This window comes from Corvus hawaiiensis, chromosome 1 (genome assembly GCF_020740725.1).
Source record: "Corvus hawaiiensis isolate bCorHaw1 chromosome 1, bCorHaw1.pri.cur, whole genome shotgun sequence".
In the NCBI taxonomy this organism is placed as follows: Eukaryota; Metazoa; Chordata; class Aves; order Passeriformes; family Corvidae; genus Corvus; species Corvus hawaiiensis.
The window spans coordinates 68,197,700-68,269,788 of record NC_063213.1 but is presented as its reverse complement, the minus strand read 5'-3'; the positions used below and the strand labels follow the sequence as shown (position 1 = coordinate 68,269,788).

Genomic DNA, 72,089 nt, shown 5'->3' with positions numbered 1-72,089 from the left:
CTGTGACCCAGGAAGAGGTGACTGGTCCGGGGAGATGGTCCCGAGGAATCGCCTTCCCGAGGCCCAGTGTCTTCCCTCAGCTGCTGGCAGAGGGGCCCTTGCAGAGACTGTCAGCTCTTTAGTGATATCAGCTCGTGATTCCAGCTCAGCTCTGCAGGGCAGCCTCCAGGCCAAGCCAGACCAGAGAGAGAGACAAGAAGGCTCGTGTGGCTGGTTCCGCACGAAGGTAGCTTTATTATGGGTCCCCTCCGGCGAAGGGGGGAGCCACGGACGAGAACTCTCTCCCTGCAGGGGCCCAGAGAGCTTGCTTTTATAGGGATACAGGGGATCAGTAAAGGCCAATGGGTTACAGAGGATCTGGGATGGGTAAAGGCCAGTGGGTTACAGAATGATCTGCATAGTGTCTCCTAAAGGATTGTGGGTCTGTCTTTTCTCACCGTGACCAAAGTGGTTGCCTTTCCAGGGGGTCCTGCTGGGCGATTGCGAAATCTCTTATCTCAGCACAGATCCCTCCAGGGCAGGGGCTGGGCATACCCCACAGATGCCTACCCTGGGCAGTTTCCATTTTCTCAGTCTTTTCAAACAGGTAGAGTTATAATGATACTCTTCCTTTGTGATAAAATGCACCTCAGCCGGTAGTGGTTTGGGTCTTTCTCCCTTGATCTTCAAAGAATTTACACTGTGTAGTATGGTAGATTTACAGTCACAGGTAGAGTCATCTTAGCACCTATAATAACCTAGTGGGTCATCCAGTGATGCCACAACCACTCCTAGAAGCACAAAAGATAATAAACTGTTATTCTTGCTTTGAGAGGAATAACACACCTTCACCTTCCTGATTTCCCTTAATCATTGATGAACTACCATCAAAGTAATCAATGTCCTTATTTTAACGCCTCTTAAATATTTGGACTCTCCCATACAATGTGGCAGCAAGTTCCACTACTTATCAATCACTGAGAGGAGACTTCTTCCTTGAAGACCTCCAAAGGTGTTCCCTCAGGGAATTTCCCCACATATTCTTACATTGTAGCAGCCCTTAGCAGTTCCTTACCTGCCTTCTCCATGCTGTTCACAGCAGACTTCCATGGCAGCCCTCCACTGTCTCCCCACAGTTACTTTTTCCACAGACTGGAGAATATGACTTACTCTCATGCTATACAAGCCACAATATCTATCATCCTTGCCCTTTCCTACTGAGCATTTTCCAGTCCTACTGCATCCTATTTGAGATAGTGTGATCAGGACTACGTAGATTTATGTAGGGACATAATAATGTTAGATCTCTATTCCTTTTCCTATCATGTCTAGCCTTCTATCATGAAGTCATGAGAGAACTGAAATAATACTTCTTATAATACAGAGGCAGTATCTTCTGTGCCCTAGCTGAAACAGCTTTTGGTTACAGGGGATCCAGGCTCAGATGAATGAGAGGATGCCACCAATAAAAGCAAAAAAAAAAAAAAAGAAATAAAATGAGATAGTCAGGTTAGAGTTTACTTTAAAAGAGAAAATAGTAAGATAAAAAGAAAAATGTATGCAAGATTTCCTAGCACAGTGTATTGGAGGGGTAAAAAAAAAAATCATATTTTATTTTCAAGCCGTCGTTTGAAAAAGAGTCACTGAGGAAACCATATCAGAAGTTTAGGATATGTCTATGCTGCACAATGCTAATTTACCTAGCTGAGCTCTGTGCTAATGCAGCTATATTGCTTGCCATACTTACAGCTAACTAGTTTAGGGGTCTCTCTGAAATCTCTTCACCAAATTGCACTGTGCAAAGGAGAAATACTTTTTTTAGTCTTCAACACTGCAGGGCACCTTGAAAAGCCAGGTGTCACACTACTGTCTCCTTTACACAAGTAGAATAGTGGTTGTTCTACCCTTGCAGACTTAGCATATTAAATACACCTTGCAGAAAGGCCCCAACCAGGACAACCCACGTAGCTTAAATGTGCCTAGATGAATATGCCTACAAATTTCAACAGAAATGCTCCCAGGCACAAAGTTAAATCCAGGCATATGGGTCTTCTGCAGCAGTAGGGCCTGAGACCTGTTACCCCCACCCTACCCAATGAAAATCAGCCCTTCGGCAGAGCCTGTAGAAGACACTGTGCTATAGAGGTGACAGTGCCACACACAAATAGGTGTTGTAGCTTGGATACAGCACCTACGACACACTTGAATGCACCTTACTCTACACAGGCTCAAAACAGAACAGATGGACTGTGTCTTGCCCAGTCAAAAATGCCCATGGAAGAGGAACACTTACTACTATAACTCTGATCTAAAGTTTTGTGCCCATAACAACACAGCAACACGAAGTTGCGCAGAGGTTGCTACTCACTGAGGGCCAAGGTCGTTCTCCAGAGAGGAGTCCCATGCTGTTACAGCCTCGTTGCTGCTTTTACCTACAGCCCTTAGCCACACACAAGCCTGTAGGGGCAGCCCCACTGCCTTCTGTACAGATGTCTGGTGTGCCCCTAAATCCACAGGGAGCACAAAATCCTCAGGCTGCCAAGCCCCCTCTGAGAGCATACAGCAACACTCAGTACTAAGTGGTTCTGGGAGGGGACAGACCCAAGCATTTCCAAGTAGCTCTTTACTGATACAGGCACCAAAGAATCACAACTCCTGGACACCAGAGTAGCTATCTCCAAAGGCTCTTCTGGGAGAAATGCAGTACTAAATTAGCAGCTACCCATGGAACACGCAACTGACACGATGGCTGATGTATTTTTGGCCTGATTCCAGTCTGCCGACTCCCTTTAGTGAATTTTCTCCTTAGCTAATTTTAACCAAATTTGAAAGAAGGACAGGAGTATCACAGATAATTATATTTTCATAAGTTTCAGGGACCTGACAGCTGGAGAGAGAATAAAGACCAAAATTAGTGCTTTCTATTAAGGGAAAGCAGGCAAAATTCAGCCACTATATATCCTAGCAAGACTGAGACAGCCAACAAACCTGTACGTGTTTGGTGGCAGAGTAGCATTGCTGGCATTTGCTCTTGCCAGAGCTGGTAGTGTTGCAGTACTGTATGGTTTAGGACACAAACTTTTAAGTGTCTATGTTTAATTATTTCTGATATCATCATAACAGTTTCTATAATTTTGTTGATGTATTTGTCATAGCAGAGCATCAGCTGAAATTAGGATGATTTGTGAAGGAGCAGTCAAAAATATCTATTTTATTGCAGGAAAAAAAATGCAATTATGACACCTCAGAAATTACTTTTATTCCTCTTGAACAATCTGTTTTTCAATTTTAATCTTGCAGTTACTAGAAAGTAAGATTGGACAGTGAAATTTGCATTTATTAGAAAAGAAATTCAAAGCATCTCAGGCCAATCTTCTGTTATGTGTCAAATTAAGGGAAATTGTGTTTTGCCTCTAAATTAAAAAGAAAAACAATTCTTGAGGAATAAAAATGTCATTGTTCAAGGCAGAGTAATAAAGTATGAATGCCTTTCCTTCAGCTGACTCTCTTTGTAAATGAGCAAGAACACAGAGGTCAATAAATTGTCATTACCCAAGCTTCATAAATCCTCAGTGGCTGGATTTTGCCACACAGTTTAAGTTACAAGACCTTAGAAGAGGCCAAGAAAGATTCATTTGGAGTATTTACAGGCAAAGACGAGGTCTCCAAACTTTTTCAGTTGTTACTTGCAGTGTCAACATGGAAAAAGCTGCTTGTCATGGACACTGCTGGCTCTAAAACACAGCTCTCTGCACGTGACACCATTAATAGAGGCCTACGGTCACTCAGTAGAATTAGAGGGTTTACCTGCTCATTATCAAGCATATCTCTGCCAGCAGATCAGTTGCAAAAGATAACCTAATTTTCTATTGCTTTTCTGGTTAAAAGTAGGGCCAGCGCAGATACAAATAGCAAATATCCCTGAAACTTTAAGCACAACACAGAAAGGAAAAAGCAGGAAAGTTGATTAGAACAGGATGTATAATATGACCGCGTATGCACTAATTTGCATGAATCTTACGGGGAGCTACCCAAGGACTGCAGATGGGTTCCTCTCACATGGATTCATTCCCTACACCGAATAACACGCTGAGCTGTAAAGGATATATAGCAGCACAGTTTGAAAGGGGAAAAGCAGAAAAAAAATAAACAGAATGTCTAGTATACACTACAAAATTAAAAGATTGCTGAAAAGCACTTTGTGCCTTGTGGAAAACAAGTCTCAACTTATCTGAATTGTCCTGTGACTGAAATGTGAAGGAAATGTGTGTATTTGGGTACAGCATCCTGAAAAAAATCTGGAAGTCTAGATTTAATTAACTATCACTGAAATTTGGGCTTCTGGGTAGCCTTACCTCCTTAAGTTTGAAGTTTGTGTCACTTGCACACTTCAGACAATTTTCACTCCATCACTCCCTTGAGTGAAGTAAGGTCAGCATGTCAGGCACTGTCTTACATGTTTCTCCCTCTAAAGATCCCAAAATACAAGCCATAGCTTGCCATCCTTCTCTAGAAGGACAAAGAGAGGCCTCTATGGCAATGCATAAATGTGAGAAAGCCACCATGAGCTCTGAGCCAGACCAGAGGGGGACAAGGGACCGTAGGAAAGCTGTTAATTAAGCACTGCTTCTACTATTAATAGGCTGATGGAGGGCATCATTATCAAAAGGAAACATGCATCACTTCAAACAAGCTGTTTCTTGTCCTTGCTTGGTTAACAAAGCAGCCATTTGAGTATGCCAGGTCAAGAGTACTACTACACACTGCCATGGGAAGTCCCTGAAACCAACCTATGAACCTAACAAGAGACAGCATGTGACAGCATTCAGAGCACAGCTTTTACTGTTCCCATGCCTTTGTGCAGCTCTTGGTGACCTTGGATATGGTGAGCAGGGACACAGGAAGACTGTATGAAGGAGGAATTATTAAATATTGATTTTTTTTTTTTTTCCTGGCATTGGGTATCAAGATAAATGCCAGAAATTCATCTGCCGTTTTGAAACTGACCCAGAAAACATGCTTCATCAAGTTCAAGTCCATGAAAAAGGAAATGGGGGCAATGAAGCAAGAAACTTTTCCATCTTACCCATCATAGATCGCTCACGAAAACTCATGTAAGTGGCCCAAATATTGAGACCACAACATTTGGCAAAAGGGACTTTGCAAGTGCTCAGGAACTTTGCTGATCCTACACCTTGCGGTTGTCTGTCTTCCCACAGAGTTCTGGCCATAATCTCTCAACCAGGAATTCCTAGGTCTTACTCAGTAACCTGCACCACCTTTCTGCTCATCTGGCGTACAGTGCCATTTACCCAGGTTGCAGCAGCTTCTGCAAAGACAACTCAAAATTAACATATCTTTGCATCAGATCTCAATCAGAAATCCTGAACTGTCTTCACTAACAGCTAATAAAGGAGTACCCTTCAGCAATTGTTTTTCTTATTCACACTAAATTAACAGATGTTAAACATGTTTCTTCCAGAGTTCAGCACTGGATTTTAAGGCCTGTGTGACTTTGTCCAGAACTGGATGAGTCCCAGGGCTGAAGGCAAGGAGGGTGCCAGCACTCGTCACGGCATTGAAGCTCAGCTGCAACTCGAACTAGGGTATGGTCTTTCTGGCACCTCCAGTGCTACCAAATCCACATTACTAAGGGTAGGCTGGAGGACGTTTTAATGACTTATTCAGGCCCTAGTCAGGTTGTTCTCTGCTGACAATGCAACATACTCCTTTGAACAAGGGCTTCAGCTTACCGATGTTTTCCAAGAAAATTTAGAACAACTGACCTCTTTGGAAGAGTCATAGCCCAAGGGGGTTCTGAAGTTTTTGTCCTTGAGGATTTAAGGACCTCACTGAGTAAAAGCCTGAGTAACCTGGTCTAACCTCACTGCCTATCCTACTTTCAGCAAGAGATGGGACTATAGATTTTCCAAGATCAAATCCAACATGAATTATCCTATAATCCTGGAAAAACATAGAAAACTTGTGTCTTCTGCAATTTTTTTTTTCTCAGAGTATGAGGTGAAATTTTTTACAAAACTGATCTGAAAGAAAAAAATTCCATTTTGCTTTCCGTCTTACTCAGAATTGCTGGTATGGAATAAACAGCATTTGGCTGATCCAAAGCATTGATTCTTATTTCAACCTCTTGAGACCTAAGCCAACGTCTCTGTTTCATTTTGAATGTTGATACAGCGTTTATTTGCAGTCTTTTTAGGCCTGGTGGCCTGAAATTTTGGGGGTGAAAAAGAGGAGAGAGCTCATCAATGATATCAATTGGTGAAAAGATAAGAACAGTCTCTGACAAATTCCCCTTATAAACACTTGACAGAGGAAGAAGTTTTCCATGGGAATCTGTTGAGGAGCACAGGGAGATACCTGGAACACACTGGGCTGAAGTAAGCCTAATTTTTTGGTGTGTTTTCATATACATTTCAGTTTCTTCATTAAAGCAGATGTTTTCAGCTGCAGATGCATCTAAAAGCCATTTTCAAATACAGGAAGATAAAGACAAAACCAAAGTTCATTGTGCATGAGGTGAGGGGTGGCAGCCTGAAAATTTGTTGAAAATTGACCACAGTATGGAAAGTGTTGAGGGAGTTTTATTTCTGAAAGAGGCACAAAGACGTTTGGGAGTCTGGTGCATTAGAGGCAATATGGATTGTGTAAGATGCTCAAACTCTTGCTCAAAATCATGGAACCACAGAATAACAAGCACAAAAGAACCTCTGGAGGTCATCTAGTCCCGCTCCCAAAGATGAGATATCACAGTGTTTCTGAACAACTTCTTCCAGTGTTTGGCCATCTCGCCTGTGAAAATTTTCTCCCTGACATCCAGCTATAATTTCTCAAGCTGCGACTTGTGCCTGTTGCCTCTTGTCCTTCCTCTGCTACACTGAAATCTAAACCCCATTTGATGGTTCTCACAGTCCAAGCTTCCTTAAGAGATGGACAAGCAAAGACATCAGCTGGCAGAACATACAGTAACCTTGTCTGGTGACAAAAGTGACTAATGGGTGACACAGAGAGGTGCAGCATCTACTTTTTAAGTAAAAAAGTGATATCTGCTATATTTACTCTTTCATGCAAAGTCTGAACTTACTTAACTCATGGCTGAAGTACTGTAAAATTGTAGTGTGAAATACTGGGAAATGTCAGCTATGCTGCTGAGAAAACCTACCCTGAACCAAAATTTAGACACTGCCTTAAATAGCAATTTCCATTTCAATACCCTCTCTTCACCAAGTTGCTCTAGAATGGCTATCATTCTTCTTTGTTCTCCTAGATCCTATATAAGTTTATTAATTTCCTCTCCACTTGGAAAACTAAACAAGTGTTACTTAAAATGACCATTTAGGTACAATTTCGGTCACTTGCATTTGTAGCAAGTCATGTTTTGCCCTATGACTAGTCCTGTTTATTTCTGGGTTGAGAGAAGTGGAAAATTCTGGCCCATAATATCTGTGTTCATCAAAAATAGAGAATGGAAGAGAGACAGTGAGAAAAGATTAGAGTACCATGTATGCTCAGTAACCACCCACATATGTCTGCACCCCCACAGAAAAGAAGTCTCACTCTACAAAAAGTTATTAATTGTATTTTAAAGATCAACAGGTTAATTGAGCTGTTTTGGAAAAACTGACTACAGAATCATTCTGTCATTACATTTTGTCAAATTAAAAATCCAAGTATATTTTTTAAAAATCTACTAGGAAGCCAAATAAAGACTATGATGGAGTCTAGGACACCCTCACATTCTTTTCCACACTGCCTGTTTTCATTGCATATCATGAATATTGGCATCAAGTCCCCATACATCTCAACTTCCAGACATTATCCTTCTTTTACAAGCTAGCTTTCACTGAGCACTTTTTATTGTGGGTATGAGCCTGAAAAAACATGAAGATGTAAGTCAAGCTTAAAGACAATAAAACACAAACAAAAACCTTCCAAAACATACTCATAAAAAGTAGAGATAAAGCACAGAGGAGTTTAAAGGAGTCAAAAAGATTTCTTTTCCCAGGTATATTAGTGAAGTGTCTGTCAGAATGGTGATTAAGGTTTCTGGTCACAAGAAGTACATCCCACCAAACCATATTTATTCAGCAAATGTCTTCACTGGGTTTGGGCCCTTTTGAGGGGAAGCTAACCCCAGGAACCAAAGGACAGCTATAACATTGTACCTAGGAGAACCAGACCTCTGTGGGGGTTCTTCCAGAAACTAAGTCAAAACACGCAATAATAGAAAGCATACTGGGCATTTATACATACACAAGCAAATATGAATAGCACAGTGGTGGGCTGTCCATGCTGTAGAGACTTCCAATCTCTATAGACTTCACAAAATCTTAAAAAGAAAACAACCAAAAAAAAGCCCTAAAGCAAAAACCCTACAGATCATAAAAATTAAAGCTAGTTCCAGGTAGTTTGGTGCTGTGGGCTAGTTTATATACCAAGAGTACATGGTAGACCTCTTTGAATAGCAGAGTCTAGACAGTGGCACCAGCACAAAACTCTCTCATTCTCAAAAACTTCCCACCTCTGTTCTGCACAGTGTATGGCAAGAGCTTCACACGAAGCAGAACATTTAGGTTTGCAGGACCTGGCTGCTGCAGTGCAGCATCGGATGGCCTGTTGCATAGGTACAGGCTGTGGCAGGTAAACTGCAATATTGACATATTAACATCAATATTGACATATTAAGATAGACAAGGTGAGATGAAAGAGTGAAAAGATGAGGAGTCTATCTCATTTTTCACTCTGAGGAGCTGTGGAGCCTTGTTCCAAACTATCAGCTTTTCTCCTCTGCATGTGTCAAGATAACCCCCTACTTCCCACACAGCTACCAAATTTTGTCTATTCACAACTTCTTTCCTTCACTCTAGTTCAGAAGCAGCAGAAGACCATCCAGCATTAAACAAAGAGCAGGCACATTTTTCAGCCCATTCCAGGAGTGTGTGCACCAGAGAGAGGTTTCTGAGTGTACAGGGACGGAGACGGCTTTCAGGTACACATGGCCTCCTTTCCCTCTGCTGTATCTGACACAGTCACAATAACCTTTGTTCCTTCAGGCTCCCAGAGTCGCCATCTGCAGCACCAAAGGAGAGGGCTGAAGAAGCATGGATGGTTACAGGTCCTTGCTGGGTGGATTATTTTCTCACTAGTGAAACAGAGTGCTCCACACTCCTAGTCACCAGTGTGAGACTTCAATCACCATGAGAGCCACGCAGTCCAGAAAATCCAGGAGTGCAATACTGTTTTACACTGGTGTAAACACCACCATTACAGAGGACGCCTTCCCACTGGCTTTTCCTCAGTCAGCAGGTGAGGAGGGAGGCACTGCTACCAGCATATCTGCATCATGCAGCTGGGACATTCTGCTGCCACTCCACCATCAACACAGCAACAGCTGTCTCAGCTGCAGGGTGAACTACCTTTACAGACCCTCCTGTCAACCTTGGTACTCTATCCCAGACTCTTATTTTTTTCAGTTGGTTCAGCAATAAAACACCTAATGATGGTGGTGCCTGAATCATCATTGGACTCTGAGACAAATAGCTGGGGTCTCCCTCTGCAGAATGATTACTCCAGGCTCTTTGCAGTCTCAAGCAGGCATTAACATAGGCATGTGTCCCCTGCACACCGTGCCCTGCTTCCATTAGAATGTTTTGAAGCAAGATAAATTGGTCTCACCACCTCCTCTGCTGCAAGTGCTTATTCTAAAGAGGGAGTTTCTGATTCCAGCAGAACCTCCCCCCAGGAGGTGTGGTACTGCGGGAAGGGAACGAAAGGAAAACTGGGAATTGCACTTAAAGTGAATGGGAATAGATGGCTGCTCTTGTTATTTCATCAAAAGAGCCCCTTCCTCAAGCAACACTGATTCCACAGATATTTCAGTAGAATCAAGGTGAGATAAAGAGTATTAATACATATATGTATTCCTCCCTCTTCCAACGTCAGCAGTTAGCACGCCTGATGAGAGATGCTGCAAAGAAACAATTTCAGGTTGAGTGCATCACATACTGATTCACTGCCATGAAGTTCTACACTTCAACAGAATTCCTGGTGAACAATGATGAAATATTCATCGGTTCATATTTGTAAATGGCCCAGCAACATACTGAGTAAATGACCTCCGATGAAGTGCCTTGCATTAAAATGGAACAGCAACTGGCTGAAATGAGGGAACTACAAACTACGCATGTGTTTTGTCAGCACAAACAAGCAGCAAACACAAATAGAACGAAATCTAGTTGGACTCATCATCCTGACGGTGAGAAACAAATGAGAAGCCAGCCTGTTTACTTCAGCAGGACCCACTGGTGGTGCTGCCTGTGGCAGGAGTGAGTAGGGCAACCTGGGCTAAGTATTACTTCCTGCCCTCTGTCACAAGCAGAAAGTGAACCAGGCAGGGCAAGATGTTGAGCTGCTTGTTCTCCCCACACGCTGGCCCTGATTGTTCATCACCTCAAGCACTGCTAGTCCTTAACTGCAGGTCTTGGTCCCTAAAATGGAAAACACAACCCTCTACCCTCCAGAGGAAGTGGGGATCCTGGCCCCCCCCAATAGATACATGATGCTGAGCAGGAGCATCCCCACAGTGAGCATGTCTTGCCTTGCCTGCATGCTTTGCTGGGAGCTCCTGTAGAGAGCGAGCCAGGTTTGCAAGGGGTGCAGGCTGTGGGAATGGGGGTGCCACCCAGCACTGCTCTTTGTCTGGGGTGCTGCTAGCCAGTGCTGATTTAAGGAGCAGAAGGGTGGATTTTCTGTCCTGCTTTCAGCACTCATCATTATTCAGGATGCGTGTTTTCCAGGGAGGTTGCCAGAGCTGCACTGCACCGCTTGTGGTGGTTAATCCTTGTATGGGAAAGCTCCACAATGGAAACTGTGAGGAGAATGCAAAATAAATTGGGAAAACCTAGCAAGCCATCATCAGCTTCGCAAAACACAGAGACACCCAGGCTTGGCCTCCCCCAGACCTTTTCCAAGGTAAATTCTTGAAATTGAGCTTAAAAACCCATCTGTTGTTGCCCCAGGGCGCACAGAGAGGTGAGCTCCCACCGCCAGAGCCAGGTGGGTGATGCAGCCCTTTTTTTATCATTTATTTATTAATTAAAGGCCCTGTGATAAGGCAGATCTACATGCAGGTCCACACACAGCTCTGCAGGCTCGGAGGGGCCTCGGCGGCCGGGAACTTGAACAAACAGCACCATCAGGCGGCTCTCCGGGAAATAGATGTGTGGAAGCACCCGGGATGTCTCCAGGCGGACCTGGCCATCCCTCTGCTCTCCTCTTCCAACCCTCCCACCAGGGAGGGCCCACAGCCCCTCCTGGCAAAATCCAAGTCCAAAATTGTTAGAGAAAGCTTCAAAGGCAGCAAGACATATCCAAAAAAAGTGTTAAGGGAAAACTTTCGATCTGCTTCTTTCCCCCCGGCATGCAAGTCTCTTACGTCCTTTCCGTTGCTGACAGCTGTGTGTATCCCAGCTCTAACTACATGGTTTAATTGACTCCTTAACAGGCCACCAGGCATCCAGAGCATCCGTCTGAGCAGAGTACAAGACTTAATTCCCTCCCTTAGCCTCTTCAATTTTTGAGGACACTGGCAAATCAATGTTTTCACCTTGAAAACAATTCCCAGTGTACAAACCCCCTCTGGGGCACTGCTGGCATCCACCTCCCCCCACCTGCATAGGGAAGGAGGAGGATGCCTCGTTCAGCCTCAGGCAGGCGCCCTTTCACCAAAGACTGCCTTTGAAATAACTTGGCTCCTTCAGCCTATTTGCTACCTTATCCTGCTGCTCACATATTTGGGTCAGCTCAAAGTGGGAGCAGGAGCCTTTCCCAATAGCTAACCAGAGCAGCTTCAATCCCCTGGGAGTCACAGAGCAGATATAACCCCAACACACATAAAGACAACAGATGAGAATTCAGCTTCTAGAATTCAGACCTCAGCCACTTCACAAAATCTGCTCTCAGGCTCCTGCTTGTCACCTTTACATATCCTCCTAAAGAGAGGAGAGCACTGGATAAGACAATCTGAAGGAAAGAAAAATGCTTTTGCACCCACAGTGCTGCAGTGATTGCAGCTATACCCGTGCTATTTCCATGATTACCAGGGGAGGGACCTATGCCATCAGTCTCAGTTGCTTTTCTCACACCTGGATTTTAAAAGATTTTCCTTTAAGTTGTTCTCCACTACAGTGAATAATTAGGTATTTCTGATTGTCTCCTAGCAGAACTAGGGTAATTTAAATATAAGTGCATATAAAGAATATGTTTAGTTGTTTGCATACCTATTTCCTTATACATACATGTCTTCTATAAGTAAATATATGTATTCCTTACAATTATATAATATATATAAATTAGATACAGAAATCAATAGGCACATAAACACATACACAGTCACATTCACGAACCTAAAGGAAAATTATTCAAAAGTGTGGTTACTCAGTTCCTCTAGAAAACACCTCAGTTCACAGTTTCAGCCTTGACTGCTCCCAGTTAGACCTTACAGCAACAACTCTGAAAAATCAGGACCTTCCATTGTTATGTTTGTGCTTATGCATACAGAAGTACTGATTTACATATCTAATTTCAGGCCTCTGATTTTCAAAAATTTGTGGCCTGAAGAGACAATCCAGTGTTTCCAGTTATAGTGCCCCCAGGGGCACTTCTGTACAAAGCATATCATCCAGTCACCTTGAAGAGATGTCAAAGCATTGCAAGTTGTTGACAGCCTATCTCAAAAATCTCTGCCTTCTGTAATAAAGAGACCTCCCAATTCCCAAATATGCTCAATGCAATAAAATTTTTGAACATCCCATATAAAGTTGATAATAGAGCACCTAACACAAAAGACAAAAAAAGAAGAGGAAATGAGATTATATTTCCCATCACGGCATCTGCATTAAACTCAATAGCTGCTTATTTCTACTATAATTATGCCAAAGTCATTTTGAATTTCATTTTCTTTATGCACCTTGCTCTGAAGCTGAGATATTTTGGGAAAAACAATGCACAAGACAGTATTTAAATGCAATGGCAACATCTCACTAGTTGTTATTAATGATGTCAGAGGAGGTCAGGTGGGCACAGAAGTATGAATTTTCCCTACATTTGTACACTTTTTGAGTGTCTAAATAGCACCCAGGAGAACTGAGGTCTTCTTAGGACAGTAGGAACACAGAACACTAAGACGAAGGAATGTATTTTTTCCTGCCACCTTAATTCTCTTTGCTTTCAAGCTCTTCCTCAGCCCTTGCCTTTTATTTTTCTGTAAAAGGAGAATGCAGTGCTAGGGGAAGTCAGCTTGCAGCAGCATTGGATCATGGGAGAGCCTGCACAAGCCACCTCCAGGCGCTTCTAAAAGTACCTCTTTTCTACACTGGGCTGTCAGTTGTGTTGCTCTATTCTAAGTGTAGAGCCATGGAGCAAGATGCTTGGGGTGGATTTGTTGGCAGATCAGTAGGGAATCATAATATTCCTGCCAAATTCATTTTCTCATGTGACCTGAGCTTGACTTAGAACATGGATTTCCTACAGAGACAAGTTTGAGCAGTGCCAGGAATTTGAAAGCCAGGTGGTTTGCAAAGCTTCTCCCCAGGCTCTGAGATCCTATTTCCTCACATCATTCTTTCCAGACAGCATGGAGTGAGGGCTGGGGTGCTCACAGCAAACTGAGTCCTCAAAACCAATGCAATTGCTCCTTCCCACCACCACAATCCTCTGGAAGAGACTGTGGCAGAAGTGGGAGGAAGGATGAGCACGTTTTCTGCTAGGAAACAGATTCAGACAGGCTTTGACCAAGAATGCTAGTGAAACTTTTCTCTGCCAGAGGAAACTCTAAAAAAAAAATCCCACTTTTTCATCTCGGCAGCATCCAAATCTGGCTTAGCTAGTCCAAACTGTCGTGTCCTTGCTAACTCAGAAAGCCTATATTTGCCTGTTTGGGAAGGAAAGCTATCATGCAAAGGCAGATAGACAGGCTTTTCTGAAGGAAGCTATCCATAGGTTTACTGATCTCTTGGGACAAGAAGGTCCATATGTTAATTTTAGATCTCTGGCAATCTGCATACTAGAAATACCTTATGGCTCTGATCCATACTGACTTCTATTAAGGAAACAAAAGCTAGAATGAGCTGGAAGCTCTCCCAGATGATGCTCTCTGAATATCCATTGAGAAAAAGCAGCCTATCCTAATATATTACTTGCCCCATCCCTAAGAAACTCTCATTAAATAAAATAAGTTTGGCTCCCTGAAGAGGCACAGTAGTGGTGTTAGCATTGTAATGGGATATCAGACCAGGACCTGGACCAAATACCACAGAGTCACAGAATGGTTAAGGCTGGAAGGCACCACTGGAGGTCATCTAGTCCAACCTGCCTGGTCAAGCATGACTCCCTACAGCACATTACCCAGCATTCTGTCTACATGGCTTTTGAGTGTCTCCAGAGAAAGAGACTCCTCAGCTTCTCTGGGCAGTCTATTCTAGTGCTCAGTCACTCAAAAAGTAAAGAAGCTCTTACTCATGTTCAGATGAAACTTCGTGTACATCAGTTTCTGCCCATTGCCTCTGTCCTACTGCTTGGCACCACTGAGAAAAGCTGCTTTTCTCACTGTTTTGTCTCAGCAGGAACCAGGGGTAATGCACAGATTACAGCTGTCTACTTCTGGACTTCTTAATCTTCTTGTACAGCTAAGGAAGGATCCCTGACACAGAGCAGGGAGTAGCAGCCTCATCCTAAAATGGCTCCTGTCATTCTCTCTAGAAACATTACAGAAGTGGCATGGTCCATCACACATATAATCCCATATCTATAATAGCTGCCTTGTTGGCAAATTCCCATCACAGATTGCACTCGGTTCTATCCCACCCTCACATCAGATGCAATCCACACCAACCTCTGCCTGCTGGAGCGCCTGGCTGAGGTAACAGGATGGAGAATAGCTCACTGCCCTGGCACTCTTGGGAGACAGAGAAGAGAACTTAGACTTCAGCAAGTTTGAACCCCTGTATCACCTCTGTCTCCTGAGGGCCCAAGGAAGGGATGGATGTAGCATGTCCTTCTCCAGTCTCTCCCACTCCCCCCACTCCTTTCTGTCTGCCTTAGATGCACTTGTAGCAGCCAAGCTCTCCCTGTACAACTACAAAAATGCTCAGTGTGGAGGGAGTGATGTCTTCCACTGAGGCAGCATTTGAAACAGCACAAGTCACTGAGAATGCAGCCTCCCTGTGTTCTTGTTGTTGGTGTCATGCTGATGGCTAGGGGACACTCAGAAACCCTGTGTTTCTACAGTCAGAGAACAGCAGGATAAACTCAGGAATAGCTTTGCCGAGAGCAACTGCAAACTCCCTTGGCACGCTTCCGGAAGAATGTAGCTGGGAGAGTGTCAGCAGAAGCTCTGAAATTCATTTGCATCAGACTCACAACTTTCTGGCAGTAGGCTGACCAGTCTGAAACTCACTTCCTAAATCCATGAGAATCCAGTTTAAACTTGGTCTTTCTTCAGCTGTAGTTCCTCTGCTTCCTTTTTTAACGTGCATCCAAACAAATCCAACATTTCCATCCCTCAGTCAGAAAGGAGAGGAGAAACACAGGTTAGGGAACACTCAGGTACCAAAAAGGAACAAATGGCATAGTAGGTCAATGAAATCCCAAATTACTGCCTAATATAAGTCCTGCTTTCTTGTCTGGAAGGGCCAAGCTGCTTGTTCACAATGTCTGTCACTGGTAAGAGACTTCCACTTTCAATTGCTCTCCCTTTTACAGTTCTCTCCCTGAACCGACATTTATTTACATATCTGCCAGCACAGGATTATGGGACCATTTCTAAAGATTTCACATCAGGCCTCTGTGGAAATCAATTAGATCATTTTAGGAAAGGAAGACTATCAGTGTCAGGTGATCCAGAAGCACAAGGGCAGCTTATCCCTTCTTGCAGATGATTGTTCAATCCAAAACCCTACTGAGTTGCCAAGTTCCCCAATATAATTCTTGTGTGACTACGAAATTCCATACCACTGCACTGTGTGCATTTGGCTGTAGATATTTAGATACCTATAGATATCATTTCCTGCCCTGTTGAGTCACCTGTAAACAGAATTTGTCTGTAGAGCCAGAAACTCTGTTCCTTAGATCAAACATTAACTAGTCCTTGGCTGAGTCTGCTCTGTCACAAGGTCCCAGGGCATACTATGAAAGGAGTACCTGGACACTGCTGAGCATTTCCTAGGCAGGAAATTACAGAGTCACTTCACATTGAACATAGAGGAAACTGCATTAGCCAGGATGGAGAAACACTTCCACCAGGAATGGAGAAATATTTCCCCCAGAGTTGCAAAAACGGATGGATACCACATGACTCAATTCAACTGTCCTGGTGTGCTGCTCCTTACTGCCTAACGTGCACTGATCTGCATTGATCCAAAATTACACTCCAGCACCTCAGTGTTGACAAACAAATTCAGTCTATCCAGGAGGGCCACTGGGTTTTGACAGAGGCCATTGATCCACTGTGATCCTGATTCAATACCAATTTAAGCATATTGCCTGGCTGAAGACCTGCTCACGAGCACAGTCATGAGGTAACACATGAGAGATTGACTTCTGACATAATGAGACCTGCCAAGTTCATGCTAAACCAAAGGCTGTTTCCATACCTAATTGAAGGTGCCTCACCAAAGCCATGCACTTGAGAGGCAGTTCACAGAAGGGAGAATACAGCAGTGTGAAATACCTTTTCTCTTTCCTTTGAAGTTGAGGTTTCAAAGTTTCTCCTATTCTGAGCTTCATCTGAACAGGAGGCCACCTCCAAAGCAGGTTAGAGCTCTTAGCCCAGGAGGAGGCCCCATATTTTCAGCTCCAGCTCTCAAGAGGTGAAAAAGTCCCTTAACCTATACAGGCTATTCTGGAAGTGGAGCTTTCTTCTAATTGCAGTGCTTGGTCCTGGTGCTGGGAAAATTCCTCTGCTGCTAAGGCACATTTCCACAATATTGTACCAGCACTTCCATAAGAAGATTTGAATTCAGTGAAATGGTATTTTCTGAGGAGAACAGTATTCACTAGAAAATTCCCACCCACCTCAAAACCTAACTGCTGCAGCAATAATTCTGCACAGCTACTGAGACCAGTTGGTGGAACTGAGCAGAGGAAAGGCAGAAGTAAATGAATACTTTTCTCTTTGCACCAAAGCTGGTTTTGCCTCTTTTATCCTGACTACAAGGCCAGAATTCCTTTTCAGTCTTAGGCCACGTATATTTGCATCATGAGCATGTGATGTAAACCCCAAATAAATGTACGCATGTGTCATTGTCTCTGCTCTGTGTTACTAAGTCTGCTTTCCTCTTTCCCATTCCTTTATGCAAATGTGCACACTGAGGACAAGTTGACAAACACAACAACACTAGTCCAAGAATAACATCCCAAACTCTCAGTCACTCTCGCTTCTCAGGGACATATGTCACCTTAGGCGCATCACAAGCATGGCTATCCTCTCCACACAGCACCAGAACAAACCCATTTTCTCCTTGCATGCAAACAGAGGGATAGTATATAAAACTCAGCTTCCTGCCCTAGAATCACTGAATGATTTGGGGAAAGTTTAAAGGTCATCCAGTCCAACCCCTTGCAATAAGCAGATACATCTTCAACAGGATCAGGTTGCTCAGAGCCAGATCTAATCTGGCCTTGAATGTTTCCAGGCTCTTTGGGCAACTTGTTCCAGTGTTTCACTAACTTCACCATATAAAAATTCTTCCTTATACTTAATCTAAGAGTAAACTCTTATAAAAGCAATACCCCTCATCTTATTGCTACAGACAAAATTAAAAACTTTGCCCCCATATTTCTTGTAAGCCCTCTTTAACTATTGAAAGGCTGCAATAAGATGTCCCTGGAACTTTTTCAGGCCGAACAATCCCTACTCTGTCAGCCTTTCCTCACAGGAGAGGTGTTCCATCCCTCTGATCAGTTGTGTAGCCCTCCTCTGAACATGAGGATCATAGTTGCTTCATGACAGCAGCCTAATTTCACCACTTTTCCATGACTGCCCACCAGCTTACTCCAGGAAAGACTAGTTGTTAACAGGAGGTAAAGGCTTTACACTGCATACATCTACTACAGCTGCACAGCTTAAGGTGTGTATGTTGGTGCAAGTGCACACCCTCTCACTTGGCAGCAGATGAGCCAGGAAACTTTAGTCTGTCACACAGGCTGTAGACTCCAGATGGAGTCCTGAAAAGTTGTACCAACACACAAACTTAGTTTTCTGAACATTTAATATAAATTTATAAAGAGAAGAAAGTTCTTGCCTCTTCTCCATACTACTGACAACTCCCTTTTCCTTAAAGCTTTAATTTTAAAATGAGTAGTTAAAATCTAAAAAGTAGCTAACAGAGTAGTCTGCTGCTATATATAAGGTGTCAAAGTGAAATTAAAACTTGACCTGTATAAAAACCATGCAGACTTACGCTATATATTTCAAACAGCACCAGTGTTCCATGAAGAGCAGATAGTTCTGAGCAGCAGTTCAACCCCAGGCAGCCACTAAGGGCTTGTGCTGAGAGCATGCCAGGACTCAGCAAAGCTCAGCTTCACAATGGTTACAAAGAGCATGGAACATCAGCCCCGTCTGCAAGTCCTGCTTGCATCAATCTCAGCCCCTTGGTTTAGTCTTGGAGCACTTGAAGAGACAAGTGGTGATTGGAGTAGCTGGATTCCCACCCCAGGTGCTGGCTTGGCAGCTAACAGGGCTGGTGGATCCCAGAAACTTTCATGCCCCATGGAAGCAAGTAGCCTTGGGGGCCTCAGGCTCCACTGGTCTCTGCCCCTGGCAGGGCTTACAAGGTGCATGAGCCCCATCAGGCACGCTGCTGAGGGCATAGCACCTCAAACATCCCCAGCTCTGGAAATCTCAGAAAACAAAACTCACCTTCTCTCAGGTACAGCTGGAAAGGGGGTGAGGGGGGGCACATTAGCTTGTATTGCATATCTGGGCCCTGTTCTTTTTGAACTAAAATATTAAATACACTATTACAAGCACAGTAGGAACATTTTACTTTTATGGAGAGAAAAGGTATCACCTCTGGAAAGTCTTGTCTGTTTGCTGAGAAATTTTCACTCATTGTCTTTGACTAGAAGGAGATCCATGCGGAGAAATATGAGGCAGAAAGCTTTTGTTCTGAGCAAATTACAAGAGAAAGGAAGACAAATCAGTGATGCTTTTAATACTAAGTTTTCCCTCTGGCAACATTTCATTGTATGACACAGGCATGCAAAGATGCCAAAGGCAAAAAAAAAGAGATTTTGGCTTGAAAGAAAGAACTTAAACTTTGGTTAGGACTCACCTGATACTGGACTTGCTCAACAGAGAAAAAAAAAATCCTTAAATAAAACACATTCTTAAGAGGAAACCCCATTGCTGAGGTGAAACATTATCCAGGTCTACATCTGAAAAAGTTTTGCAAACACAAGTACTTGGCTGGGAGGATAGGAAAAACAACATACCTATAACTATCTTGGCAAATGTCACAGCGTGGGTGCAGCTGTATGAGTGCAAGCAAGAGGCCCCTCTGGACCACCAAGCCCCATGACTAGCTAAGCCTCTGCAGAGAACCCAGAGAGTAATTAAAGAATTCAAGGGCAAGGATGCTGTGTGAGCACAAACCAGCCATTTGGAGGTGCGTGGTGATTTGCTGTATCAGCAATCTTGTTTCAGACAACCCAAGAAGTTGCAGACATTAATGTAACATTATCTGATTACCAGTCCGCTTTGCATCTCTTTACTCATTCCAATTACACTACAGATAGAATAATCTTCTTGATAGGGAACAAGAGATTTTTTCACTCTTTAATATGTCAAAAACATCTGAACAAGGTGAAGAGTGCTCTAGGTATATGAAGCCACTGCCCCTCTAGGTAAATAACTTCCTTTGCAGACATTTTTGAGCTGTTTATCTCCATGGTCAAAACCTTCAGTCAGGCAGATAGAAAAACACGCTTGTTGGCCAGATAAGCAATGTGCCAAAACAGAATTCCCTCTGCCAGAACTGATACCACTTCATTTAGATGTAGTTTCTCATCCCACAGGCTTCGGCTGTTTGAAGGGAAAGTAGTTCTCAGAACATATGGAGTTGGTAATAAAGCTCTTTCGAGGAGATACAAGGATTACACAGGGAATGAAATGGCGAAAGTGTCTGCAGTACACGTTGTAAAACTTGAACCACTCCAAATAAAATTCCCTTCCCACCAGGAAAGAACAACATGGTGGGACAAAGTGGAAGTGACAGCGTGGCTTTCCAAAACATTAGTTATATCATGGCTGTTTCCACTCAGAACATTGGCTGCCCAAAACCTGCTTGAGACACACATTCCAACTTCGCACTCACAAAAAAAATCTTGTGACTTGTCATTTTGAGTCAGTGTCAGGAGCACTGCCAAAAAAAAAAAGGATGAAAGAGCTGTCTTAAAAGAGCAAGAGAGAGTCTATGCACCAGACGGGGAAACAGTGCCTGTGTATACCAGAGCTCCCAAGCTCAGCTACAAGTTGTATTTGGTTTCTGCTTGATCTACCCCAGGCATCCCACTTCCAGTGAAGCAAGAAGACTTGTATCCCACAAGTCCAGTGTTGTTCCATGTTCCTAGGCTGTCTACTTGTTCTTTGAGCAAAATCTCTAGAAGGCAAGGCAAAGACACTTAGCTATCTGCAGAGAAGCTGCCTTCTGCCAAGGGGACTTCTTGGAGTCGGACTTCAAAAGCCACAACCAGTGGCAACACTGCTCCAAGCGGATGGGGAGGGCAGAGGGAAGGGTGGTAAAGAAAAGCCCATTGTCCAGGAAAACCATTCTAGTCCAGATCAAAGTTCCATTTAACCCAGTAACTTGTTCCCACCAGTGTGGACAAGCAGGCATGCAGAGAAGCTTAAAAGCAGGCCAAGCACGTTTGCTTTCTCCCATGTATTTTTGCAACTTCCAATGATTTTCATCTCAGGAGAAGTCCTGATCCTGATTTGGTTTGTTTATTGAATGATCCCCAGTGGGTCTCTCTTTGAAGCATTTATCCTATCTTTTCATTTGCTTTGTTCATTGCTACTGAACATTAGCCTAACATTTTAAGTGAAAGACCATGATGATGTCTTTCTTAAAAAAAAAATAGTCTGGAAGTTACGTTCTCATGGTCCTGACCTGAAGTACTTTGTGTTTTGTAATGTATTGCTATATACAATTTTTACTATCTTTGTAGACTTTTGTGGGAAGACACTTTTATTTTATGTGATTTTAGTTTAAATGTATTACAGTAACCCTAGACATTGTCTCTCCCTGCTATTCCCTTTTCAGTTGCTCTTCCTTTTGTCAACTATCTGCAGGGTACAACCCAAGTCCAGTCAAATCAGGTCTGTAATTCAGATCTCATTATGTGACTCATATATGTTCCATGCCTAAGGACAGTTGCCTGGGTTCTCACTCTGGCCCTGGACATAAAATTTACCATTATGATAGCATCCAAATATATGAAGCAAACCTGAACCTCATTATTTAAAGCAAAATCTCTTGGATTGCACTGAATTGGCTTTTAAATTTAATACATTGTGGTTGAAATCTTGGCTGCCTCTTTAATCTGTGTGGGATTGCTTTTATTACCTTCATTGAGGCCGGGATTTTGCCTGAAGAATAGCTCTGCCATTTAGCACTATTTCATAATGATCTTGTTAGGTGCTTTCCTGTTTACTAAACAACATAAGTTTTCCCCTGTTCAGCTTTACTCAGTGGCAGAGCAAATGATACTTGCAGCCTTCAGAGCAAGAAAAACTGAGATGGCCAAAGTGATCTTTTACCCAACTCTGTTACGCTACAGAGCCAATTTCTCCTTGTCTCCAGCTCAGAGAATACTATTGCAGACATTTGCTTTAGGGTTGAATTTAGCTTGTAGCATTTTTCCAGTTGGTGCTCTGTCCAGAAAAAGACCTTTCTGGCAACTGCAGTTTGAAATTCTATTCCAACCCTGGATCTTAACCTGATTCAAAGAATTTTACTGGAGATGAAGGAACTCTCCCTTTTTTCCATACTGATCAATCCCTGCCATCTGCACCAGCCACTAATTTCTGCATAAAGCACAGCTTTAAAAGAGCTAGTGCAAATAACAAATGTGCATTTTCACTAGAGGGCCATTAAAAATCCAGGAAGACAGGAGAAAAAAAATCAAGTCTAGGTTTACCCAGCTGGGTATACTGCGAAATTGTATGTTCCCAAAAACCACTGAACAAAATCAATGTAAATGAAGGCTTTAGCATAGTCAAGCAGAAAGAATTCATTCCCAAAAGTTTCAAGACTTGCTTATGTGGTGTCAGCTGTATCAGACACACCTCCCTTCCCTCCAGACGGCAGATTTGTTACTAGGAAAAACATAGAGACCAAACTGTTCATCTTCCAAAATTTGGGCTGACTTTGTGTGATTAAGATGGGGCAATTTGGATTGCAACTTTTTTTCAGCCAGAAGGCTGCAAAATAAGCCTGTCTGAAGTCTTGTCCCAAATGCTTTGACTTCAAGAGAAGAAACTGGCAGCAAGAGGAAAAATAAACACATTGCTGCATTGTTCCAGCAGGCACCGAGGCAGGAGTATGCCGGGCAGTGAGTAGGTGTGATTAGCTCATTTGTCATTAGTTTAACACCAAGCAGAAAGCAGAAGTCTAAGTACACGGAAATAACACCCTCCAATTCTGATTAGCCTCTTGTTTATACCACATTATGGGAAGCTGTGGCTGCACTTGCTTGCTTAACCCTTTTGCAGGCACGAATGTTGTAACTCCCGTGTCCCCTGGAGAAAGGAAGGAACACCTCCCTCCAGAGTGTTAGCAAGAGACAGAAGTGATCCTGCAAACTACCACCACCACCATGAAGACATCAAATGCTCTTCTTCTCATCGTAGTCCTGCTTTACATCAATGCCAGCACAGAATGGCCTACGCACACAGTCTGCAAAGAGGACAACTTGGAAATCTATTACAAAAGCTGTGGTGAGATTTTTTTACATTTCCATTTTCCTTTTAGCTGCTCAACAGAGTTGTTCTTATGCAGTGAGTGATGCTTATAAGTCAGGCAATGAATGGAAGGGTTACACTCCAAAACCTGCACTGGGTTTCACATCTAAAAATATTTTTCGTCTTTCAAGTATAGCTGGTTTTGGTTCACATGCTCACAAATCTCACTGTATTTAGAAGATAATAAAGAGGATATAATGTAACTTAATTCAGAATAATAAACCGCTGTGAAAAAACCAGTTTAGCATGAAAGAGACGACTAAGATTTTTATCTTGAAATTAGGTTAAAAAAAAAAATAGGAAGACCCTAGGTCTTTAACTTTTTTACCCCGGGATGAAACAGGCTCTTCAATGCACTGATCTGCTGCTTTCCTAATGTGCGATGAGGCTGTGGTGATGTGCTTTCTTTCTTCCCACTTGGAGTGACAAGGGACGCAGTGTGACAGTGGGAAGGATTCATGTTCTCTGCCATTGCCTCTGTGCTTAGCGAGACTTCAGCCGCAGCCCTTACCAGAGGCATTTCCCAGGGATCACAGGGTTTTGTTTGTTCTTTAAATCTGTAGAGAAGAAAAGGAGCAAGCGACACTGGAATTGACTGAAAATGAATTCATTCAATGGTGCCTGCTTTTCACCTCTTGCTTTGCTGGCCGTATGCCTCTCCTATTGTGTTGATCTGCTTTACAACTGGGACAAAGGGAATTAGATTCACAGACGCCTCATTCATTTTCCGCACGTGATTTGAAAAGCGATTCATGGTAAATGAGCACCCTAGAGTTTGTTTTTCCAATTCATCCAGTTACAAAGGGTTTTCCCGGGGGCTTTTCCTTGCCTGTAGCTTTCATGCGTTTTTGCACACCCATTAAAATAAAGCCAGTGAGGGACAAGAGAAGTAAATAAATATTTGTAATGCTATTCTTTACTGGCCTGATCCCAGGGGACTAAAGTCAGGCTTCACATTCTATAAATGGGTATAACACATTAAGAAAATATTTATTAGATATAGAATACAAACTTTGGTATTATCTTAATTTTAGTAACAATTTATTGCATAAGTGAATTCTGCTCCCTCAACAGGTCTCTGTCAGCATGAGATGCCTTGACACAGAGGCACAGGCTACAGTTTGCGTCAGTTCAGAGTATGATGAATTTGTCTGCTGGCATGTGCCAGTTAAATGATGCTTCTTACTGTGCACATCACTAGCCTAGCTAACAATATGCATTTGTTTAGAGTCATTTGTTTCTGTCACTTCTTTTGGTTTGCCATGAACAGGAAGATGAGAGGTATATTCATTCAGGGGGAATTCACAGCTTGAGAAGCACGAGCCAGAGATCATAGAGGTCAGGTCCCACCAGTTAGAATGGTCTTCTGTTCTCCTGAGTGCAGCTATGTGAGATGAAAAGATTACACAGATAGGGAAACAACGCAAGAATTAAACAAGATTCCCTGTTTGAAGTCAGGTTCCTTGCTGCCATACTGCTCTGTCAGATTAAAGGTGAGGCAACTCACAGCTACCATCAGTAGAGGCTACCACATGTGCAGCATCAGCCCAGGATACACCATCGGTATTGCTGCTGATGCAGTTCATAATCTGGCAGTTTGCATAAAGGAGAAGAACAAAAGGTGTTTGGGGTCGAGCCAAATCATCTGTAGGTGAGGAGGATAAATCCAAGTACACTAGTCTACATCTGCTTCTGAGGAGACACTGTCCTTACTGAGCTCACTGGCGAGCTCACAAAGATGCCCAAGGTGCTGATCACTCTTTCAGGAGAGGGGGAGCTTTGTCCCTACTTCATTTCACTATAAACCATAACTAGACGGGCAGAACATAACTCCATTTTTCATCTGTGTCCTGCCAATTGTTCTCACCCAGGAGGACACAGACTTGTTAGTGTTTTACAAGACCCTTTCCCAACAAACCTTCTCATGACACATTTATAATGTCAGCAAATGTAGAGTTGATATTAGGCAACTGCCCATCCTCTTTAGCTATTTCAGAGGAATACTGCCCCATACATACCTCCAGTCTCAGAAATCCCTTTGGTATTTCTTGCTGCACTGAAAATATCAGAGGATGACCCATTTTGGGGATAACAGGAGCCACAGTAAGGTAACAAGCACAAAATCTTGGGTAACGGACTGCCTGTTGGTTTCAAGAGGGTGAGGATTTCATCTCTAATGTTGTTACTATAGACGCTAGAACGTTATCAGTGAATTAGGATTGAATCAAGTAAAATAAAAGGAGGTTGAGAGAATTTTAACCAAGTACTTCACAACTTGCTTCTGGACCTGAATGTCCTCTATCAACAAATTATTAGAATTCAGTCTGAGCATTTAAAAAGGAGCCAAGTACCCATATTTGCTTTTTCAGATCCTCTCCTATAATGCAGTAAAAATCTAACTAAAGTCAAAAATATGGGCTAATATAACTGTGATTAATGCAACAGAGTTTAGGTGGATAACTGAAGACAGAGAAAGTGTAGCAATCTCCTGTACCCAGGAGTAAGTCGCAATTGCCGGTCACAAGCAATTGTTCTACCTGCACCCTGCTCCTATAGCACATAAGATACAGGCATGCATCAGGCCCCCAGCCTCAGCCCATGCTCTGGATCCTAAAGAAAGCGTCCCCATTCCCACCCAGCCACATCAGACTAAATGTTCTGTAACCAGGACTCCAAGTCAAAAGAAAGGGCTAGACAAGACCCTAGTGATCAGTATAATGCAATTGTAAAGAAGTCATCTAAAAGAAGTCAGACAAAAGTTCTCAGCAGCAAGTCCATGGTGAGAAAATCAAGCTGAGAGACAGGTGGTCTAAAAGTAAAGTAAATAGAGAGTGTGCTGCCTCCTCTATGTAACCACAGGAGACATAACACCGAGACAGTCTATAAATAGCAAGACATTTCCTCTTAGGGCCACTCTTCCTCCCAGGAACAAGTGACAAATATGAAGGAAGATCTCAAATGACCACAAATCACTTTAGAAACCTGGGCAGAGATCCCAAGATAAAAGCAGCACAGGTTAACATCTCTGACTGAGAAAAGAGAACCATAATTGGCAAGTCTATGCACAGACATGAAAAGAACCTGCTACGCAAATGGCCAATTTCTGTCCCTTTTAATTTCACTGTGATAACGCTTTTGATCTTTCCAGCTACATTTTAAAAGACAATTGTCTGCGAAGGGAAGGGCAGGTAGGCAATGGTAACAAAGTGCCCTGGGCAGATTCCAGTGTTATTTGAGTAATAGGCATCCACTTGGAAGTGCAAAGTAGTCAGAGACTACAGAACATAACTCCTAAACACATCTACTAGCATCTGCTTCTAGATCATTCATGTAAAGCCTAATTGTCTTAATTAGCCATGAAAACTTTCTTACTATGTAGTGTTCAAATGGGACCCCCTTCATAGGGGAAAGCGAGTGATTGCTCCTGCAGACACATAAAAAATATTTTTCTTATTATTTTTATAGCTCTTTCTTGAAATGTTAGGTGGGTCTGCACCAACACTTCAGTGCTTCAGAATGCCTGCTTTTGTTTCGACCAGCAAATGCAGACCAGTATGCTTGGTGATTATTTAAGTTCTGCATTTAGTTTAGGACCTGGGAGATTTCAGAGCTGCCCACTCCCTGAAACTGTAGGTTTCTTTACAGTGCAGAAAAGAAGTCTGATAAGGCAGAAGGTTCTAATAAAGGGTATGGACACCATCAACCATTAAGGATTTTGTTTTCTGTGCACTGGAGTAAATAACAGGGAATTTCAGGGAGATCTTCGGAAGGGTCAAAGTAGTAGTATTCAAAGATGACATCTTCAGAAATACTCCCAAGGCTTTATAAAACACTGTTCAGACCACATGAGATTTTTAAATATCATAGACAAACACATTTTCCCAATTAATATCAGATCTTGTTTGCTTTTTCTTCTCTTTTCTCTCTGAAGCAAGGTTAATAGCCATTAAAGTCTCAGGGGAAGGAGCAAATAATCAGTATTCATTTCAACCTCCAGAACCTAAATATGAGATTGGCTGCATCCTTTATAAGTTTTATATCTGTATATCTACAAATTTTTAAAATAATAAAACATATATAGGGATATGGGTAACCATTTGCTTTAATTCATGTCTTCTGCTAGACAAAGAACCAAGGCAATCTGGTCATCTAGAGAATTATTTTTACGTGACAATGCCTCTTCCAAAACAGAGGAAAGTCAGGCTGAACTTATGTCCAATGATCTCCATGTAGGCTTGCATAGTTCTGCGTCACACTTGAAGCAGTGTAATTTCTATAAACCTTTTTCCTGGCCTCCAGTGGTACAGTAGGAGAGGGCAGGACTGCCCACTTCAGTACACACTTGCAGTAGATTGCATTTATAGATAGAGAAACTCTCATTTGTATGGCTTTTCTTTAAATGTGTGAGCTCAGATTTGGATCTCTGTTACAATGGCCCCTTGAACTCAACAGGGTGTAGAACCTGCTCTGGTCACACAGGGCAGTGAAGACATGCTCCTGTTAAACTCTGTATTGAGGGAACTTTTCAGTGCTTAAAATAAAACAAGTGGAGACAGACTAATTAGCTCACAATTTCCTGATGATTTGTCTGTCCTTTTTGAATAGTTTCAGGTTTACTAGGGTCCCCCTCACACACTCATATACCTTCTCCTACATACTGAGAGATCAAAGATACTATTTTTCTTAAATTCCACTTGTTCCTTTTTAAAAAATATACCTGTAACATGTAGCCCTGCTCAATCAGCAATACCAACTTGTAAACAGTACTGTTAAATTGGCATCACTGCAACACTAATTTTACAGCATATCACTTTCTCTTCTGTATGTCAACTACTGTAACTAGTCCTTTTCCCTCCCTGACCACACGCTTATATTCTTTACTAAAAGGATATAAGTAATCCCAGCTTCAGCTGGGAAAGAGAGGTCTGCAAAAAAATTCTCACTCATGCCTCTTCAGGGCAAAAATTATTCTTCTCGGTAAAAAGAGGTTCTTTTTCCATTACTCTTTGGGTTTTTGGCAGACAGATTGAGCCAGATGCTTCTCTTGGACTTACTTATTTATTTCCCTCAAACAGGCTCCAGCAATTGCTTCTGCTTCTAAATTATTTAAAGCCACACGACACTAACTCCCCTCTGATCTTTTGTTGCATAGATTGCTAATGGGCAAACAATCAAAGAATTTAAGAATTCCACTTGAAAACAATTTTTTTGTTTGTTTACTCTGTCCAAGCCCTCTCACTGTCATAGCTTTGCTGTTGTACTCATCCAGTATAACTTACTTATTCCAAGGGGAAGACCAGATGTGTACATGTATATTTCTGGCACCAGATCCTAACAAACTGAAACTATCATCAGAAGCAAGGTAGCATTATTATTAGTGCACATGAAAATCTTCTTTTAAAATTTTGGTTCCTCCATGAATTAAAACTATCTCATCTATTTCATTTTCCACATCTCATTAGAGGATTTAAACTTTCTTTTGCTATGTGAACTCCTGAGGTAGTTCTGAACATCATTTTACCCTTCTTTCAGGGGCGAAGAGTACTTAGTAAGTTTTAAAATATAAATGGCAAAGAGGAGCAGGAGACAGTTTCATACTCCAAGGTGCTCCGGCAAAAACATTATTTTCGGTACCTAGACTTTAAATCTTTCAGTAAAATCAATATTAATGCTTTCAGTGAGACTAGTAGTGGAGAGAATTAACCTCAGCTGAACTTCTCCCACCAGGCTTTAAATTTTCCCATCTAATTTAGTTCTCAGTGGTTTCCTCACAGTGCCAAACTCTTCACCAAATCAATTAAGGTCCTGCACCATGGACTGCAAAAGATGGTTGTTTATGTGTGACAGCCTCTCCTGCCTATCTCCAGCTAATAATTCTAAACTCATTGGCATGTTTTTCACCTACTGACTTTTGCCACATCTTTGGTCACTGTAGCCACTGAGTCACTAAGGTAAATGTAAGGATGAGTGGGAACAATTCAGAGGGCAAGCCATATAAAAATATGTTCTCCCATTTGAAAACATATAGGAGAGACATACCTAAAAATGGCATATTACATTAGTAAAGAAATACTGTGGGCAAGGGCAATACTGTCATTTGCTGTTGGACACTGAATCTGAGTCTATGGAGGGAGCACTCTAATACACTAATCAGGTGAGTCACAGCCATTTTAACAATTTGATAAAAATTTGAGACTAGTTCCTATATTACATAAAGCAGAAATTATCAAAAGGCACATCAAGTGCATGAAGTCAGGAGCAAGAACAAACCACAGCTGATAATAAGTGTTCCTATGCAAAGCTTTTTCTCTAAGCAATAAAACATTGCTACACTTTCTTGACATTGCCACATCATCTCATCTCGAGCCGTCATCAAGGCCTCAAAGTATCTCTGGACCCTACTGTGCCTACAGTTTAGCAAAGAAAATAAAGGCAGGAGATCAGGTGCTCACAGCAATTTAATATCCATTGGGAAAAATATCCAAAGTATTCTAAGAAAAATTAACACCACAAAAATTAAAAAACTATTTCAGCATTATTGTGTGTTGGTGTCACTGTACCAACTTTAAGGAAGCAACCTAAAACTAAGGAGAAACTGTGGCCATGAGAGACAAGACGTCCAAATGCCCTTTACAGATTCACCACGTACCAGATCAAAACCCTTTGATCTGTTCCAGATGCTGCTTTTAGACTCAGGAGAGCTTCTAGTTGCCAAAAGCTAGCATTTTGAAAACTACCACAAATTAATTCAATGCTTCAGTTTCCTCTCCACCTGAAGATGGATGGCTCCTGTCAAATGATCCAGCGGTGATCAGGCAGGTGGGAACCCAGCTAATTTCTTCAGCAGAGGGAGCATGCCATTCCAACTGCAGCTTACTGCCATTCTCCTGTGGTGGATTTAAACCCATCCTGGGAAAATGGGAACATTTAGCCCATTTATATGCTGCTGATTACTGCTCTGTATAATCAGCAGTATAGCTGCTATCCCAGAGCATGGCATGTGTCTGACAGCAGGACAGTTTACAGCAAGATTTGGTTCTGACAAAAGTCTGAAAGTCTGTTGTGAATCCCCAGTCATTCTGGCAAGCACTGATGTCCAGAGATCTCAGTCTCAAGTAGTGCAATATGAAAAAATGATTAAAAAAAAAAAAAACAAAAACACATTGAAGAGGGAAGAGACAGCTCTGATTAGGAATACAAGCAGTTACTGTAAGCATCTTATTCATGCCGTGCATGGTGTTTTCTTACCAACAGAAGAACAAAGACTTTCTCTCTCTAATACAGTCCCTGCTGGGCCCAAATTAATGCAGTATTTTCTTGTTACACTGCTGTAGTTGAAGCCTGCCCTGTCTGCCTTTCTCTCTCAAGCTAACTAGGACAAATCAGGATTATCAAGTACAGATCTATATGTGCTATCTCTCAAAGCCTGCATCTTTCAGTTTTGTCCTCTTAAATAGGCTTGGATAAAGGTTTGTCATACCACACGAAGCACAGAAACCCCCCTTTCCAAATACCACCTCTGGCTAAAGCAAGGAAAGGCTCCAAGAACCTTCAGACACAGCCTCCCGTCAAGCCTCGGCCAACACCTCTAACAAGCCTGCTCTCAGGAAAGGTGGTTCAGGCAGGCAAAGGCAGGGAGAGTCAGGGCATGTCTTTGACAAGGCTGCTTTCTGCATGCTAATGACACCCCCATCCCCAAACACAGCCCTGCAGCTGCATAGGGCTCCTCACACCTTCTGTCTTTACAGGGGCTTCCCTCCACCTCATCACATCAGTCAGGTGCCAGCAAATCTCTTCCTCCCTTCTCCACCTGACATTTGGAGAAGTTTTCTGAGTTACTGTTTCTGAATATTTGCACATTTGGACATCAGTTATACTCGGCAACAAATTTTATTTGAAGTAACAAGAGACAAAATCTTTGTCTTTTATTTAAACTAATTTTGTAAGACACTGAAATCACCTTGCTCCAAAACTAAGGCCGTAAGCACCAGCCAGTAACGCCTGTGCCTTAATCTAACCAAGAAATATGTAACTGCTCTATGCATTACTAGGGTTCAGTATTCTTGAGAGAGGACTGGAAATTATTTAATTTGCATGAACACTTTTTTTTTTAAGTCACATTTTAAGTTTCTTTTGCTAGCGTCCTGGGCTATTTTAGCTTATAGATTACACTGAAACCAACTCTTCAGGCTTCCCTCTACAGCCATGTAAGTTTTATCAGAAAGGAAGCAGAGTTATTCACTCCATTAGACATCTCCAAAAGCTTTGGAGGTTTGGGTTTAAGCAACCTCAGAGACCACAAGCTGATAGCACTGTTTGCAAAGGGAAACTCAAACAGTCTGTAACCTCAGGACGTTAAGGATACATGAACTCTAATCTTCCCTATTCCTTCTCCTCTTTGTTGCCTAAGCAAGCCAGAAAAGTTCAGGTGATAAAACATACAGTGACTGTCTGAACTAGGCAAAAGCCTGGAGCTGGTCATGGCTAAGGTAAATGTCTTGGGATGGAGTATTCTCATGATAAAGTAGACACAGCCAGTGTGAGTCTCACAATTTATTCTGCTCCCCTCTGAACTGAGGGTCACTCTGCCCCTCCCAGACACGTCTGGATGTGGCAGTGGCATGCACTGAAGACAGGCCCAAAGGGAAGTTTATTAAGCTGAAGGTGCTCAGGGCAATGTAGATGCATAACCAGAGAGCTGCTAATTCACCTGATGCTTCTTTCTCGGTACCATGTAAGTAGATTCCACTGTCAAATATAACCTTGAGCATTCAGGTTAATTTATTTAAATAGACATTAAAGGGAAGTTGTTGAATGAATACATAAAGTCTGAAATCCCAAACAGTTCCTCATTCTTTCCCTCTCCTTTCATCACCTTGAATGTTGTAAAGACTAATGGTTTAATTTTATTAAGAGCTCTGAAGGTGAGGAATATTGGGTAATTGCTAAATGTTTCTTCCTTGTGCTAATTTCCATCTCCTCTAGCAGCAGCTTGTCCTTATATGACCGTGGCCAACTGCAGTTATGCCATTTCATTCAATTCTGTGGCTTATCTGCTCCTAAAAGTATTATTTTGAAACACCCAAAGCTTACCAGTTTGGAAGGTCCTCTTACCACTCCAAGGCTTACAGATGTGGACTTTCACAAGCAAAGCTCCTCTGCTTGCTGCTGCTATTCACTCATACCACTGATTTTCATGCTCATATGGAAAAAATGTGATTTTAGAGCAGATTCAGATGAGAGTGAAGCCAGTAGAGGATAGTTAAAAAGATGGGGGAAGGGAGAGAGAAGAATAAAAGACAGAGGCTGTTGAACACCAGCGCAGCAAAATTCCTAGAACAGGTGCTTCCCATCTGTCCTTGCAGTTTCTGTAATGCCCAGTTAGTCATCTAGCAGCTCAGGCTCTGAGGGACATAGCCACAGTGGGTTAGCACATTTTCATTCCCAGCTGTCCGCTTCATCCTGTGCTCTGGAGATCCCCTCCCAAGAGGCTGTAAGGACAGCCCCAGCTTGCAGCCCTGTGCCTTTGTGCACACCCATGTTCAGCAGGGGCAGGAGCCACTGGCCCCACAGCTGCAGTAACCAGGGCACAAAAGGGAGTTCCCATCTGTTGTCCTCGTCACTGAGGCTACACTGCTGTAAATATGTCTGAGCTAATTTACCTATGAACCTTCTGCCAAGAACAAAAGCAGGGAAAAAAACTCTAGAAAGAAAAGTTTGGGAACTCATCTGAGCTTCTAGGCTGTACTACACACACCTGCTCAGTCTTCTAATAAAAACCCAGCCAAACCCATCAGTGTGAGCACCTTGAAATAGTAAGTCAGGCGGAAATCTTGCACTGTGGCACCAGTGCACATGGAAAAACACATCCGAGGTCAATATAGCAACAAATCTCCACCAAGGTACTTGGGAAAGGGTGAAATGGGCAGTGGGATGCATGGGCTCATCTGACACTAAACCATGTAAGGGGTGATCAGTGGCAAGAGGCCAGGTACATCCCAAATTCACCTCTCACAAAGCAGGATTGTACTACAGAAGCCAGTCTTCGGTGCTAGATACAGTTGGGAGCTCAGCATCAGCCACAGTTCAAATAACATGTCTGAAAGATCTTGGAATGCACTGATTGTTTACAAAAGCCAAAGACTTTCCCCTTTCCCAGAGCAGTTGCCTGAAAGATTTAGAACTGCCTAGAGAGAAACTTGAGTCAAAATCCTGCTTCCAGACACCTTTCCTGCTAGCTGTACGTGTGTTGCAGCCCAAGTCCTTCTCATTAGATACACAAAAAATGCCCTTTTCCCCCTCAGTAAGCAGATTTGTACTGATAAACCTCAATGTGTTTGCAAAATTTCCAACAACATTATGAGTGTTGGTGATATATCAAAGCTGAACTGGAAGAGCAAAATCCTGCAACCAGTTAAAGAGTTTCTAGCTTTAATTATGGAAGACAGAGCAGATTGAAGAGAGTAGGTGGAGGGAAGTCTGGGAACATACAGTACTGTGCACCATGAAATGTTGCAGGGAAGTGGAAGGCTGAAGGGCAGCCCCATGTATTTTAGAGATCTAACAGTAAATGTTATTGCTCTGCACATGTGAAAGACATAACATGTATTTTTTTCAGTCTAACCAGCTCACTTCAGATTGAGGCAAACAAGGAAGAATAAGTATTAAGCCTCCATAGGAGACACACAGTGACTCACAGTTGTATATCTGAGATGAAAAACAAAAATGGCAAGTGCCTTGAGTTGCCATTGCTACAGGAGGGACTCCTCACGATTTAAGGAAAGAAGGGTATGGCACAATCCTTTAGTGCATATAAAGCCCAGGTGAATTTACAGACTTCTTCACTTGTCAAGTGGCCAAACCCCACTATTTTCACTAATTTCGTTATAGTAGCAACCTTTCTCCCTACATGTTTGGGAATCCAGACTCCCTGGCACCATAGCTGTAGCAACACAGCCATCCTCTCAATTGATTTCAGCAGGAAGCCCCCATATATGCCACAGTATCTAAGATTGCAAAGTTGGATTGCAAAGTCTGAGCAGGAATTTCCGCAGGGATGGTCAGAAAATTAATTGGGGGTCCTTTTGGCAGCGGAAAATTTTACATTTCTCAGCAACAGAGTAACAACACAAAATCCAAGTGCTCCAATTCACAAATTTTGCTGGAGTTTCTCATGTGAGTGCTTCCACACTCTCCTCTGAGGACCAGACAACACCTCCTGGATATGTGAGGATCCTATGCTGCATCACTAGCAGTACAGTAAAAGACATCCATTCTACGATGCACTATGAAATGTATCATCTGTCAAAGGAGCTCAACCCATAGAAATAAACAGACATCCAAACTAAAATAAGAAGCCCAAGCTTTCCAGAAAGCTTGGTTTCATGAACATACCCTTTCCACTCAGTTACTGATGAGAAATTTTAAACTAAAAGTTCAATTTCTAGCCCTAACACCATGATTTAATTTGTTCATTAAAGTACAGCCTAGTCTCTTTGAAAAGAGAACAGCGTCATATATGTTCCAGTGCCATGTTTGACCATAATTGCCTCTGGAAATTGCAGAACTAACAATTTTAGTAATTTGACAACCAGCCCTATTTGTAGGCATCAATGCCCAAACTGCTCTGAATCTGACAGCTGCTTCCTGAACCTTATCATCGCACCACACACAAAACCAAAGCAAGAGGGGCTCTTGCAGAAGTCCAGAGGCAAGCGGAAACCAAGCCCTGAGAGATGGTAGAAACCAGAGGGGAAGCAGGAGTAACAGTCCTAGAGAAAAGAGAAGTTTGACATGCTTTCCAGCTGTAGCAGGAAACTGCTCTCCTAACTGATTCCAACAGCTTCTGAAGCTGCAAAAACAAAGTTGGAACTGACAGGAATAAGAAAAAAGAGGAAAGACAACCTTCTGACTCTGGTGACACTTGATAAACAACTCCAGGCACTACCTTTTTGTCCCAAGCAGATTATGCAACTGCAGAGACTGCTTTAGTGGCGTGGAGGAAAAAATCCAGCACAGGGACACAGAGCTGTGGGAAATACTAGTGTCTTTTATCTCCCTCCTTTGAACAGTTATTTTCATTTACCAGAATTTAGGGCTCAGGGACTCCTTTAGACCACGCTGATAATCTGTGGGTTCACAAAGCCTGGCTTAGTTAAAGCCCTCCAGGTCCTCTCAACACTTTCATTCCATCTGTGATCCCCTCTAAGCAATCAGGTTTTGGTCACACAGGCTGCTGTTTGCCAGCTGCTACAGCTGTGGGGCACTGCTGCAAAAACAGAGTGAGACTATAGGGATGCTGGCTCAGCCTCACAGAGGACGCTCGTGACTCAAGTTTCACCACAGCATCAAAGGAAAATTCTCCCAACCTGTTATTTTCAACTCAGTGAGAAGATTAGCTCAGGCAACAATAACTTAGAAACAGAACTCCGTTCCCAAGCCTACATTTGTCACTACCAGATCTGTGTAAACCAAGAAGCCTATGGCTGCTTCTGCGCATGCCACAGTTGCTTCTATTTTTTCCACAGAGAACAATGTTGGATGTACAAGCTGGCTGTGGAAAGCCATAATGAGGGACAAAACTATGCCTAGAGCAAGGTTTGAGGCTCAAGGTATTTTTCCAAACTGGCCAAATCTTTCCCCTCCTGCCACAGCTTTGGAAAACGCTTGCACATTCTATTGGTTGCGGCAGCTGAGCTGTCAGTGGTTGCTGCTGCCTGTCACCAGAAAGTGACACGTCAGCAAGCCTTCAGGCACAGCATCAAGTCTCATGGAGTCTAGCAACAAAGAAGGCGGAAGTGGTAGGAAAACAATTATGTTTTTACAAGAGTTTTAGAGTTTTTGCAGAGAAAAAGATACTGTAGAAACTGGAAAGAATCACATTAATGGCAATTGTAAGTCAAAGGCTCCCTTTAGTCCCACAGCTCTGCTGAAGTCTCCCAGAAAAGGAGAAATGTAGAATATTTTCTGGCTTAGAAATATCACAGGATGATGGACTCAGCAAAAAGTACTGCAGTATCTCATTTAACACAATTTAATTTTCAGTTTTGGACTTTCCATCCCACTCCAGAATTCAGTCTCCCAATCAGCTTCACCAAGCCATCTTGTGATACAAGTTAATTAAAAAACATCTTCATGACCAATTGCTCATCAGTGCTGAGGAAGGTATGGCAATGTGCAGAGTCTGGGAAGAGCTATTGTTCTGAGACTTCACCATTGAATAAGTATTGACTACCCACCACTGCGCAGAGCTTGGTTCATTTCTTTGAACTTGCTTCATTTTCCTACAGAGTAGATTCTAGCCTCACAGAGGTTATCATCTGAGTGTGCTTCAGACCAAGGGGGCAGGAAGGATAGAAGTAGCTATTGAACACAGGGTATGGGAGCTTTGAGCACTTCTTGGAGAACTTTTAAAGAATGTTTAATTTGTTTTTTATAACACTTCTGTATTTTATTGTTTTTTCCTGTACAGTCAGTATCTCATTGAAGATACAACTTGTAACTCACTGTTTTGTGTCTTGAAACAGATCCCCAGCAAGATTTTGCTATCAGCATTGACCATTGTTCTGATATCACAACCCACACCTTTAACATCAGAGCTGCAGCAGTCCTAAGTAAGCGAATTGCTATTTTCTCATGCCGTACACAGTTAATTCACGTGTGAGTGCTGGTATTAAGTAAGCAAGGGTGACAATCTCCTGTAAAATATGAATGGGCTTCATTTCTTACAAATTTTAGGATCTGTGCAGGGTTACTAAAGTGTCAGTTCTGTTATCAGCTCGGCCTCAGACTTCGTGTGTCACCCTAAACAGGTCATATCAGCCCTCAGCCCCCATTCTGCTCTTCATTTGTACACATGGAGAGCCAAGGGGGGGCTGCTCTAGAGCTTATCTTCTTCATAGCTAAGTCTCCTGCGGAGAGTCTCATTGAATGAGACAGCTCCAGCACCCACACTCTTGTGTCAGCACAAGCAGTGCTCACCAAAGTGCCAAGGCTGTGACCCTTGCAGGTAGGGGACCGAATGGACTCCCACAGAGCAACGTGGGGACACCCCTCTGTCCCTCCTGGGCATACTGAGAAGTGTGCTGGGAAAGTGCTGGCCTGAGGCAACAGTCAGGCAATCAGTTTGCCACCTGCACTAGCTGAAATTATACCTTTCAGCACTTGACTGATCAGCAATAAAAGATAAAAACTGGGTGCACAATTAGCAAGTTATTAGCCATAGCTTGCTTTATGATTCTCTCACAGGAAAGACACCTCTTGCAAACCTGTTGTCCCCAAGCTCACCTAGATCCTCTACTACCAGAGCATAAATATGAAAGTGCTGCTGTACACTCTTGGTGCTGAAAATAAGTTTGTGTGACAACTGTCTTTTAACACCTGGGAATGCTTCCTTACATGCAAAAGGTCTTCCTTCCTGTGATATATGCTGTCAATTTGTCCAGGGAGCATCAGTTTTCAGGTGGCTGCAAAGGTAAACAAGCCTGCAAAAATCACATTACAGCCATTTGCAAATACTTTTCCCATGAATCAGAGTACAGGACCTCCATCTAAATCCAGTAGCCTCTCTGGCTCTGCCTGTGTTAGCAAGCCAGGCACAAGCAGGCAACCTCCTACCACTGCCAAGCTGCTGTGCTGGTCCCTGGCACATGTCTGGCTCAGACCAGCTACTGTTTTCCCAAGCAGCAGTTACTGGTTGCTCCCAGGGCCCCATTGGATATGATCCCTCTTCTAAGAGCACAAGAAAAGTTTAGATGTAAGGACATGAGATTTGCTGTATCATTTGACCTCAGAGTCAGAAAATGGTCATGGGCATAGTTTATTTAGCAATCAAGATAACTGCTATTATGTCCCCTGTCATATACCTTGAAGAGCCTAAAGACCTGTTCCTGAAGAACAAATTTCTATGTATCAGGAGTCCTCAATGAAGACAAAACATCTAATGGCTCAAACAGCTGGGAGGAAAAAATAGAATCTTTTTTAAAATAAAGCAATAAACCTGTTTGAGCTCTCTTTTCTGCTTTGTGTGTAGGCCACAGCATCAAGGAACTCTATGTCAAGCTGGACATGATCATGAACAGAAAGACCATCTTAACCTACTCAGAGACACTTTGTGGGCCGGGTCATCCTAAGCTTATTTTCTGTGGAATGAAGAAAGGAGGTAATTTAGGTTGCACTCAGAGTGTTTGATGGCTACTGAATACTCCAAGCAGGATGCACCCGCTGTGCTGCTGACTGCACCAATACATCGTAATGTTCTGTTTACTTCACCAGCATGTTAATGGGTGACAGGAACACAGTAGGACAGAGACATTTCAATTTAAGGGCCTGCTTTGCCCCCCAACCTGTTTGTTTTCTTTACTTTTAATCACAGAACATTGCACGCACATGGGATTTCAAGTCCATTAAAAATAACTGTGGTTATGTGACCCTCATCCAACAGCAGAGAGGTTCATAAGCCCTATTTAGAGGCACGTGGTTGTCATGTGAGCAAGAAGTATGAGAAAAATAAAGGCTAGTTCTGTAAAACAAATGGCTGAGCAAACAAACACGTTCTGAACATATTCTTCTCTATTAAGCAAGTCACACTTCCTGTCCTTAAAGGCAATTCTTTAATCACTATGAGGAAATATGCTTGAATAAGGATATTTGGAACAAGATAGTATGTGCTACCATCTATGGTTTGCATCTTGTTTCTGTTCAACTTGTGCCTGTGCAGCAGTCAGATGAATTCAGCTCATGCCAGTCACACTGCCAGCTGGTGAAGACTTGCTCTAGCTGGTTTAGAGCACTATTAGCTGCCCCCAGAAAGCAGGCATCTTTGGGCCCAGGTGAGCCTGGGCACCTCAAGGCCCCTTCTGCCACAACCCAGGCCAGGCAGTGCCGAGTAAGCTGTGCCGTGTCTGGGAGAGCTATGGTCATGCTTCTGGACTGCAGTGGCCATATATCCAGTAATTTTTAAATCCCTCTTACATCATGATCATCTCTTCAGGCTGATTTTATAAAAAAAAACTGTAGAGCCACAGAGATGTTTGAGTTGTTACAGCACCAGCTAGTTACAGAAGCTCTGCTTTCGTTCCATTCACTTGCATCTTCAAGCTGATAACACTGCCATAATTCATGAGCAAGGGCTATGAGTTTAAAGACCATGCACAGCACTACTGCTAAGACAGCCCCTGGAAAATCACTAAGACATTTCACACTGCACAAAACTATCACAAAGAATAATAGAGAAATGCTGCATGAGCAACCAATTATGTAAATCCTGTAAGCCAGATACAGAAAAAAATTAAATTCAGAAGTTTCTTCAATTGTGTATTGAATTACAAGAGGAAAAAACCCACCCACAGACCTACTGAAAAACTATCTTATTCTGATGAAGTACTAAATAACATCCTTTAGTGAATACATTAAGGAGAAGTAGAGTCAATCCTGAGCTGAGCACAAACTGCTACTCACACATTAAGCTACAAAGCCAAAACCACCTGGGGTTTCCAAGTCTCTTAATCTTAAGATGACAGGTGATTGTTTCCGCTAATTGAAGTACATTATGATATAAACACATAGTTGGTTGTTTAAATAATACTATATATCTTCATTTAGAAGCATCTCTACTTTAGTGCAAAGGCCTCTGCCATGCACTTTTTAATACACACTCTCTCGTTCAGCAGCTGGTTTTATGTAGTAATTAAGTCACAGTGGGGAAGAAGTGAACTTTCTCAGACAGGTTCAGACTGAAAATGTGGTATTTCTTAATTAGTTGACAGTTGAATCTAACCCATGTTTTAGGATGCAGAATTGAGCTGAAGACCAATTTAAGGCAGTTCAGGCAAAATTTACCACATTAGCACAGCTGTAAATCTGACCTAATGCCTATGCAGGAAGGACAACGTGAATGGCCAAGTATGCATGCTACTAAGACACAGGAGAGCAGAGAGCCCTTTCAACTGAAGCTTTTCATGGAGACCCTCTTCTTCCCTGCTGTATGGGCAACGTTTCCAACATCTGGCCAGACCTGACCTGAGTTTAAATATACTTTCACACAGAATTTGCTTGCCTTTCACAAGGAGGCCAAAAATTGCCTGCTCCTCCCTCTCCCAAAATTAGACAAAACATCATCCTTCTACAGATCTTGTTGATCCACTCACTGGTGAGGAAAAGCACAGCAGAAATGACAAGAAAAAGAGACTTATAAGAGCCAGATGTGGCAAAGTCTTAGTTGTTTGAGAAAATTTTTCTTTTTTTCTTTATTTATATTTGCTCTTCTATAATGCTACAGTTTTTTCATGACTGGAAATACTCTCTGTGCTGGAAAGACTTAATATAGCTGGAGGTTTCATGTTCATCATAATCACATAGTATTTACTATTTTTGTTAAGCAAAGGTCATATCTGGCACTGCTCACTCAGACTCATAAATAGGATTCCAAGATCTTTCTTTTAGTTATATGTCTGTTGTGAAGTTGTTAGCTCAAAGTTTGCAAGGAAATTGGCCATTGTCTGTTTAGGAACAATAACAACAAGATTGCTAAATTCTTTGTGGCATAACATGAACTCAGGCCTTCCTCTTTTTCAGTAGGAAGTGCTGGTTATTCCCCATTTCCTCCAAAGAAAACAGTTACATAAGATTTAACAGATTTCCCAATGCAATCACTAAAATCAGAGTAGAAGACCTACCAGGGTAATGTTAAGCAATGTGCCAACCACAACTTGCAGGCTTAAACAAAGCTACCTGACAAAAAGACAGCCACATCCTCTGCAAGTTTTCTTTCAGGCTCAACTGACAGAGCCACCATCAGAGCACTTGCACAATTCCTTGTGTACCCTCCCAAACCATAGAAAAACCCCCACCTTTCTTCAAACCTCCATTCTTTACATTATTGTCCCTTTCAGTAGGTGCTACAGTGAGCGAGTTTCTAAAACAGTATTTGTGAATAAAAGTAGAGAACATAACATGAATTAAAAAACTGGCTATCACATTGAGAATATAGGTAGCTGTTTCTGAGAAAGCAGCTATACCACAAAGCTAGTTCTTTGGGCTGACACACAATGCCATCTTGCTTAGCCCCTTCATCTGACCTTTCCCTCACCAGTAAAAAGAGCAAATGTTTCTCACCTGGCTATATATTTATATATGTTTTTCCCACTCAACTATACATCTATAGCTGGCAGTTATTCACATCATTCCTACATCCACAGCACCCACAGAAGCTGTGTCAGTTGCATGGGTGCAAGATCGTGTCCTAGAAGAACTCCAACACAGAGCATTGAAGTTCTAAAAATATTTAAAACATAGAAAAAGGAAGAGGTGGGTGCAGATGTACAGGGCCTTTATATAGTACAAGAGTGTGAGAACTCATAAAGATTTTCAGTGAAAGGAAGATTTGAGAAAGAGGAGTGAGAATTTCATTGTAGGTGTTTAGTCAGGAAGGAGAGGCTTCTTCATGATAAATGATAACTAGTAATTTGAAGTAATCCTCAGGAAGTTCTTACTTACACATTTGAAAACTCTGCTTCAGACTGGAAGCTACTAAAGGCCCTCTCACTAGCAATGAAAAGGACTAAGTTACTTTTGGTAAAAACAACAGAGAAAAGCTGCTACAAAAAATACAGTAGTATCACCTTGATTCAGTGGTACATTAGAAATATTTTCTAGGCTGCTCTATAGAAATCGCCTCCAGGTAAATCTATAAGAAAAAGGGCTGACAGCACATCACTGATGACAGCATGCTTGACAAGTACCATAAACTACCAGCAGACCAAAAAAGAAAAAGGGGAATATTTAATTGGAAAAATGCACTCATGGTTTATGCTCTTCCAAATGCGTGAGCATTTTTTGCAACCACATTTGGGCTTTTCTCTAGGAAGACCACAGAACTCTTCCAATGAGATAGGCTCAGTGTTTGTGACAGCTACACTTACTGCAGCAGATGTGTTCATCCTCTTTCAATGGAGGAATGTTAAAATGTATGAATATATGGAGAAAAAATGTGTATGAAGGATGCTGTAATAAACTGCAGTCCTTCAAGCCTTGGAGGATGTTTACACTTCTGGAATTATAGCAGAAATCCTCATGCAACTGGAAAACTGAATGGTCTTTGAAAAGCCTGATCCATTGAGAAGGTTTCCATGGTCCAAAGTGAATATGAATTATAAAATTCAGCAGATTGATGAATCCATAGTATTTCCTGACAGGTCTCAACTAGCTGAAAATGAAAGCTGCCCTTGCTTTCCTATAAGGAAATACTTTCAAAGCAGCATAGTTTCCCCCTCCCCATTGAAGCAAGGAAGGTCGCAGGAGTTTTCCAAAGGACTGGTTACAGAACCACAGAATTGTTGAGGTTGGAAAGGACACTTGAAGATCACTTAATCCAGTTCCATCTACTTCAAGCAGGACCATCCGACAGCCAGTTGCCCAGGACCACGGTATTTAGATATATCCAAGGATGGATGCTCTACAACCTCTCTGGGCAACCTCTGCCAGTGCTCAGTCACCCTCACAGTAAAAAAAGTCTTTCCTGATGTTCAGGAGAAACCTGTGTTTTAGTTTGTGCCCACTGCCTCCTTGCCCTGCCACTAGGCACCAGTGGAAAGAGCCCGGCTCCATCCTCTTTACAATTCCACTTCAGATATTTGTACATATTGATGTACTGTCCCCTAATGTTTTTGTTCTCTAGGCTGAACAGTCCCAGCTCCTTCAGCCTCTCCTCATTGGAGAGATGTTCTAGTTCCTTAATCATATCAGTGGCCTTCCACTGGAATCTCTCCAGTAGCTCCATATGACTCAGTTGTGGACCACTTCAAGACCCATGGTTAGAAAGAGCTAAATAAGGGTAAAGTTGAAGCATAACGCAGTAAATGTGGACCTCAAACTGGACATGCAGCACCTGCTGCTCTGCTGTTGAAGGCTCCTTGGAAAATAATACAGCCCATGACAGTGATTTCTTTGATAACTGAGCAAAAGCATAGCTACAACACATCAGAGCAATCAAGGAAAACTTCTCAGAGTGGGCTGAGGCAGAGCCCTGAGACTGCATTCATCTAGTTACTTTATCACAGTGAAGTTTGTGGGGAAAAATAGCTTCTACCTACACTAGATGAGAGATTAGCATTGCCATCATTTCAGAAGCAAATTTATGGCCTGATGACACCTACTTCATTTTAAAATACAGGCTTTGCAGAGCCTGAATGCTGCATCTATGTTTTTAGATTCTGAATGGCTTTCTGAGAGGCTAGATGAGATCCTAACAAGCCACATGATCCAAGAGAAGCTTCCATGTCCCTGTGCAGAAGGACTTTGGGGCAGGGTGATTGTTCACAGCCCAGTTTCCTCTCTACTCTCCTCTGCTGTCATCCAAGATCTGCTAGGCTGTGAGTTGACTAAAGAAAAGGTAGTCCTACGAGGCTCTCTACTGAACATAAGGACACACAAAGCATGAGCTCCACCACTGCATTGTCCACACCACCCTGAGGGGGACCCAATATGCCTTAGCTCATATCGACATGCAGAGCTCAAGTCCCAGGGGAGTCACACATCACCTAAGTTACGCAGCCTGCAGTGCCTTTAATTCCCATTTAGACTATTAAAGCTGTGAACTGAGAGGTGGGCTGTACGGTATTTTTAAAACTTTTGAGTCACTGCTCCCTGCAGTGGAGATGTGTCAGACTCCTGAGCTCTTGCTTCGTGCACAGAAGCAAGTGGCGATGGTGACTGCTCTGTGAAAACAACAAGACTTCTTGGTGTCCACATGAATTAGCCAGGGATGCAGGGGGTAATCAGTACAGTAGAATTTCTGTAGCACAGTTGATCAGTTTGAAATTGACAAGCCAAGACGTACTTATTCTGGTTTTTTAGGGCAACACTGAGTTGTTTTGCATCTTCTCCACCTCCCAGGATCACCAGGGCTTTACATTAAACAAACTTCTCATTAATGCAAAGGTGTAGAGCATTGGTGATATCTCAGGTTTCTCCTTTTTCTAGTTTATCTTATTGTCATGATTCTTTCGTATAATTTTGTTACAAGACTACATTTAATATCATGTGTGGGAAGAACTTTTGTGGACTGTTTTCCAAGTCCATGCATGGAGAGATGGACTGTACAACCTAAAGATGCTTTTATCCAACCTTTCACAAGAAGCAGTTTAAACCAACAGTGAGAATAGACTAAAACAGCTCTCTAGAAGTGACAAGCATCAAAATGCCAGCACATACTCATATAAACATGATGAAACACTTACTCCTCTGTCACTGTCAAAGTAAAGAATATTTCATGACACCTACAAAAGAGAATCCTTAAACAGTTCTTAGACTTTTTCATTACTTGTGTGGGGCAAGTTGTGCAAGGAATTCTGAAATACTGAAACATCTACAAGTTTTATTTTCAGTCAAGTCTGCACAGTTTGGCCCAATAAGCTATGAAAAAGTAGGAGGAACTGCAGAACAGCTTGCTAATTCTCTCCATTAATGCCAAAGTTGCCCTTTCTTCAACAGCCAAGAGCAGGCATGCCTCGCATGATTAGGGAGATGGGGATTGGAAGGTGGAACTCCCAGGCTCTGTTCCAGTCACTAACACAACTTGTGATGACTTTAATACCTCATGTAACTTCTTGATGAACGCTCCCTCAGCAGAGAGACAGACATGTTCTTTTTACTTTAAAGTCATGTTCAGCAAGTAGTCAGAAGTCCACACCTACACAAACATTCAGCTCAGATTGGTTTTTCTAAAAGTTACCAAAACATTACAGTTCAACTACTGCAGCTGCAGGTGTTTAATAGTTCCTGCTAAAGGACTTGAGCCTGGCAGTCCCCCTCATCCCCTTCCATTTGCAGGATGCATGACAACATAGGAACGCCCACCTGGCTGTGCAAAGACATGCCCCCCCTTTTCCATTTAGATGGGTTGCAGATGCTCCTTGAGACCAAGCTCTTCCTTGCTTTCCCCATAAGGCCGTATACCTTCTGATATTTCCCTCAAGAGGGCTGTTGCAAGACTGCCTATGGAGCATTTTGCAGCTCCATAACACTTGTCACCAGAGGCTTTGAAATGCCATTACAAAAAAAGCATCTATGATCAGCTGCCTCTTTCCTTCATGTGCTGCATGTCTAACCATCCATCACCACTGTTGCTTTCCAGAGCACTTCTACTATGAGGGACCAGTCACACTGGGAATCAAAGAAATCCCTCAGGTAAGTTGGTTACAGCTGTGTTCCCAAGCAGAAGGGCTTTCCAGATGAGGTATGGTCAGAGGACTACCAGCAATTACACCAGCACATTTTTTTTTTACACAGGCTTCCCCAGCTGGCACGCTGGATCTGAGAGTGTTTTATATGAATAATCCTTTTCAATATGAAATTAAGTGGCTTTGCTTATAAAGAGTTACAGAGGCACTACTATCCAGAGACAAAAGGTTTTTTTCAGGATAGCTGATCTCCTGTACCACCATTAAGTCAGATGGCCATAGAGTTCTTTAGTAGGCTCTCCCTCTCTTACTCTTAAAATAGCAAGAAAAGAAGCAGTTCCAGAGGACTCTCAAGAGACCAAGGCTGCAATTTTGCTTAGTCCTTAGTGAACGGAACAATTTGGAGAGGCTCCAAATCCTCTCAGGCATCCTCTCTGGCTATAAAGGCACTTTAGATAGCTATTGCAATTGACTGTGTTCCACAGCACATACATGGTGTCAGGCAGAGAGACCGAGGTCTTCTAGGTGGCAACTGAAGGTACAAGTTATTAGGCCAAGAACACTTTCTCTGGATTTATGGAGCCTTAAAATAAGAAAATAATTTCTTAGGAAGGTGAGAAAACAGGCAGTACTCTAGGTACTGCTCTGAATTTCCTGGTCATCCATTACAGATGCTTTTTACTGGCAGCCTTCTCCACACACAGCTAAGTCTCCTAGAAGTTCAGCTGAATCACACTGCAAATAAAGATCTCAAATGCTGAATGCACCAGTCTCTTAACCAGGCACAGCATGAAGATCTATTTGGTCAGTACGTAACAAAGGAGTTTTTAGAGACATAGAATGAAGAGATTGGATTGAAGGGAAGAAGGCAAGGTCTTTGATTATCAAGGCATCTTGTTGAGAATGTGGCAAAGAAAGGATCACAGCCATCACTGCAAAAGCATAGAGTTCAGGTGGTCAGTCAAATACTCCTTAGATTTACTCAGAGAGGCACAGCATGAGCTCTCAGTTCTTCAGCAGCAGACATAAAACATATGTCAGAGGCTCAAAGGTGGGGTCTGGGGTCTGCTCAGCACTGGATTGCTCCAGGCAGGAAGAGAAGACAGGATCAGAACAGGGATACAGAACAAAGACGTGAGTCCCAAAGAACCGGGCTTGCTGAGACCTGCAGAGGTGATAACGAGGATAGCTGGCTTCAGGGAGGATCAAGCTTCTGTAAGCACTACCAATCTCATATGTCTCAATCTTCCCTTGGTGATAGCACCAACCACAACCTTCATTTTCCCAAGGCTTTCACACAGGGAGCTGGACCCCCTTTACGCAGGCTGTTATCCCACCCTAGCCAGCCTAAAGGCTATACCTAGAGATGCCATGTTGAGCATGTCTTTTGATGTCTCACACAGGAGTGCCTGAGCTCACATCAATCAGCCTCCTGCTCCAGGAGCAGCTTTACTAACATACTTACGTAGTAAAGCCTCAAGACAAACTGAAGAATAGGTCTTTAAACCAAGAAGAAGCCCTAGAAACATGCATGCAGACCAGTAAAACTCCAGTTCTGGGCAAATTAACTGAATTTTCAACTAGTTTCTAGAGCCAGGAACTTCAGGACTCTTTTAATAACAATTTTTCACCACAAGCAAAAAATTATTCTGAAGGAGAAAAAAGAAATAAGCAATGGAAATTAGTTATTATGAAGTCCTTTATTATGAATTAAACTACAAGCTTTTAGAGAGTTAATGCACTTGTGAGAAAGGGAATAGGAAGCCACTTTAGTTAATTAATCAATCAGGAAAATAACATCATCCCCCTGCGCTGACAAAAAGGAATTATTCCAAACAGCCATCGTCTTCTGCTCATTGCAAAGGACAACCTCATTCAAGAAGCGTGAGGGATGTTTGCACAGTCCACACAGGAATTACAAGCAGGCTCTATTCTCAAGAGCATGCTGCCATTGGGCCTCTCTCTAAATTTAGATTTCACTCCTAACTTGAACCTCTCTGTGAGGATACAGGCCAGATATTGCTTTAGAAATCCCATTGTAAAAGGCAAATGCCAAGAAACCTGACTCATTCTAGCCATGCCTCCTCCTGCTCCACAGCCAGAAGGGCTCTAAACAGGGCAAGACCATTCTGTGGTTCAAAGCCAGGAGGACAGTGCTGCCAGCCTCTCCTACCCCACATTTTGTTCCCCTCCATGCTCCACAAAAAAAAAACAGAAATAATTACTGCAGTGCCAGTAATATACAGTGAATAAAATCTAGTTCACCTCTTCTTCCAAATCTGTTAAATAAGCCTTGTCACCTCCCCTGACCAGAGCTTCCCCAAGTGTCTGGAGAGAGCCATTTTGACCAAGACAGCCATGGCTTCTTTAAGGTTCAGATGTTTTCTGCGCTGTAATGACATAAGTTCTCCCTAAAGCCTGAATTCATAATTTCAACTACACAATTGGAAATTAGACTACTTCTTTTATTATATAGGAATTCATCATAGATTGAGTCATCTATACACACACTTCCCCCAATGGGCTCTGTTATAAAAATTCATATCAATAACACTGAACAAAAAGATACATGGAAGAGAAGTGCCAGAGAACTTAGTACTTCTTTTTCCAGTTACTAAACAGGACAGGCCATGTTGTGCTTGCTCATAAGAAACATGAGAAGTTACACAGATTTGAAGGGATTTTTCATGCAGCAAAACATTTCATTCCCCTTGCACTGTTTTAATTTTCAGCTTGTGCTGTCAGCATTGATATCTCTGAGGAGAGTATTTTGGCAGAAAATATGGGCATGTCCTTTACCACCTCTGAAACATTTGGACCAGAAAGGTTTTGGAGGAACTTGATGGGGAAAGCATTATTCTGCTTCCAGAAAGAGGAGCTAGAAACTTAAGCAGTTATATACTACTGATGGACTAATCTCTTGCTTTGCATTTGTCTCATACAGGGAGATTACACTCTTTCAGTAAAGCTGACTAATCAAGATCACGTCACTGTCGCTTGTGCAGATTTTACTGTGAAAAATTATTTAGACTATTATTAGCAGCAAACCAATTTCATGAAAGCTACAGACTACCAAAACTATTCAAGCCAAGTAGGCTGTTTGCATGCTACAATGATTCTGAAGAAAATAATCCTCGCATGGTGATTCTGATGGTGTTCCTCTTTATAATTTGCTATTTTCAAGAAGTTACTAGATCCTCTAGTGGTAATTTTATCTCTAAACACACACTGTAGCCTACTTTTTCCTTCTAATACATACAGCTGTAAGAAGAAAGTATCCAACACCAACACTCTCATCTTAGGATGAAAATAGCATGAGGCAGAACAGGCGAGAGCCTAAACACTTTTTTGCAGTAAGTTATGGAGGTATCCATTTCTAACACAGGCTAAAAGATGACTTTCATATATATCACACATTATGCAGTTACAGAACTCAACATCTTAAATCTTCTCTGGAGCCTATCTGGAGATTCCACTAGCACAGCTTTTGTTATAACCACAGAACAAAAGCAAATAGGATGAGCGTGCCTTTTTTCCAGTGATCAATGCCCTGTCACTGGATTCATATCACCCTCGTCTTTTGGAGTTTACCTGGAATTTTTTGTTCCATAATGTCTTTCAAGTGATGTGTGAATCATTCTATACCTAGGCTATGTGCTCTTCTTGCTTCTCAATAAATTCATAATGAAAGACTGGTTTTTCTCCTTTTTTGTCATGATTCTAGGCTCTCTCCAAAGTTTAAGGGGGGAGGGGGAAGGGGATGATGAGGGAAACAAGTTCAAAGAGCACACTTTAAGTAGGAAGTATCAGTCATGTTTACGTTTTATATTCACAGAGGACAAACTGTTCCTTGCTTTGAAGCCCAGGAGAAGTAACACAAATTATATTCCAAGTGCAGCACATCCCCAAACCATCTCATTCCAGAAGCCTTTGTAGCTGGCATAGCTGATGGGTAAATAGATAACCAAGCACAGGGCAGCACATGGGATTAGAATCTTGGGCTGGAGAGTGTAGAGACCTGTTTGTGATCCTGCCCTGGAGTAGGGTTATGATTTGGAAAGGTATGGGCAGGAATCAGAGACACAGGAGGCTCCTGGAGCTGAGCACAAGTTTACAAAGGCTGGTGACCAGCATTGGGCTGCATGCCTCATGTCGGTGAGGTTCAGCATGTACAGCTAGGGCAGCTGTGCCTCACATCTGCCCACCCAGGAGCTCTGACATATGGCCTCCATCCTACACACCCATATTCTGCAGCTCAAACAAATTCCTGAGCAGCCAAAGAATCCCTGGTGCACAGATGACCAACACCTCAGACCAGCCAAGAGCTAGCAGCAAGGGAGAGTCTCTTGTTTTCTTCTTGTGCAGCAAAACTCTCACCTGCTATCCCAGCAAAGGAGAGCAAGTCTGAAACCTGCTCACACAGGGAGGCTTACCGCAGCTGAACGTGAACCAGCAAGCATACAAGATGGGATAGAACACATGTAATACACTTCAATTTCAGCCCATTTCTATTATACCCTGGTTTGGAGAGGGAAAAAAGAAGAGAAAAGAAGGAAGGCCAAGGTGTTTGTCACAGCTTTGACCGCCACTCCCCAAATCAGGGTTCAAATTATGCTGTTTTGGAAACAATTCATCCAAGACACCATCATTGCTGCATTTTAGGGCCACATAAATAATAAAATAGTATCACTATACAGATACAAGAACTTTTTTTTCTCCTCATGTCAGCAGCTCTTCAGATTCATCTCTCTCCCCCCATGATTCCCATGAGAGATCAGAAGAGCCGTACCCAGAGGAGAAGCTAACAAAACTCCATTCAGCAGCAGCATTCACACAAGAGTCCACTCGCTCAGCTCTGTTTCACTGCAATCACACAGCAAAAGCATGACTAAAACCCAAATTCCGGCTACCAAGATTCTTGGTCTGTTATCTGATGAAAGACTCAGCAGATTAAAAACAGACATAGTGCTAGTTCAAGCACTTGTACTTGAGACTGATCCTGTAATAGCTGAGATCCTCTTAGCTGAATTCACCAGGCTCCTTATAGCCTTGGGCACATCTGAAGGGGTCCCCAGGCCCACCACAGCAAACAAGCCAGCCTTTGCCTCCACACAGTATAGAGGCTTCCCCAGAGCATCCGTAGCAGAATCTGAGGTCTCAGCTGATCAAAAAGTAAGAATTCAAATCTCTAAAGCATCAGATGTCTGGCCCTTGAGATTTTCTGACCCTTCACTGTCCAGCTTACACACAAACATTGCAGAGCCTCACTCCCAGCACCAGCTGAACAGCATTTGGCTTCCTGTCACAAAAACTCCTTGCCCTTTTTGCTATGGGAATTAAACTGAAAAACCAAGACTACATCTTAAACCCACATTCCACGACTTAAACTGGAGCTTTCTAAATAGCAGGAGAAAGGTATGTTTGTCATACCACAGAGACAGGGAGATTTGTTGTCTAAAAATCATTTAGGGGTTGGCAGCTCAGTATCTCTGCTGTCCTCTAAATTTAAAAGGGCTTTACCCCTTCAGCCTAAGAATTGCCTTGGTTTCTTCCTTGAATTCCTGTTTCTAATCAGACACCATTTTGACATGGTCAAGCAACAAAATCAGAGTTCATCTTCACTGATCCCAGCATAGAAAAAGAATCCCTTGCTGTCCCAGAAGACCTGTGGTATATTCACACTATCGCACCTGAATTCTAGTACATCTGGCAGCTACTGCAGATATCTTTCTGAAGTAGCCTCAAAAAGTTTAGTAAGGGCTCTGTAGCAACAACCAGGCTCTGAACACAGCTCAGCTGTGCATGGATGAGAGCAATATCCTCCAGGGATGTGCAGCCTGAGCAAGAAAGTGGTGGGGTTTTGCTAAAATAAAGATCTGCACATTTCCACACAGTTCTCCTTGAAGTGAGGGGTATGAGGCACAAGTGAACCCCATGGCCAGATTCTCAGCCCTTGCTGGCAAGATTGCCTGAATTGGAAGTGTCTTTATGCTGTTCCTTCTGTAACGTTGAAAGATGCTACTCTTTCCATAAATATCCATTGTTTAAATTTCTCATACACCATCTCTTATGCTCTCTAGTGTAGCCCTAAAATAATCCCATTGTGGCTCCATTTTGTTATTTTGATGGTGTTTTGCAGCATGAGAAAAGAGAGTAGGGGGAGCAGGAACATCTAAATGGTGTTATTCCAACTGAAATCAAGTTTTTGCCACAGAAGACACAGGGAAGGTAAAGCATGAACTTATCTTTACCCTTAGCTCTCATGTAATGGAGCATGATGAAGAATCCACCTAGAGCACAAACTCCAATCTCTTTAATGGATCATTCTGAAGTAACCTTCCCAGGACTGACAAATGCTTCAGTCAGACAGATGGGATGGGAGTCTGCTCCCCAAGGAGTTCCCACAGGGCTCAGGCAAACACAGTGATCAGTATGCTACAAATACACTCACTGATCAGCTAAAGCTGAGATAAAACAGCTACTACAATGTTTCTACCAAGTCATGCACATCCTAGTCACAGGGTCTTCTGTGTCTCAGCAGGCAAAGTCCCAGACTGCCAGACACGAACAGATCTCCCATCACCCCTTCATACCAGTACATCCCTGGTTCAGTGTGAAGGTGCACCCACAGATCCAGCTCCCACCCAGCCTCCTTACAGGGCTGTAACTGCTGAGACCCCCATTTCTGTGCAGCAGTAGGATGGGGCATATGCCGAGACCAACCAGCCAAGAACAAAAAAGCCTTCCCAGACCTCACATATGGATGCAGGACCGTCCTCATGCAGTGCAAGAATGCTAACTGTGGCAGATATGAGGGCAGATAGTCACACATTTTACCCTGGAAGCGCAAGGGGGAAGTCTTGCTTGAATTGCTCTGTCAGCCATATAGATTGCTTCTGGTTCCCCTCAGCATACACACCTTCAGGAGGCCTCAAAAACAAGTACTCTGGCCTAGCTTTGGCTGGATAATGTGGAGCTATTTAAAAATAAGAATTGTAAAAAAATATATTATGAAGCAATCCTTTGCAGACTAACATCCACAGGGTTAACTTCCTGCTGCCTGATCTCTTCCCTTGCTGCTCAGCCCAGCCTCCCCTTGAAGGCAGGGACATTCTGTGGTGCTTCAGCACCACCCTGATCCAGGAAAGAGAGCCATTCATATCACAAGAGCTACATTCAAGCCCAGCTTCCCTCTTGCCTCTCTAGTGCAAACATATTATGAGTTGGCCTTAAAATGAATCTTAACTCAAGCACGCAGGTGTCTACAACAATCTCCCCAACAGAGTACAAAATAAATAAAAGAAATACAGACAGGACAAAACAGGTAAGGGGAAAAAAAAAAAAAAACATGGAAAAAAGTAAAGCTGCCTTTATTCTGCCCTTAACACAAAGTGAGATGCAAGATGTTTGCATAGAAAGATCCCAATCCTGAGGACTTAAAAACCTTCTCCTCCCTCTGTTTCCCCCATGAGACTACTCTGTTCCTCACCCATGCACCTCCTCCCAGAAGCTCTTTATGTATTTCTCCAGCCAGCAAGACTGAACAAGAACAGCACATTCACCAAGTGAGCCCCCCCCCGCCCCACACCAGACACCAACCATGGAGCCTGAAAGGATCAGAGAGGAGAGAGAGGTTTGTTTCAGCCAAGCGACTCATTGCCAAGAGGGATTCAAGCAGCTCTTGCTGGAGGAGAAAGGGGGAACCCTGAACAAAGAGATCAGTCAGAGAAGAAGCTCCGGAAGGGAAGAGCCTGGGGCTCAAGGTGATTTCTGCCAGAGGGCCATTTTGTTGATAAGGATTACAGAGTTACTCAGTCTGCCAGACATGAGCCTGCAAATGGTAAAGCATTCCCAGTTGGCCCTGTGAAAATGCCTATACCATCTAGTTATACAATAAGCCTTAGGTTGTTTTCTTAAACCAGGCAGTTGCTGGCAAAGCTAAAATAAGCTACGGTTGCCTCACACTGCAGTAAAGTGGCCTCACACAATTTCCCTCTCCCTCCTGATACTTTCCCTCTTCCACACAGCTGCACAGAAGATACTGATGTCATCAATGCAAGATCAGGGCACTCCCAGTCCAAGAAGGGAACAACTTAAAAGAGGTTCAAACTCCAACCGCTTTGATCAGGGGAGTGGCTCCACCAGAGCCAAAATAAATGTTTGCTGATAATCCCGTGCCCTCTGTTTGCTTGTGTGGCTCCCATTTTATTAGCCTTCCTATGGTAAATTTTACAGCTGGGGTTAGCAGAATGATAAAATGCACAGATTATATTCTTCACTGTTGCTGGTCTGCTTCTCCCCAGTTTAATGCAGCTTTACCTTGAAAAAATAAATACTTTGATCCAGGATGCTCTCTTGCTCCTTGCAAAGCTTCACCTCCTTCTACTACTTGACAGTCATCAGTTTGGAGAACAACAGCCTGCTCCAGGGTGGGAGGAGAGCAAGTCACAATCAGATTTCCCTACTGAATGCTTGAGATGCTCTATAGGAGAGCACTTAAATCAGAGATCCTCCTCAATCATTGCACCACTGACACGAATTTACCCCTTCCTCCCCGCCATGTTCTGGCTGGGCTCCAACAGGACCCCCCAGGTGCTGAAATACAAATAAGTGCAGGATCCAGACCACAGAAACTTATTAGCATCCTGATTTGATTTCTCACAACACCACCGCTGAAGCAGAAACTTCAGTGTCTACGCAGTAAGTTTTGATTCAGCCCCAAACACAATACCATAACTTTCATCTCCTCCTTCTTCTCAATTTATTCAAGATATGCCCCAGCTATTTCTCATTCTGAAAGCCAAGAGAGAAGCCAGCAGAAGAAAGGGGCTTGCTTTGCCTTTATTTTTCCAAGTTCAAACTCCTCAGATTGAAAACTACACTAATCTGCATCACTTAGCTAGAGACACCTTTGTTCTATCTACATAAAAATCAGAGAAGAACCAATTTATTAACTGTGGCACAGCAAAAACTGAAGAAGCTGTCAGTAGCTCTCTAGTCCCAACATAGCATTCCTATTGCTTGGCAGCAGGCTAAGAAATTACTGTTCAGTCTTTAATGTTGAATTTTCTGAATGGAAAACGGTTTTGCCCCAGAGCTTGTATTTATTATTCATAGCTTGGTTTTCTCCCTAAAAACAGGAAAGTAACATCAAATTCAAGGTCTCCCTGGATTCCTAGGGAACTACAGACCCTGATCAGGAACACACAATATTTTTCCATTCCTAACTCTTTTGTCAGCATCTCCAAGGGTAAACACATAACAAGAAGCATAAGAGTTCAGAAAAACATTGGTACCTTGTGGATGATGAGTACAAACAAACAGGCCTAGAGCCACTACTACAATGAGCTTTGGTACTGCAATTGCAGGAGGTGGGAAGCAAATAACACTGCAGGATTCTTTCACCTCCGAGTCACTGCTGCTTGCTCACACAATCTTCTTCTATAGCATTGTCTACAATAGCAAACTGCTCCCACTGGCCAACAAAAAAGAGCAACATGAAAAAAAACCCAAGTAGAGCTAAGAAACAGACTCAAGTAGACTCTTGGGTATCTCTGGGTTTAAACACATCAGAGAATTATGTAGGGGAAAAAAACATTTTAAAAAAAAAATCAATCTTAGTTGAACTGTGGTAAAAATTCAGGGAAATTTTTCAATGTTGGCATGACTGAAATAACAAACTCTCTGTGCAGACCTTCATATAACTGATATCAGTCTTAGTATTGAAAGGTATTTTATCTGCTAATTTTCTGGGGTTTACCCTTCTCTTAAGATGAAACCCCAAACACAGGTGAGACAGAGCTAACAGACAAATTTTGAAGACTTTCTGCTTGAAGTCAGGGGATGCAGCCAGATCAAGCAAAGCGCTCTTGTCTGGAAAGAGCAGTGGCTAAAGAATGGATTAAATGGAGGAACCTTCCAGACACAGACTGGGACCACACAGCAGAGAGGACTGGTAAGACAGAGACTCATCACTAGCTATTTGAAAGAAAGACCAAAACTATTAAGTTGTACCTTGATAATATGGGGACTTCAGCAGCAAAACTGGCTGAAGGAATTCCTGATTGTGTCAAGACACTGGACTTGTGCTGTAGTTTTATTTACTTATTTTAGGCTCAGAAAATTCTCTGGCCTGGCTAATACCACAAAATTTTCAGCTAGGCTGAAGGATCAAGGTCCCAGGGTGCAGCATTGCTCACATCAAAAGCACTGCTAAGGTTTCTGCATTGCCCCACCACAGTGCTGCTCAGGAGGCACTGCCACACTACCAGGTTTTTCCACCACAGCAATTTCAAGATGCCCCTGCCTCCTCTCCTTTTTCAATAGTAACTACACCCACAGGAAACACTGTAGAATGAGATGAAACAGAGGAGGATGGGGAACACCGTGAAACACAGATATAAATCCAAAGAACTTGCCAAAGTGGTACATCAGAGGGAAGATTAGAAGCCCAGTCTGCTGTATTGCATAAGTGATTACATTTTGTACCATCTAGAGAAAATAAAATCCAACACCCATGCTGTTACTGGAATGTCTGCAAAGATAAATTGTTTCCTTAGGGAGGGAAATGCTGCCTGTACCTATAAGGTCCTGCACATCTCTAAGTGCTCTTGAGACCACGTTGAAGCAGCTGATGTGCCCCAGGAAGTGCACCCTGCTAATGAAGGCCTGCCCCAGCTGCACTGGGAGTCATCACAAACACAGCATCCACAGCAGAGCAGAGCACCGAGGCTGCTGGAGCTGTGCTAATGCCCATGACACCTCAGCTGTGCACTCCCCTTCCCCTCCTCGCACCCACACGAGGTTCATTCTGCTCTGCTGCACACCTGCTCACAAACCACACCAGCAGAAAGCTGCTCACCTCTGTCTTGGGCTTTCTTCTTGGACTGGCTCTGCTGGGGTCAAAGAAGTGCTGTAATCAGGAGCAGGGAAATGAGGTGGGAGGCTAAGAGATGCCTAAACTGCTGTGGGACTGCTGCTCACAAGCAGGGCAGTCCTGGATCCTGCTCAGCTTCATGGAAACTCAAACGCAACAGCAAAAATAATTTGTGAACCCAATCCTCTAGGGAAACCAAGGTTCCCTCCAAAGCTGAGACCCATTCTACTGGCATCCCTAAGGGCACCTTTTCCCACAGTATCCCAAGCTACAGCCCCTCCATCTCAGGCAAGTCTTAGCTCTCCAGCTGACCCCCTCCACATCTCAAGAAGGAGTCCAGCCATGCCGTCCTCACATCATCCTGGCTCAGGAGGTATTTGCAGCAGTACCCAGTGCAGTTCCAGCAGGGCTGCCTGTCACATCTATGCTGCCTTGTGCAGCAGCTCAGGTCCTGTGCTAATTGGTGCTAGTAGATCAGAAGCCAAGAGGATGGGACAATGGCTACCCCCTTAAACCAGGAAAATCTGGCCTGTTCTAAGCAAAAGGCCTTACAACAGTGCCATAGAAAAGGTGTTTTCATTTCAAAGTACCTTCTTAATTTTTTTGCCTTTAATTAACATGAAATTTAAATATCAGCATTTGGACAATGGATCTGACCTTACCAAAGAGAACCTGTCCTGTCCTCCCCACCCTGCCGTGAATCAAAACAATTTATGTTCTGAGGCTCCCATCCCTGGAGGAGGAGGCGGACTTCTTTTCACCCAATGCAACAAAAAACCCCAAACCAAAACAAACCAAAAAATTGAGGTGTTTGCATGAAGTGGAAAAATCCTGTTTGGGCCAGCCTTTGCACACCAAAGACCATTCCTGGCTGCTGCACTGAGCAGCCCTAAAGCTGCAGCTGATTTTCCCCTTTGCAGCCCCGCAGCGTCCATCGCTTGGCGAGAAATCCGCGCGTGGGACTCGACGGCTGCTGCTGGTAACGAGTGGGTGTGGGATACGTCAGTGGGAAGCTGGGACATCCCTCCCTGCCAGGGCCAGCCAGGAGGTGGCACTGTTCAACTGCTGAGCCTTCCCACTGCACTGGACTTGTGCCGGGGGTTTTTTTCCGCTCCTACCTCCCCCCACTAATCTTTTTTCCTGCCTTGAGGATGGCGATACACCGTAGCAAAAACTCGGCAGAAAAAAAAAAAAGAGCTCGTTAAACAGGCGATGGCTTTATGATGTCACGGCTGTTTCCCTCTCGCATAAAGGGCTGGCCGGCCGAGAGGAAGAGGTTTACTCGGTGTAAGGTGATGTTATACAACTTTCTCCCTCTAGCAAGTGCCGGAACTGTTCTGGTTTAACCCTCTGACACCTTGACCCAGCCCATTCAAAGTCCCTTTTTAAATTTCTTTTAAGCGGCCTACACCCTTAACGCACAGCAATGCAGAACACCTACCGAGCTCTGACCCAGCAGGCAAACAACAAAAGCGCTTTATCTCGAGGGACACGTTATCGCCCAACTCCTGCTCCCTGAGCAAACAGCAGCGGTGGCCGGGGACAGCCAGGCTCCTCTGCCCAGTGCCAGGGCTGCTGGACAGTGAAACAGCACTGACCTACCCCCCTCAGCAGTTTGTGCCACGATTTGCTGAGCTGGGGGGACAGTCTTTCCTCATAGGACTCAACAAGTCCCTAATCCCCAGGGAGGAGGCAGCGATGCCGCAAGGTTTTCCAGAATGCATGTCGGCACTTTCATGTCCCAGCAGGGCCCCACGGGAGCATGGCTTGTTCACTGAAGGGAGGTGGCTGAACAAGCTGCTGCAATTCACAGCAGTGCTTTGACTCTCTGTGAATCTGTAATAAAGTTCCAAGTGGGAAAAACATCGTCAAAATATCCTGAAATTATCTCTACTCACACTTTGATAAGGCAGACATCAGCTTTCTTCATAGACATCGCGCCCCCATCAGCAACACTCACTACAGTGAAAAGCCCCATCATCCAGGAATTACTGATATTCCTGCAACTGTTTCATCATCTGTTTTTAAGAGAAAGACGACAGTGAGAACATATTTGCCGGATTTTTGCTTCTCAAACTTGTTTAGCAGCAGTGGAAGCAACAGGTGGGAAGTAACTAACCAGCCGTGACCTGCTGGCTCTCCCTAAGCTGCATCTGGCTGTGGTTGGAGGGAAATCAGTGGTCGGAGGCTCAGCATGGGAACTGCTCACCTACACCATTTCTACTTTCAGGGCTTCAGAGAGTTCACGAATGAGTGCTGCTCCCTTGAGTAAGGAGGTCCACAACTGCTCAGCCTGCCTTTTTCAAGTAACAGCCCACATGAGTCATAGCAAAGATTGCAGTGCCTGTGTCTTTTTTTAGTGAGTTAAAAGTTCTCATGGCCACTTTTTTCCTCCCTGAAACTTGGTCCTTCTCTACCACAACTGCAGAAACTACCAGCAAGTAAGGCTTTGCGAGCTTGGTACACTGGGACAGCGGTGCCCCAGTTGCTGGCTAGACAGGCCACAGGTTATTCTTGCCACATGAGTACCGCACACCTCACCTTTCCTGAACATCATATACAGGTGGAAGAGCCAACCTGTGTACATGCAGACAGCTCAACACCTCTCAGAAACACTGCCCTTGTTCTAGGCGCTCAGACAAGCCTGTGCCCACCCTGCTTTCCATCAAGGCCATCAGACAGATGATCCTGAGCTGGTGGTACCAGAGAAAATCATTTTCCAAGAGCTCCTGGGATTCATTATAGAAACTACCCACAAACACTGATTTTTCTGGAAACCAAGCCAATTGCCAGCTTTCCTGAGGGCCTGGCAGCCTCTCCTCTCCCACTGAGAGAGCTCACACCTGGCCTCCTGATACAGAAAAGACCATCATGAAACACAGATGGGGCTCCAGTGCCTCAGCTGCAAGAGCACTGCCAGGACCAGCATTTAAGAGTAGCCCACTGCCTGCTTTGAAGGGCCTCCTGATACAGAAAAGACCATCATGAAACACAGATGGGGCTCCAGTGCCTCAGCTGCAGGAGCACTGCCAGGACCAGCATTTAAGAGTAGCCCACTGTCTGCTTTGAAGGGCTCTCTAAACAGGCAACAAGGACCAAGCCACAAGCCTTAGAAATTGCCCCACTGGGACCTGACTTGCCAGAGCAAATCTAGTGTCATACACCAACACAGTCTAAGTGCCTTGAAAATGGGAAGTTTCCAGTTAAACAATCATCTTGATCTTTATCAAAGCCACTTTTCTAGGACTTTACTGCATAAGGAGATATTTATCACTGAAGTGCTAATGGCTGAAGTATCATTTGTGTCCATAGTAAGAGATTATTTCAGCCTACATTGGCAAGACAAATCTTCCTCCGCAGAGCTAGAGCAACACTAACCCCAGCACAGTACTACTGTTACCCCTTCTGACCTCAGCAGCCAGCCAAAAATGTAAGGAGTGGTAAGTTTCCATTACAGGCAGATTTGGTAGCTGAATGAGGTGTTCCCTCCATTCCTTGCAAAGAATGCACAAACTCCTTTTTTCTCCCCCCTACAATGAACACAGGAGAGATCAAACAAACGATGTATTTGCTCACATTCTCATGTCAGAAATTCGACATGAATTTCAAATGAAATTCATTTAAACTCTGTTTAAAAGCCTCTTCAAACTTTGACAGTGGCCCTGGCTATTCCTGCTGCAGGACTCAAGGACACTGCCAGTTGTGGGCCACCGACCCTTTCAGTGCCACAAATTACTGCCCTGCACAGTGGACAGCTGAGCACAGCATACACTGCTCCCAAGCCACCTCCAGTAACAGGCTGGTGTGCTAGCAAACCTGACAGTACCAGGCATTAATAGATCTGCTCAGCCTCTGCAGCAGATACACAGCCCCTTCATTAACAGCTTCAGCTGCCAACCCAAGACTCAGCAGATTTTGTTTCCCGAGAATCACCCTCGGATCACTGGCTCTTACATCCTTGCAAACCCTGTCTGCAGCTGAGCTTCTCCCTCATCCCAGCACGACCATCCCTGCCATCCCACCGATGGCAAGCTGATCCTACTCCAGGGGGAAAAAAAAAAAAAAAAAAGAGAAAAAGGGAAAGAGAGAAAAAGGGAAAGATGGGGGGGGGGGAAGGGGGGAAACGTAGCGGGGGAAGGGGGGGAGGAAGTTTAAAAAAGAAAAAAAAAAGGAAAAGGGGGGAAAGGGAGAAAAAAAGGATAAAAAGGAAATCACTGTTGGGGAACATGAAGGATACTGGGTTTGTGTCTTCTTAGGCGGCTCACTTCATTGTCAGGAAGGAGGAACACGGGAAAGGGGAGAGCTGGAAACTGTGTTCAGTAGCAGCTAGCCATTAGGACAGACTTCCTCGATCATTACAAGAACACCATCATTTTTCCCTCCTCAATCCTTTCACACTTGAAAAGTCAATAGCCAGCTGAAGCCCCTCCTGCCCATCGTGTGTGCAGGAGGGGTTCCAGTATTTCCACCTTCAGGTAGCATTAGGGGTCTTAACCCTTTCCTACTCCTGCCACTAAAGGGGAGAGGGTGGGTGAGTGTAGCAGTGTGTGCAGATTCTCCCCCCACCACCAGTTTCAGTGAGGCTTAGTCTGTTTGCAGTTTGACCTCAGTCTACTTGTGTCTGCAGCAGCCCTTGCTGAAATCGATAGAAAAGATCCCCAATTACAGTGGGAATTAAATTCCTTCTCTTTCCAATCAGTCTTCAAGTATTTCTTTCTGCTCTTTAACACTGCCGCATCCTTCATGAAAGGAAAGGGCTGAAATGGCCCCTTCTACTCACTTTCACCAAAGTGAAAACAGGGGAGGATGAGCCTGATCTGAAAATTGTACCCCCAACCTGTGTTGCCTTAAATAAGGCCGAGAGATGTTTACATGAGGTTTAATTCTGTCTTCTTTTGTTGGGATTCTAAGGCTGCTAATAAAAGCATCATTATGAAATTGGGTTTCTGGTCTTTTACAGGGGAGATGCTTTTGGCTTGAGAAATACTTGATCTTTTCCCATGAAGGGGAGAAATTAGGGGTGCTTCCTTTCAGGTATGGGATGGGTTTCTCCCCCCATCCCAGCTCTAGGAATACAAAATAAACATGGCCTTATCTGGTTTTGCAGAGATCAAGATGTTTTCAAGGCTGAGTACCATGTGCTCTCATGACTTTTGTGAAAAAGAAGAGTACTGAATGCTTAAGAAAGAATCGCTCTGAAACACTTCTGAACACTTGGGCACTAAAAGTACTTACTGCATTAGTTTCTTCATTACCACAATGCCTTTTAGGCTGGTCAAAACCTCCGTGTTAAGATATAATAAGGACTTGTTTTGTGCATTTTAACAAAAAAGGGAACTCCGTCTTCTTTTTCCTGTGTTACAGAACTTTTTTAAAAAAAATTTAATCATGCTTGCCCTCACACTGCACTAACAGCTGACTCAGAAGACCCTGAACTATTTTGCCTGTTGACTGGGCTCAGTAAAGGAAAAAGCAAACAGCTACATTATGAAGAGTCTGTTAGATACCCAGATTATTGACATTTTAAGTGCCAGTGCTGCTAATAAAAACACAAAAGTGATAGGCCCATGAATACTCCCTAAAGTTATGTTCAATATTCCAGAGCCTGAAATCCATGACACAGTAATTATTATCTCTGTTTTGTTTCCAGGAGAAGCTGAGGCCAGTAGCACAGCTGGGAATCTCCTACACTTCCTGACTGCCAGCCCAGCATCCCCACTAGAAACTAACTGTCCCTTTCCTGTCGCTGACATGCCTCTGGATCCTCAAGCAAGAGGCTGCCCCAAGAGAAAGCAAGGAGCCAGCCCATGACTCACCTGCTCCCAGACTAGTTTCATCCATCTCTCTCCTCCAGCAGGGAGGGAGAGGGGCTGTGCCAGCTCCCCACCCGCACAGGCTGGGGCAGTGCGAGACCTCAAAGCTTTGTCAGTGCACAGGGCTGGTTCGGCTGCAGCCGGGGTCAGCCACAGGCACGGTGTCAGGGGGCTGTGCCAGCAAACACCAGCGCCTCTCCCAATCCCTGCTGAAGCGGACAGCACCAGGTGTGCTGCTGAACCAGACCGGGCGTGGCTCTCGCCCATCACAGCCAGTCTCCAAGATCCTTCACCTTGAGTCAGCCGCTGGCAGGGCTCCCAGGGAGGCAGTCTGCTTTGCATCTTCCATCCCGGGGCAGCCCTGGCACTCGGGAGAGAACGGGCACACAGCGCTACACCTCTGTTCTAGGACAGCGTTGCAAATCCTTTTGGCTAATATACACTTCTATAGGAGGGAATGAACAGTGTCTAGAAGCCATTGAATCAAAACAGGGTTTGAACTGCTGGAATAAACACGCACCAACCCATACGAATGCACTTCTATGAGATGACAACAGGTTTTTATCGGGTTAGCACTGAGCTCATCAATTAATTACAGACCAGCATGTCCACACCGTGGTTTCTCTGTGATTTAGTCAAGTCAATTTTCCAAAACACTTTTAACTAACCTGGTCACAACCAAATATGTAGAAACATACTTCATGATCAGAGACAGCAGAGCATGGTCAGGACTCTCAGGCACACAGCACACATAAACACAGCCCTTCCAACCCATCACAGAAACTTGCTGGGGCTGCTTACACTACCCATGCCCACCCCAGCTCTCTTGCAGGGGCTGCTGCACTCCCCAGTAATGCTGGAGGAAAGGGATACACGCCTGGGTCTTATCTGTTTTATGTTAGAAAGGGTAACATTAAGTCTAAACTGCTGAGGAAGGTTTGTGTACAGCCCTCAGCCTGCAAATGGAAAGTAACAAACAGCTGAGGAGCAGTAGCATCTTAAACAGCTGCAGCTGTTTCCCCAGTGAACGTGATTCAGAGCCACAGTGTTCAAGAGCTGAAGCTCAGAACATAGCAACGATTCTTGCAAAATATTTTGCTTCTTGTCTTTTTTTTTTTCTTCTTCTCCCCCACACAGCTTTTTAACCTCTTGGTGCCTATGCCGAGTTCCTCCCAAAAATAGGTTTCAGGGTGGAACATACTTGCCACTTGATCCATGACTTGCTAAATTTAGCCAAACACAGACTGCCTGTATAAGATGGTTCTCTTGAAATGTCAGTAGCCACAAGTAAAGTTGCCAATGTCATCCAGGAAGTGGGACACCACGGCAGTTATATTTTTTACTTAAAATAATAATAAAAAGAGACTTTCATACTCTGTAGAGATGCAACCATAAATTTGATTCCAAAAAGTAAAGAGAGTAAAGAAAGAACAGGCTTCAACAACGCAGCACTTGAGCCAGAAGTGAACCTTTGTTTTAACATATGTAGAAGAGATTAACTCTTTGTATTTGACTAGAATCACTAAACGCTGAAAAAGAGAAAAATCCACCTCAGCTGGCTTTTGGCATTACAGAGTTAAAGTAGAAAACACAGTGACAGTCTAGAGGAAGGAAGGACTTGGAAGGAAAAGAAGAATATACCAACATAACACACAGTTCTACCTTCTTAAGTTATCAGGTGTTCGATGTCAAAATCTAAAGGTATAAATACTGACTTCTGAAAAAATTACAAACACCCAACTGGTCCTCCATTCAACAAGGCACCATGATCCATGAAAACAGTTTTCCCAGGAGAAACATGGACATCTTAGCAGGGGTGACACCACAGGCTGCTAAAGAGCCTTTCTTTTGCAGTCCCTAGACAGCTGTTTCTCCCTGTGCTCCTTGCAGCATCTCAAAGAGCCAAGTTCTGACAGTCAGCATCAGCCTAGGTGCAAGTATTCCCAAAGTAGCTTTTAGAAATATATATGTATAAAAAAAGATAGTTATCGATGAACTTAAGCCCATGTTTAAAGAACTAAAAATAAACAACACACCTCTTTAAAAATTATCTGGCAACAGTACCTTTAGAACCAGAAAAGCTCCTGCAGATGGAGTATCAGATCAGTTTATCTCTCCATGAAGGAGAGGGCAGGAACCTGAACTAGGAATAATGCTTCTAGCTACCTCTTCTCCCACTTCCATCCTTCCTAAAGGGAAAGTAAGAACTGCTAGTGAGGCCAAATCAGTCAGGGGTCAGTCCTTAAGGCAAGGGAGTGCTGAATGAACTCCATCAGCTCCACTTTGCAAATTCCCCCCTGCATCCACAGATGGTGCTGCCTAGGCTCTGTTAGGTCTTACAGCTTGGAAGTGACCCCAGCTGTAAATAAGCTCCTCTCTATCAGCACGTAAGACTGGTCACCTGCTATACATTCAGAAACATGAACCACTTGCTGGGACTTCAGCTCAGCGGAGGAGGAATATAAATATGGGTGAAATTAAGAACTTGTTAGCATGCAAAATCATCATGTTTTGCACCCAAAGTCTATAGAAAAGCAAAGCAAAAGCAGAGTTCAGCTGGCCCAGAGCTGCTGAGGTTCCCATCCCAGGATGTACAAACAAATGAGGGCCTAAAACCTGGAGGAGGTTAGGAAGCATGTCTGAATGTGGGCCTCTGACTTGAGACTGGGGTATGGGTACACCCGGGCTCAAGAACTGTCTTGTTGTGTTGGCAGAAATGATGTCTCATATGTCAGTCACTAAAATGTGATATTGCACTCTCCTGGCAAACTGAGACCCTAGACTTTAAGATGCCTTTGGGGAATAACCTGTTGCATCTCAAATTTAACTAACTGTCTGGGCAACACAGAGCTATTTTCAAGATGAAGATAGATGCCTTATCCTCCTAGAGACTGAAGCAAAGGAATGAGATTAACTGTGAAAAATGTATACATATTAAGAAATAGAGCTGTTATTCAATATCATGCAACATTTTCCCATTTGAAGAGCTGCCTGACTCTTCAGATAGATAAGCTTCTGGCTGTGATGGGATGGTTGTGGGAAGGGATAATACAGGGTTTCAGGTGGCTGTGGGACAAGAAATTGTTCACTATGCAACCAGTGGTAGAGATGGTGCAGTGTCTTGTCATCAGTATTTTGCAGAACTCTCCATAAACTGTTGACCTACTTGCCCAAAGTCACAGGTTATTATCTTCATATACAGTATAAATTTGTAAGATATAGGTGTCACTGATACAGAGACAGTGTAGCTTGCATTCTTTCTGGCATTCAGTGATCAGTAAAATAATCCTAACTATGTGCAGAGAATGATGATGGCAGGAAAAAGGGGAAGATGCATGATTAAAACTGATGGGTGGAGCCAACAGCATCAAAATTGTGCTGATTCATCTTCCCCATATTTTATATTTTAAACTTAAGCTCTTTTCCTCCGTCCGCTAGATATCTCTAGGGTCAACTGAAGATCCAGCAGGCATGTAGTTTCACAGTCCCAAAGGCAGCAACATAAAAACATTCACCTTTTTTTTCAGCTTGCTTAGAACTTTTGGAGTCCTGATGACTGCAGCACAAATCAGAAAACTCAACAGCATTTCTTGGAGATGTTCACCAGCATAAAAGCTGCAAGCTAAAAGGGAAGCAGGGCCTTTATTCTTAATTAATTCTTATTTAATTCTAATATCTAGCAATCAGTTGGATGAAAATCTCTCTTTGTTTAACATTCAACAGCTGCTGTTCTTTTAATGCCTCCATAAGCTACTAATCTGGGTTCCCCAAGGAAGACCTCCAGCAAGAAAACTCTGAAAGAAATATCAGATCTTAAAAACTGTGGGTCTTTTTTTCTGTAAGAGGTGGGAGGGAGGGATGAAGCAGAGGGTTCAGAAGCACTTTCCAAAGTTTTCAGAGGCTTTGCACTATTGCACACTCTCTTTAGTTTCAGAGTTCCTAGCTGGGAGCTTCCACTTTTCACAGCCAACTGCAGATACAAGCTGTGCAGATGCATAAACCCCCCAACCAGCATGAGGAGGGTAATCCCAGCAGGGAAATGCAGGGCACAGTCTGAGCAGATACTGTCAGATTTGTACACCTGCAAACTTCCAATCATAAGAAACAGACCTGAAGCATCATCCTGGGCCACAGCTCCTCTGGGTGCTAATAGTTTCAGAACCTGAGGCAGAGCCTTTGACTGCAAAGGCTCTTCCTTTTTGTGGTTTAAATGTCACTGCCTGTTAAGAAGAGAGAGTACTGCCTAAGCCATAGCAGTATCACTCAGGTTATACCACCATCTTGGCCAGCAGTGGGGTAAAACAGCCATCATTTAGTCCAGTGCAAATGTTATTCTCATTAAGCTTGTGCCAAGTGATTTGCTAGTTCAGCTAATCTGAATTGGCTGTGGGTACCCGAATGCCAAATAAGCACTTTCCCCTCTTTAATTATAGTCTTTATGTTTCATGATTTAGGTTGCTCCTGTCATTGTTTGCAAGGAGGATGGAGTTGCATAACAGTGTGTAACACGATACAGCTGCAGACAGGCTGCTCAACCAGCACAAGCCCGAATAGAGAACAGCTTCTTCTGTTAACCAGCAGCTGAACAACAGCAGGGAAATCTCACCCATCCCTTTTTCACTGGTAGGGGAAAGGGAAGGCTTGTGGGCTGTCCCTTTACTCTTATGTTCAGCTCATTACAGCTACCAGCATATCACTGAGATTCAACAAAATTCTCTCTGGTGAGTTCTGCCTAGAAAAGGAATCCAAACTGGTTCTGTGTGGAGAGTTGCTTTTGGTGAGAGTTTTGCCATCTTTATTTGAAGAAAATGGGAAACTCACCCCAATAATTTCACTTTTCACTCACCAAGTGTCAAAGCTAGTAGGTCTCCCTCAGGCAAAAATCCAATCTGTGTCAGCAGGACTGTTGGGTTAGTCTGTTTTGTTTTGTTTTATTTTGTTTTGTTTTGTACAAGGCCTGTAGGATCCAGTCCAGCAACTCTTCAGCCATCACGTTTGGGGCCAGGATTAGTCCATACTTGACCAGATCCTTGTACTTCTGAGGCAAATTCAAGAAGGGACAGCATTACTTTACACTTTTCTGTGGCCTACAGGAGGATCTGAGATCAGAGTCTGGGACCAAATTTTTTTCTTGCATTCTTCAATGTAGTCCCTCTGAAGCCACTGTGAGCAGATAAGCTACGGAGCAGAGCACAGCCTTATGTGGACGCTTAGACTGAGTGACTTATTTTTAGCTCAATGCTCTACCTTAATGTTTGTCTCTTTTAACAATGCAGAATAGCCCTTGCGGGTACCTGAGAAAATAAATGAGTTTAAAATCCTACAACCGCTTTGGAGTGTTGCAGATGTGTGTGGATGTTCATGTTAGTTTGTAAGGCACCTTGAATCCCAGTTTTTTAACAAAGGAAGCTGCACAGATGTTGCCATTTTTAAAATCAGTGCAGCTTCTGAGGTAAAAATTACACTGCAACTCCCTGGTTTCACTGTTGTACCCAAAATAGAAATTTTAAGTATGTTCATTGTGATTCTGGAATATGAAGTGTAGGATTTGTCAAGTGAAATGAACAGCTGCACATGTTCTTTGCTGTGCAGACACAGACTGAGGAATTTAGAAGCTGATGAGTGCTACTAGATATAGAAAGACCACCTGAAAACCCCACGGGTGCAAATGCTCAGCAACAGAGATGTGACCTAGAAATCCTTTCACACATGGCTCCTAGTTCAGTGTGTTGCGCTGACCTGTAATGGCAGCTTAGGAAAAGCAACCCGTTTAACAGAGCAGTTTTTTAACTTGGTGCATGCCCAAACCTGATCCAAGCACATCCCATAGCACTTTGGCTACCAAGTGCGGATTGCTATTAAACAGACTGCTGCCTACATTAGTCAGGAACATTGCATACTAAGTATGTTCAGACTTCTGGTTGTCTTGCACCAGCCTATTATCTGATCTTAAAATGCTACCCGGCATTCCCCTGCCGGTGAAGGCATTGCAGATGGCTACGTGTCAGAACTGCAGCCATCTGCAGATCAGGTTGGTCTGCAGCTCATCATTCACAGTTCAGGCAGCGAGAAAGGAGATGGAGAGCACAACAAAAGCATCCAAAACACGGCCAGCTAAACATGACTTCTATGCCAGTTCAATTTCCTTGGGACTTTCCCAGCATTCTTACCCCAACTGTTCACAGCAGTGTTAAGATTCAAGATTTCTTTTTCTGGCCCAGGCATCCTAATAGTTCTTCAGCCTGGCTGCAAAACTATATAAACAAGGATGAAATTCTGGCCCCTGCAAATCATGGCAAAACTCCCACTGATTTGAATGAAGCCAGGCTTTCTCCACACCACCCCCTCCACCTTCCAAAATGTATGAACCCAGATTTAAAATACATTTTATAAATAGAGCACTGAAACTGTACTTTCCAGGCTGAATAGAAGAGGGAATATCAAAGATTGTATCCTTGCTGTTTTCATTAAACTTTCACGGCAGCTGGTTAACTGTGGTGGAACAACAGTTGTGATCCTGTGTTCTCACCGAGATTGTTACCAAAAATTAGCAAAAGTAGTTAAGTCAAGAGAGAAAGCTGTGAACGAAGTCAGGCCCCAGCTCCTGGAACTTTTTTCCAAGTGTTCTCAGAGTGCCTGTTTGTCTGCTTAACTGCAATTCATCTTTCATTCTTCCCTGTTGCTTATGGACTCCAGTCCTCAGTAGGATGCTAGATTCCTTGGCAAAGAGATGCAGGCTGTGTCGGTACCATTCTTTAAACTCCACTGATCATTAACTCATCTGCAAAATTCCTTCCAGCTATCTTACTGCTTCCCCTGTGCTGCTCCAATACATCAGCGTACCTCCAGACAGTCTTAAAGATTTTGGTTCTGGGGAAAAAACCAGAACTCTACAACTCTCAGTGAGTACCAGGCTTTTCAGGGAGCCTGTGTTCATTCAGGGAATGCTCCCAAGGGAACAACATGCTGTACCTTGCCCGCTGATAAGCAGCAGCAAGCCATTCAGCAGGGAACTGCATGGTCCCACTTCCCAAGAAACGTAATCCCTCTAAGTCAACAAGGCAGGCAGGGCACAGATAATTTTCTCCAAACAGAGCAGACATTATTACAGGTCTGGTAGAAAGCAAGCAGAAGTTGACACTATGTGTCTTCGTTACCACAGAAGAACTTTTCACAAATAGAGCTGTCTGAACTCTGTCCAAGTGTTTGGGCAAGTCCAGAGCAGTGTCTCTCTGACCAGGTCGCCTGTGGTCTGCAGAAAGCTGATGGAATTCAAGGGATCTGCTGTTGCTATTCTTTGTCCACCCTCTAAATCACATCTAAAGCTGTTAGGAAAGGCAAGTATTTCCCTAACAGGAATCAAAGCACGATGGGATGTGGCAGAAGCAAGGAGCAAATGATGGGGCTTGCACCAAGTGCAGGGAAGAGGCACATTAAACCATGAAGAGTAGTGAAGAGATCTCACCACACTTTCTCTCCAGAGATTTGTCCCATGCTATAAAAACACTGGAAAAAGCTCTGAGCTAAGCAGATTTCTTTCATTGAATGCACAAAACCCGTGCTGTTCCAAGGCTCACAGGGACCGACAGCCATTAGAGGGCAGCAGGTATCTAACGCAGGCATTGGTGGATCCCTTTCTGATACAGGATGACCCAGCCTGCAGAACTCACTGGGCAAAACAAGAGAAAAGGTATTTACTTTAAAAAAAATCTCCTTAAAGAAGCATTGTCAGCCAAGCACCTACCCACAGGCAGTACAGCCACATGCCATCCTATGCCAGGAATAAAAGTGTTGTAATGTCTCATCCTGAATGAGCCATCCACCATCCTACCCAGCTATTATCCTGGAGATATAAGAAAGAACCGCATTTCTGGCAAACATCCTGACTTAACAGCTGAATGGAAGTCTGGAGTGAAATATTCATCCCATGGGCTGCCCTTGGCTTCCAGCAATGAAAATAGAAAGGGGAGGAGGGGGAAAGCCCCGAAACACTTGAGCTGGGACACTTGTGACTTGAGCTGAGATACTTGTGACTGTGACGTTATTTGTTTTGCAAGGAGGAATAAAAGCTGACCCTGCCACATAGGTACAATCTCCATTGCTTTATGTCACCTGGTCCTCAGGTGAATGACCTGGCCACTGAAGGTGGAGCGTACTCAGAGCACTCTATCAGCAGAGCATCCTGAGAGCAAGCAGCAGCATCTGCCTGGGGAGGAGAGGCAGGGCTCTGCCCCTTGCTGAGCATGCTTCAGCAGGAGGCACAGTTTCACTGGCAGCTCCTCTCCATCCCACTGATCCAAAGGTGAAGCCTCTCAGCAAGCATATGGCGTAGAGTGGAAATAAAACCGGCCTGGCAAGCCAACAGGCACCCCGCTCCCATCACTGAGAGCAACTCACTCATCTGCTCGCGTTGCCAACACTGAGGCAGCAAGGGCTTAAGCCCAAGTCAGAGACTTGAAGCACAACATGATGCCAGTGATTTCAAGTGACAGACACACCCAAAGAACTCCTCGGCCATGGCCCGACTCCAGCAGCCAGCCACGCACAGGCACAAAATGTCTGCAGGACCCTGGAGATGCCCCGAGCTGTTGCAGCACTGCCCTGGGGAGTTGACCGCACTCCTGGGCCCCAGCCCGGCAGCCAGCAGCCAGCCAGGGAACTGCCTCCTAACATACCCCAAGATTACCCTGGTTTTAACAGGGGAAACTCCTCCTCCCCTGGCCATGAAACAAAATGGGTGCCCTGTCTCAGTGGAGCTTCCTTCCTCTCCAGGCAGGCAATCTGAGACTACTGCGGCTGCTGTAACCCACAGGCCGGTGAGAGTCCTGCGTAGAGATCAGGACAGCCCTGCCAGCAGGACTAACATGGCTCGTGGGGGTCTGCCCACGACTGTGCCAGCCCCAGGCATCTCCTGTAGGGCAGGGCTGTGAGGAGCTGGAGACAGGCCCTGCTGCCACATTGTTTGGGTCAGAGCTGATGGCCCTGGCGGCTGACATGGGGTCCCGACTGTGAGGGAGGCCTGGTCGGCCAGGCAGGACCTCAGAGCTGGCGCTGCCCCCAGGGTCCAAGCGGGTGGGAGCTTTGGATCTGCTGGGCCTCCTGCCCGGCATGGCACCGAACAGCCTTGGGCAGGTGTCTCCTGCGGGATCTGGCAAGCCCATGGCTGCTGCGCCCAGCCTGCTTGCACAGGCAGGGACAGCCATGCACCCTTCCTGTGAGCTGCCTGAGCCCCCTGCCCTCAGCCTGCCAGCAGCAATGCCTGACATCGACCTCACTTCCCATCTCGGTTTCTGCATGCCAGGTTTATGATGGCCATTTGCTTTTGTGTCAGCATTGTCCTTTAACTGAAATAGCTCCTCTTCCTCCTTAGCATTAACCTCCAGGATGTATTTATAGAGAGCGATCATATCCCTCTCTCAGCCTTTGTGGTGCTGGACTAAATAAGCCAAGCTCTTTTAGTCTACTTTTATAACCTCAGCTCTCCAACACCCTAATCCTCCCGCTGTCTTTCTTTGCACCTGTTCCAGCATGAATCAATCTTTTTGAACATGAATGACCATAACTGCCCCTCATTGTGCACATGGCATGTCACATTGCTTTCTACAACAGAATTAGTATTTTCCTCTCTTGAGCACCAGAGCTCTACATCAGGCAGCTGGGGACCTTGCCTGCCTTCCTTCCTCATGGATGCAGAGTCATCCTGAATAACAAACTAAGTTTTGAGAAGACCATGATATGCTGGGGCAAAATACCGCTGGGTAACAATGATATGGAAAAGCACATGATATAAACCCAGGAGCATCATATTGTAACAACTAGAAAAAAATACTTTGGACCAATGCTGTGGACAAGATTTTTTATAAGTTCAGGAGATGGAAAAATCCAAAACTCTTTTTCTGTGGCAATCTTGCACTTAAAAAATCTATCAAGTTTAATATGGAACAAAACATTATGAAAGGGCTGCGTGGAAAAGGACTGTCACAAAAACTGTTCACAGGTGGTAAAATTATCCTTACAACAGAAGAACTAACCAAGTAAAATGTGTCCTATATAGAGCAAATTATGGCCACTGTCCCACATGTCTTTTGCAGCATCTCTCAGTGCCTGTATTACTGTTCCTGTGTGGCTGCTCTACTCCTTTATCTTCCAGCATCTCTTTTGGCACCCATAACAATCAATCCCAGTATTACTATCTTTAATCT

The 72,089-nt window shown here is 43.6% G+C and overlaps 1 protein-coding gene across 1 annotated transcript; it reads left to right on the top strand.

Moving 5' to 3' along the window:
* Positions 1-22,661: 22,661 nt before the first annotated feature.
* On the top strand, positions 22,662-48,888 carry LY86 (lymphocyte antigen 86). The gene is made up of 5 exons (XM_048309821.1): positions 22,662-22,996; positions 36,547-36,633; positions 38,052-38,180; positions 45,153-45,205; positions 48,143-48,888. Exons 1-5 carry the CDS (start codon positions 22,876-22,878, stop codon positions 48,236-48,238), a joined length of 486 nt encoding a protein of 161 aa, XP_048165778.1. The 5' UTR covers positions 22,662-22,875; the 3' UTR covers positions 48,239-48,888.
* Positions 48,889-72,089: the final 23,201 nt, after the last annotated feature.

Coding starts and splice junctions, on each gene's coding strand:
- LY86 (XM_048309821.1), top strand. CDS start 22,876: ATGAAGACATCAAATGCTCTTCTTCTCATCGTAGTCCTGCTTTACATC. Junction 22,997..36,546: donor AATCTATTACAAAAGCTGTG/GTGAGATTTTTT, acceptor GTCTTGAAACAG/ATCCCCAGCAAGATTTTGCT. Junction 38,181..45,152: donor CTGTGGAATGAAGAAAGGAG/GTAATTTAGGTT, acceptor GTTGCTTTCCAG/AGCACTTCTACTATGAGGGA.